The following is a 60,948-nucleotide window of genomic DNA, read 5'->3' on the forward strand; positions in this document are numbered from 1 at the left end:
CGTTGAAGGCCGTTTGATGATCGTTATTAAACGTTCGAATGTATTGCACCATAAAAGTGCAATCTCGAGTATGGTTACATGGATTGGCTGAGAAGAAGAAGTTATGGCTACCTAAGAACACCTCCAGTCAGTCCGAGAGAAATTAGTGTCGGTCACAAAATACCACTTCAAAAAATGGTTCAAATGGCTCTGAGCACTATGGGACTTAACATCTGAGTCATCAGTCCCCTAGAACTAAGAACTACTTAAACCTAACTAACCTAAGGACATCACACACATCCATACCCGAGGCAGGATTCGAACCTGCGACCGTAGCGGTCGCGTGGTTCCAGACTGAAGCGCCTAGAACCGCTAGGCCACACCGGCAGGAAAATACCACTTCGATGTTTTCTATTACTATAAGAAGAAAACTTCACAATATCTGATACACCACTACCTTCTTCTTTTTGCTCTGAATTTTTTACCTGAAATATAACCCATTTATTCACTTTACTGTGAATATCAAACTTTCGAGGTTAGCCGGTCTCAATCACGACTGCAATATTTCTTTTTTCAGCTCGCGAGTAGCGTTTCAGACACAAAAATTTATTCTGTTTTTACTGTCTGACTCTCAAAGCTGGGGACGTAACCGGAATTTGAAATATTTCTGTAATACCACTTTTCTGCAGATCTTATGTTATAAGAATGTCAAACTATTACTGTATTTTCAATGTAATTTACAAATGAGTGTAATGTTACTATACGTCGCACTTATTTTTCTGTGTGACGAATTATTTTCATATTAATACTCTCTTCATGTCGATGTCTTCTCCCGTGTCATGTCTTCCCTATTTTTAACGGTTTTCCCAAAGTTGTGAATATTTTAAATTTTCTTCTTGGTAGACAAACAGTGACAGTTTTTAAAATAAAATTACTACCCTATGACATCGACTGTTCTGCAGATCTTATTTTACAAGAGTGTCGTACTATTGTTGTCGTTTCAGTACGATTTTCAAATTTCGTGATGCAGCACAAAATGGATGCCTTAGTGCCACTAACACTTTTCTAGTCTTGACTTGTTCCGAATATTAGCGGAATATGTGTCTTTTCAGTCTATGCAACTGAACATTCATCTCTTTGCGCATGTAAATGTGTCTTTGGGTTGGGGGTGGTGTGGATTGGGTGCAGAGATGGATGCAGTCCATAATTATTGCTTTTGTGAGTAGCATTAGTTCAACTGTTTCAAATTCGTTACCCTAGAGTAGGTATACAATATCAGAATATGAATAAGGGGATCTAAACATAAATAATAACTGTGAACATTTCACTCTTGAAAACAACACTGCATCATTTATGTTGTGTTTCTACTTTAAACAAAATATATGTAGGTCAGGTGTCATTTCCATTCATACATTCTGCCCTACTGATCATCATGAATTGAGAAAATATCAAGAGTCACAAATAATATTAGGTTGATAAGAATTTATGTTTTTATTTGAAATTATTAAACACAAAGCACATACTAAAGAGTTTCAAAGCCGCACTATTTGAGGGTTATTTTCAACAGCAGTGACGAATCCAGGATTTTGTTCAGGGAGGGAGTGGTGGGGGTGGGGAGTCTGTGCACTGATCTCGTAAAAATTTTGCATCATTATGATGTCTCCAAATTCTCTGCAGTAAACGAAGGAGTTTCCTTAATCCATTACAATAACTGCTCAAGCTTACTGAAAAAAATCTAAGTGATATTTGAAATGCCAGGCAATGACTTAGATGTAGAAAATGGAGTCACATTTTATTATTAAATGTCACAACAAAATACACAGATATTAAATATTAAACTGAACAAGTTACAAAAGACAGCAAATTATAAGACAGTATTCATAAAGAGGCTCTTTTGGACTAGCATATTGAGCCCTTCACCAACGTTTAGTCTACATTCAAATATATATTTATAAACAGCAGAGCAATAAGTCTGTTTTCCCCTGCTGTATTCCTCAAATAAGTCTTCATCCTCACAATTTACTGCAGGTCCTCGCTGATGTTGCTGTTGTCACAGGGATTACAAGGATCACTGCAACTATTTCAAGAAGCTCGTGAATGTTAGGAAACATCTCTTTTTCACATTTATTTACCATTTCAGTACACGATGATTTAGTGTCTGGAAAGTCCATCATTTGTCTTTTCCATAGTAAATATTCACCATGTGCTTGTGCCGTCCTGATGAAGCCACCATTTTCAAGATCATCCTCATAAAATTTGATCACTATTTCAAAATCTTTCGAGTTCCCTGAGACAGACACCAAGCATGTAAAGGAAGACAGAATATTTTTATGAACTAAAAAACTACTCCTTATTTCTGAAATCACGGCATTCAAAAATGGAAGAAGGGACTATAATAATGAGATTTGGGATCAGCAATAACTGTGTTGGACGAATCGACTTTCTTGGTCTTTGGAATAATGATTGGTGCCTCATGTTTTTCAGACTTTTCTCTTCCTGTGGTCAGAAGTTTCTCTAAATGACCATCTACAAATTTTCTGACCTACAGCAATCGATCTTTGGAAAGGTTTTACTGCGACAGCCAAATCTAAATCTTTCTTGTAGGTATCTGTTTATAAAATGTTGTTCCTAAAAATGAAATCAGTTATAAAAATGGAAACCTTAAATTTCACTTTGTGGGTGGATTTGACTAATCTAGTGGAACCAGTCAACGTATTATTCACCTCTAAACTCTCCACTCACAACACGAGCGCTGTCACAAGCTTGTCCTCTAAATCATTTAGAATCTAGACCTGGATCTTTCAAAGTTTTCAAAACTGACTGTAAAATACTTAGCGAAATTGTAGAAATAAGAAGAATGAAGCACACAAAATAATCACATATCTTCTTTTGCTCCTCATCGAAGTATCGAAGACAGAAAGACATTTGCTCAATAGCTGCAACATCAGTTGCCTCGCCAGTTTATATATATCAGAGGAATGTAGAATGTTTATTGTGTACACCAGTTCTGCATGAGAATGTATTTAAGATAAAAGGGAAACGTATCTGGTCCAAATCATTTTTGTATTTTATTTACACTTTTCACTAGTGACAGAAATCTATAAGTAAGAATCGAAATATTTAAGCAGTAACTGCAGAAGAAAGAAAGGCTTGCTAACTAAACATATAAAACACTTTAACTCTATAGGCTTTACTCATCTCACAATAAGACTCGCAAAGTACACTACAATACATTTGATGTAGTAATAAAAACAAAACAAGTAACACACACAGTCACTGTTGAGATGTTACTTTAGGTGGATAGCATAGAAAGAATGTTATCATAGGGGAAATGTAGGAACATTTTTCACTCTCATATGCACTGTTGCCAAATAATGTGTCATGTACTAATTAAATGATGTGGTGGAAATTACACACATAAGTTAGAAGTTTTCTTGAAAGTTCATTACAGAGACAATCTTTTCAATGTGACACAATATACGAAATTTAATTACTCCTGCTGTAGCACTTATAATAACTGTTAGATTGCTGCAGTTGATAGCAATCGAAAACAAGAAATAACGAATACTATTAACTTGTACAAGTGTGTATGGAGGAGAACTATGGGGCCATGCAGCTGTTAGGTGGGATAAGACTTATGCAGTTGCAGTGCTACAAATACAAGTTAAACAATTACAGTGGTTCAAATGGCTCTGAGCACTATGTGACTTAACTATTGAGGTCATCAGTCCCCTAGAACTTAGAACTACTTAAACCTAACTAACCTAAGGACATCACACACATCCATGCCTGAGGCAGGATTCGAACCTGTGACCGTAGCGGTCGCGTGATTCCAGACTGTAGCGCCTAGAACCACCCAGCCACCCCGAAACAATTACAATACAGGGAAGATTATGAAGACTGTTACATCTAAAAGCTATATTGTAAAGTATCCTTTTCTTACTTTTTTGGAGATTAAGGAGAAACAGGTGTAGTTCAGACAAAAAGTAAGAGAACAACGAAGAACTACAGGGTTTGAAACTTCTTGACAGATTGAAGCTGTGTGCTGGACTGAGACTCAAACTCGAGACCTTTGCTTTTGGTGGGCAAGTGCTATACCAAGTGAGCTACAAGCCTGTACAAAGTCAAGAAGCATGTAAGTACATTAATTAAATAACAACATACTTATGTTATATGAAGACAGTATGTTCTTTTGGACATGTCCAAAAGAATAGACACCATCATATAGATAAGGCTTACTGGCCAATGATCTTCTTCAGTGCAGATGCACTCACATTGCTCGAACTCTTACGGGAATTAGTTGATTGACTGCCACAAGTAATAACTAAAGTGCGCAGGGGCACTACAAATGTAGTGTGTGGACAACAAGTTGGGAATGTGGGTCTCAGGGGGAGCATGTCAGAGATAAGTCCCTGCAGTTGCACTATCCTCTGTGTCCTCGATGGCTCAGATGGATAGAGCATCTGCCATGTAAGAGGAGATCCCGGAGTCGAGCCCTGGTCGGGGCACACATTTTCAATTGTCCCCGTTGATATTTATCAATGCCTGTCTGTAGCTTAAGGTCTGTACTTCATTGTAATTTCACACCTAAGTGAATAATAATGTCTGTGTAAGATATTATTTCCAGATTTCTAATAATAAAAATTATTTTATGATGGTGATAGTCATGGCGTCTTATTAAAAATCATTGTGACATTATCCTGGAATATTCTGGATAAAACATTACAAACTGGAATAAAAATCAATCCTTATTCATCATTAGAAGAACAAAATTTTCAGATATAGACTGGCTTAGATATAATTTTTGTTCCACAGATCCTCCACGGTGAAGAAATCTTCAGTGATGAGGAACATGTCATAATATAAGAATTCTTAATACAAAGGAAGGACACACTAATGCGCTTTTACAGATTTTAAGTAAAATGGCCTCACGGATATTGAATAAGTCAAAAAAATTTAAACGTATTTTGATTTAATGGATGGTTAAAAACGTGTCATAAAACATGTAAATACACACTACAATGAGGTGTACCTGATAATATTTAAGCTATTGTTATCATGTGTTCTCAAACACAAAATCAGAGCATAACACATACGTAAATTGATTACATAGCTGCACTCTGGATGTGCCGAAGTCAGATTTTGCATACCACTCACTGTATTTGATATTATTAATTACATATATGTCAATCATTTCTTCTAAGAAATTTGACATTGTAGTTGAAGGAGTTAGCCACCAAAAAATTCAGTAGGCTCTTCCTAAACTGAACTTTATTACTAGTTAAACTTTATTCATTGATTTTAATGCACAGTAGGTAAGACACTAAGGTCGTTTTTGAGAAGCCTAAGCTTTGTGTTACTGTCTGAATTCAAGAATTAGATTTTCTCTGGCTTCGACAAATAATCCAGGATGATATGCAGGAGAACTCCTGTGTTGTTTGGAAGGCAGGAAAGGGGTACTGGCGGAAGTGAGAGCAGGTCCTGTGCTGTGCCTGGACTGTTTTGTTGAAAAGTGCATAACCACAGGTTACACTCCTGGTGCAGCACACAGAAGGTTTCATGTCAGTGCACATTCTGCTGCAGACTAAAAATTCATTTAGGGAAGCAACTACAGTGCTAAGTGAACTTCATAGTGTAGATCTGGAGGGAAATACTTACATCTCAGAGCCAACAGAACTTCATCCAGTGGTCACTAACAAACAGCTTATATGAGTCTCACCCACATTGCAGCTAGGACTGATCCTCAATAAATGTCTCTGTTGAATCAGTATGACTAACACTTTCAACAACAAGCTGAATTTTCTCTTGAATCCTGTATGGTAGCTTTCGCTACACCACTATTGATGTATATACACTCCTGGAAATTGAAATAAGAACACCGTGAATTCATTGTCCCAGGAAGGGGAAACTTTATTGACACATTCCTGGGGTCAGATACATCACATGATCACACTGACAGAACCACAGGCACATAGACACAGGCAACAGAGCATGCACAATGTCGGCACTAGTACAGTGTATATCCACCTTTCGCAGCAATGCAGGCTGCTATTCTCCCATGGAGACGATCGTAGAGATGCTGGATGTAGTCCTGTGGAACGGCTTGCCATGCCATTTCCACCTGGCGCCTCAGTTGGACCAGCGTTCGTGCTGGACGTGCAGACCGCGTGAGACGACGCTTCATCCAGTCCCAAACATGCTCAATGGGGGACAGATCCGCAGATCTTGCTGGCCAGGGTAGTTGACTTACACCTTCTAGAGCACGTTGGGTGGCACGGGATACATGCAGACGTGCATTGTCCTGTTGGAACAGCAAGTTCCCTTGCCGGTCTAGGAATGGTAGAACGATGGGTTCGATGACGGTTTGGATTAACCGTGCACTATTCAGTGTCCCCTCGACGATCACCAGTGGTGTACGGCCAGTGTAGGAGATCGCTCCCCACACCATGATGCCGGGTGTTGGCCCTGTGTGCCTCGGTCGTATGCAGTCCTGATTGTGGTGCTCACCTGCACGGCGCCAAACACGCATACGACCATCATTGGCACCAAGGCAGAAGCGACTCTCATCGCTGAAGACGACACGTCTCCATTCGTCCCTCCATTCACGCCTGTCGCGACACCACTGGCGGCGGGCTGCACGATGTTGGGGCGTGAGCGGAAGACGGCCTAACGGTGTGCGGGACCGTAGCCCAGCTTCATGGAGACGGTTGCGAATGGTCCTCGCCGATACCCCAGGAGCAACAGTGTCCCTAATTTGCTGGGAAGTGGCGGTGCGGTCCCCTACGGCACTGCGGAGGATCCTACGGTCTTGGCGTGCATCCGTGCGTCGCTGCGGTCCGGTCCCAGGTCGACGGGCACGTGCACCTTCCGCCGACCACTGGCGACAACATCGATGTACTGTGGAGACCTCACGCCCCACGTGTTGAGCAATTCGGCGGTACGTCCACCCGGCCTCCCGCATGCCCACTATACGCCCTCGCTCAAAGTCCGTCAACTGCACATACGGTTCACGTCCACGCTGTCGCGGCATGCTACCAGTGTTAAAGACTGCGATGGAGCTCCGTATGCCACGGCAAACTGGCTGACACTGACGGCGGCGGTGCGCAAATGCTGCGCAGCTAGCGCCATTCGACGGCCAACACCGCGGGTCCTGGTGTGTCCGCTGTGCCGTGCGTGTGATCATTGCTTGTACAGCCCTCTCGCAGTGTCCGGAGCAAGTATGGTGGGTCTGACACACCGGTGTCAATGTGTTCTTTTTTCCATTTCCAGGAGTGTATTTGATCGTCTTTTCTGCCTCTTTATTAGTTGACTCACCTGCCAGATGGTGAGACAATAATTGTGTGATCAGAATGGCTCACTGTCTAGGGGTGACCATACTCCACTGCATTAAGTCCCTGGTGTTCAATATGCGATTACTTATACATACCTGATACTGGATACTCAGGAAGCTCGAATCCCCATGAAACTTAAATAAATTTCTAGCATGCAATTCCTATTAATGTCAATATTAAAACTCCAAACGTATTCCACAGGAAATAATAATCTTCTGAATACTGTCAATCACTTCAAAGTCTTTCCACTGCTCCTGAGAGAAAAAATTCGATTCATAGAACGATGTACACCTAAAATAATGTTAATTTCCAGTGGGTAATGTTGACCAGAAGCTTGAGTCCGTACAAGTTCACACCAATCACTCACCAGATCAACATAGCCTTCATGTCATTTAGTGTACAAAATCATATTACTGACCTGTTGTTGTCACTCTAGATCTTAATTGGATGACATAATCCCAATCTTTAAATTGGAATAATAACATAGAAATTCAGATTTTCCCCAAAAATAAGAATTAGTACAGTAGAATAACATATTAAAATTTCGACCATACTATCTCTTACGCTTCTAGTCTGTAAGAATGCTGAAACTGCATGCATATGAGCTTTCCACTCTCGTCACAGGATTTTGTAGTGGTAGAGAGGCAGCAAACGTTGTTCATTATTTTGGTGGCCTCCGATTATTCACTTCAGTGTAACACTAGATTAATACAAGTGTAAATGTAAGTATTCTCACACAGGAGAAAGTCTAGTTAGCAACACCTGAAAACGCAGTACCTACATATGAGTTTTCTCACTCAGATGCCAGTCTGGACTGGAAAATCACAATAACTTAAGTTTGCTTTCACAGGGACAGATGTGGCTATGCAATTAACACTAAGATTATCATATCTAATCCTACAAATATTCAGTTTGAAGCAACTGTACTCTTAACACCAAGTTCACAAAACCTAAACGTAAGAATGTTAATCTTGGAGAAAGTCCAATCATACTTAATACTAATGACACTGTGCCTAAGTCTAAAACTTCTCAGCCTAATCTTGTGACCATATCTTTTGTTTCCTAGTGGTTGAATGTTAGAACTGTCAGATGTCTCACCTTCTTATAAAATGATGAGGTCATGTGGCAAAAGTTATCTCGATGCCATTACACATCATCCCTCTGGTTTAGCGAGTCTTTCTAAAATCCCATATTGAAGGCCGTATTCTATACCCACTGCAGATGACTTACGTGCGTATCCATGGCGTTTCTCCACACTTCTTCACCATATTCCAACTGTCGCAGTAGAACAAGGTATAAGTATCACTGTCAGACGAGATGAATGTAAGGTTAATGAGTGGGCTCTGTATTCTGAGCTGCCCAACTGCCTTTTCTCTTGTGGCATTGGTGCAAAGCTGCCAAGTTAGACTCTTGTCCAAGGTGACACTCAGGTATTCTCTCTATGTCTCTTATTAGCCGCCGACCACTGCTGTTGGTGGCCAAGGACATGTTTGAGATTTAAATTTCCACCAGCAAAGATGTTCCTGTGTAGCGACAGCAGACCTCCGATGGCAGAGTTTTCAGGAGGCCATGGGGTTGTCTGCAGGTCACCACTAACAACACATGGCATCTGGAGGTGCCGAGGATAACACATGTGCCCCTGCATTTTCTGTTTGTGTGGAAGATTTATGAGATGCTGCTAGAGTTTTTCTGAACATAAAAAGACTGTCTCAATCCTTGATGTTGGCCTACCTGTGCAATATCTGAAGTAGTGTGTGACATCCACGTGAACTCCAGACTTGAACTGTGTCTCTGCAACTAGACACATGTTGACAACTTCTTCAACCAGGAATTGGCGAAATCTGCCTCCCCATGTCCTGGAATCATTAGCATTTCACACTCACAGAGACATCCTGCGTTACATAATGACCATGTGAGATCTACGCAGGGCTCTTGGGAGTGCCATGGTGTCAAGGTTTTCTGGTCTTCTAATGACAGTGGTCAGTGACAACCTACTGGCTCACCGCTACATATAGTATATGGGGTGATGGCTCATTCCATTATTTTGAGATATTGCTCATGTATAATCGCCACATAATAGGAAATGTCCAAAAAATAGAGTACTTCTTAGTTGCAGCACTTGTCAGCATCTCAAAATATGTACTATCCTATTACCTTTACCATAAATATTATTCATATGATCAATAATACTGATGATATAGTTGATCAAATGAATCACATTTTGCAACATTTTCGAATAATGTGTAAAAAATTTTCTAATTATAACATTTAGAGGGAATGTAGTTATCAGTTCTGCATGATTTTTATGCTATTTCATGTGGTGTGTTCAAAACAGAGGTATCATACACCATTGGCGCATTATTATCTTGATTACAATTTTGATTTTGAAAACTTTGTTCACATTACACAATAGAATCTCATTATTTATAGCTCCATATTAACTAGTTTTTACTACTCCAATACATGTAGTTCTCTGTGGTTGTGTGTCTAATAATTACCTCCATCGAATGAAGTCACTGATTTGCTGAGAAGTCTTTCTAATTCGTTAGCCAGATGAGTATGTGTGTGGTGAACACCACGACAGCATTTGACATATGCCATCTATTGACACTTTAATGAGTCATGTACTCACTTCTGCATGGCTGTTTTTAGCGTTCATAGAAATTTCAGTTTATTTCATCTTTATATTATAACTTTTAAATTGTTGATTATATTGATGAAGCTAGTCATTTCAGCCTTCAGTTTCCTATCTGATAGTATATTTCGTGTTTGTGTGGCTTTGCTGATTTTGTTAGTTACCTTTCATTCTAATATAGAATTTCAGCTACATTTCATCTTCTTTTGCCATTAAGCTAAGCTGATCATTGCCAGTGTGTAGCATAGCACATTAGATTGCTAACTACATAACAGGCTAACTACGTTGATATCTTCACAGAGAGCAATCTCCAGATTTGAACACTGGTGACCAAGCACTCCCAGTATACATGTAACTTAAGAGTACAATGGGTTATCTGCAGTATACAAGAACTAGGTCCATTAACTTGGCGACATCGAAGTATGAATAGACTATATCAACACACAAAAAATTATGCAATGAATGAAATGTCAAAATGTGCAATCCTTTGTCTACAGTTTTGTTCGACTTAAACTGATTTAGTGACATAATGCAACTACTAAGGAGTAACAGTGTTTTATGATATTTGATCAAACACTTTAAAAACGTTGTTTGCTGTTGTGACTCTGTCAGCTTCTGCTAGAGCTGTCCTGATACAAAAACATAAGTGACTAACCACTGCAGATCAGATTAATACATGTACAGTCACATCTTAAACTGTTAGGCCTTCTGCACTGGACAATAGTCACACTTACCATATTATCATTTGTTTAATAGTTTATAACAAAAGAACAATATTAATATCAAAATTATAGTCAAATCGCAGAAATGAGATATTAATAAAAGTTTTGATGAAAGTTTCTCTTCATTTCATTTATTTATTCATTCACAGACAAACAACATTTTATGAAATTAATCCATTATTTGTTCATGTGTATAGTTCAAAAAGCACAAAAACTGAAATAATACATACCTTTCTGTGTATGTGCACAAACTTTGCATGGTTTGCAATACAACTTGAGTTACATAAAGAAACATTTGTATATTATCACTACACATATAGAATAAACACCAGCCCTACTGCACTACACCATAGTTTATAATACACTCACTATATGTACACATGCACATACACACACACACACACACACACACACACACACACACACACACACACACACACACACACACACACACACACACACACACACATATATATATATATATATATATATATATATATATATATATATATATATATATATATACAGGGTGTCCCAGCTATCTTGTCCACCCAAAATATCTCTGGAACAATAACAGCTATTGGAAAACGACTTTCACCGGTATCAATGTAGGGCTGGGGCCCATGAATGTACATATTTGGAAACATTCTAAAACGAAAGCATATGTGTTTTTTAACACAAACTTATGTTTTTTTCAATGGACCTCCTATATTTTTTCTTCAGCAATCCGTAGTATGACAAAGCACATACACAATGGTGTTGATTGCATCGCAATATTCCCATTACATCCCGATATATTAAGATGCGAAGTTGACGCTTGAAACACCCGACATGCGCTGCTAGCACACGTCCTGAGGCGCAGACGTGAACCCCATGCTGCCCGTAATTGCGATATGATTGACATGCGTAATCACACTTCGATACTTATCAAGAGGTCCGAAACGAATAATACGGTCTGCTGCCATCCTGCATTAACGTCATACACTCCAGCAGGTATTTATCCCATAGGCTAGGGGTGATGCGGTTCTGTAACATATCTGTGTACCACAACGTTAGTCACAAAGTTAACTTCGCTTATCGCTAATCCGTTACTAAAAAGATAATGCCGCTCAACGTTAAAACTTTACTTTACTGTAGATCTAGTGCAAGTGACAGTTAATAATTCACTCGTAATAGTAAAATTCATGTTGACGGTTTTAGTGAAACGAGCAAGTGGACTAAAAGTTTTACCGTTGTTTAGGTAAAAATGTTTTGATTTGGGAAGTTCAGGTAGGACATAGAAGATGAATATAAACATGTTTAACCAATTAGTTTTATTATCACATAATTATCAATGTTATGTTTATCTAATGTATTAAATGACAAATTGTTGCGAACAAATGTTTCTTAACATCACTGGGTAAAATGGACCTTTGTAGAAACTTTCACTGTGATACCAGCACTACATACTAAACATAGCGTTCACATCTCATGCTCAAAGTAATGTCCATTGGCTTGCATACATAGGGTCACTCTGTGGATGAAGGATGCCCTACTTCATGCTACTGTTTCCTCTTTAATGGCTGTACAAGCATCAATAATGCATTGCTTCATGTCCTCTGGTGTTGTTGGTTCATGTTGGTAAACAGCATCCTTCACTGCTCCCCAAAGAAAATAATCCAGCAGTGTAAGGTCCGAAGATGTGCAGGCCACCTAACTGGGCCACCTCGTCCAATCCACCTACCAGGGAACTTATGGTTCAGAAGTCGTCATGCTCGTAAGGCATTATGTGCAGGGCATCCATCATGCTGATACCACATGACCATTCTCTGGTTCAGAGGTACGGTGTCCAAGAGAACAGGAAGATTGTGTCATATAAATCTGAAGTATTGTCTGCCATTTTGGATGCCATTTATAAAGAAAGGTCCGATAATGGTATCTCCAATAATCCCACACCAAACATTAACTTTCCACGGATGTTGATGTTCTACCTGACGGAGCCATTTTGGATTGTCTGCGGACCAATAATGCATATTCCTCATATTGACAATTCCTTTGTTGGAGAATGATGCCTCGTCAGTAAAGAGAACATCTGCAAAGAAATTTGGATTAGTCAGAAGTTTTTGCTGAGCCCACCGACAAAATGTTATCCTATTGCGGAAGTCATTTCCGTGAAGATCCTGGTGTAAATGAACATGGTAAAGATGAAATTTATGACGTTTAAGAATACGCTATGCACTTGATTTCGACACACCAACTTCACGTTCAATTTGACGTGTGCTGATTTGAGGATTCACAGCTATGGTAGCGAGCACAGCAATTTCAGCACGTTCATCTGTTCATGTTCTAGGACGATGTCGAGGTCTTGGATTTAAGCTTCCTGTTTCACGTAGACGAGATGTGAGAGGACCAAACATCCGGCGCGAAGGCGATGGCTTGTCAGGGAATCGTGTTCTGTACAGTCGTTCTGCCTGAACAGCATTTCGTCCACCTACAACAGGGTACAGTACAGGTATGTAGAGTAGGGTAGAAAACAGACATAGTAACTTAATAATCATAATGTTCGCTAACAGTACTATCAACAAACAAGCAATCTCATAACGTATTTCCCGTCAACGTGCATTCTCCATAGATCAGCAGCATTTCTACCATATCTCCATGTGTGTTCATTATACTGTACAGTATAAGTTCCACAACACAACTTTTATTCACAATGTGTACTATCTCCATGCCGTCACTACATTACTCTGATGCACGACTACACTGGCAAGCGGTGCACTGCACGCCAAAGCAACAACAAATGGGACGCTCAGAGGGTGGTGGAGTACAGGAGTTTGCATGGGTCGCAAATCATAAACAAGGCAAAGTGGTAACTGTGGCAGTAAGTGGGAACTACGTTGGACACTTGACTAGGTAGAGCCAGACCCTGCGCGACAGGCATAATGGGTCATATAACGCATTAGATAAACCTTATTTTGGGTGTGCAGGATAAATAAGACAACCTGACGGGTGTACACTGAAAGGTACTGGTTCATATTGTGTACGTAGATACCTAAAACGTGCAAGAGGGAAACCATTATGTGGTTATGAGTGTTGATGGCAGCAGACCGTATTATTCGTTTCGGACCTCTTGATAAGTATGGAGGTGTGATTACACATGTCAATCACATCGCGATTATGGGCCACATGGGGTTCACGCCTGAGCCTCAGGACGTGCGCTAGCAGCGCATGTCGGGTGTTTCCATTGTGTATGTGCTTTGTCATGCTATGGATTGCTGAAGAAAAAATATAGGAGGTCCATTTAAAAAAACAGAAGTTTGTGTTAAAAAACACATATGCTTTCGTTTTAGAATGTTTCCAAATATGTACATTCATGAGCCCCAGCCCTACATTGATACAGGTGAAAGTCGTTTTCCAATAGCTGTTATTGTTCCAGAGATATTTTGGGTGGACAAGATAGCTGGGACACCCTCTATATATATATATATATATATATATATATATATATATATATATATATATATATGCACTCAATGCAGAAAAGAGCCAGAAATATTCATTGTAATGTTTATCCTACAGCAGGAATGGTGACGCCACCATTGCAGACATTGACACCATCTTTGACTATGGGATGTAGCTGCCGACCAATCAGAAGCCACCACAGCAGCCGTTTTGACAGTCAGTAGCTCCTGACGAACACAATGGAGGTAATCGTTGAAAGCCCGAGGGTTTTTTTTTACCCTGAACTGCTGAGGCAAGAAGTCTGAGAACGTTTTGTACAGTAAAATAAAATATTTAAAAGATGGTGAGGTATGTCACAATGGAAAAGGAATTTGGTAATGGAGCAGTAACTGTTCCAATTAACTTCAAGAAGTTAAGTGTGGTGTGCTGTTGGGGTTAGTGCTAGGCCTTTTGTTATTCATTTTGCACACTTATGATCTGCTACAGTCAATACAAGACAGGGTCATTACATATGCTGATGACACATTGAATGTAGCAAGTAGCATTACTCTGCAAGAACTGGGAGAAACAGAACAAATGATAATATATATTTCAGTGAACAGTTTGTCTGTGTTTGGCTTTTAGTCATTGTACATACAGATATATACCAATAAAACTGTTCAAAGTGACAAAATAAATCTAATGGCGCATTACTCATTTCCATAGAAAAAAGTTGGCCATGAACTGTAAGATTTTGTAGTAGATGAATATATGATGTATACACCACATAATGAAAAGCTTTTCTCAAAAATAATCTCTAATGTTTTAATTAGAATAATGTCCAACACTGCAAATAAAGATATTTTACTAAAAACATGTTGTTCGGTGTTCTTCCCAAATAAGTGAACTTAGTATATTGACAGTACCCTTATTATACATACATGGCTCAATTTTATTTATGAAAAAAACTGCAGTCCGTTATTCAGCATTGATGTACATGTTCATAAAACTAGGTATATAAATGACTGCCAAACTGATGGCGAAAGGTTGTGACTAATGTGTAAGATCCTACAAATGCTGGTTGCATTCTGTTCAAGATACTACTTCTTTGTCTATAGAGTATACGATTTTAAGAAAAAAATTAAAATGGTATCTACTTTCAGCATGTCCATACAGTGTTAAGGAATAAAAACAAAGGCAGTATGACAGTTACATATTACCAAAATTTGTTATGGTATAAGGATAGAAATGTATAGGACTAATTTATGAAAAAAAATTAATGCTGCTGAGGTACTTTTATGATGTAGTGTGGTTGAGTATCTTTTCGTTTCAGTGTTCGATATGAACAGATACTGATAGTTGAAGATTTTTTCAAACACTGGTTTTTGTGCAGCATTTTTAACTACAGGGTCCCTTTATGTGGGAGCATGGGACAAAACTTTTGTTCCATTAAACAGTATTTTATGTTTGTTTGTGAGGCTGTGCTCCACAACTGCAGTTCTCGATTTGTAACATGTCTTTGATGTTCTGGACTAAACAGTCAGTAATTGTGAGGATGGACTGAATGATGTAATTGATTCCACACTCACAACGGATGTTGTAAATCCAAGGAATTGTGAGGCGCTTAATCCAGAAAAATAGGCGGGGTCCTGGGAGGATGATGTATCAGATCTAGTTTTCGACTTCCTGAGAAGATAAAGGAGATGATACACCCTGTTAAGGACAGTTTTGGCCTCAGAATTCGTAGAATTTACAACATCCCTTGTGAGTGCAGAAGCAGAGATATTCGTCGCAATGTTTACACTATGGCGGGAGTGGTGGCGCCACCAGCGCAAACGTTGACACCATCTGCGACAGCATGACATAATAACCGAACGATCGGAAGGCGTCTATGGGCTATATGAGGCCACCACAGCATCAGTTTTGCCAGTCAGTTGTTCCTGACGAAGACGATGGAGGTACTCGTCGAGAGCTCAACATTTTGAACTGAACTGATGTGGTAAGAAGTCCAAGAATTTTTATATGACATTGCCATCGTGAAAGACTTGCTTCTTCTATTATTTTACTAATAATGTGCTTCTGCGTCTTCTACCATGTTGTTGTTTGCATTTTCTGCACAATCTTTCCATGACCGACCCAACATCTTATTTGGGTGCTACAAGTTTTGCTGTTGTGTACTCGCTGCTTGGAGTTCCAACAGACAGTCTGGTTGGGCCCTGGCAGTACTCATAACAGCAAAGCTCACAGAAACTGAAGAGGAAGGCTGGATTGGTCGTCGAAATATTGTGCAGAAAATGGAAACAACAACTTGGTAGAACATCCAGAAGCACACTATTAATCGAACATGCCGAGAAAACTGGTAGATGACAATTATTTTATTACATGTGATTTTTTCTTCTCTCGTAGCGTAGCCTTGAATTTTCTCTAATAGTATATTGTGGGATAAACAGTCAAATAACTTGGAAAGATCCATGAAGAGGGCGCAGATTTTACTGTTAACAATGTGCCTTAATCATAAATGTTAAAATTTTTGCTTCAGTACTAGTTAGCCTGTCCTTTCTTATTCCGCACTGCCCTTTGTGTAATGTATTTTTTTTTGTGAATGCAATTTATTATCCTATTTTCTGTGGCTGTGTTCATTATGATGGATAAAACACTTTCCATAAAGAGCATAAAGGAACCGATCACCTTGAAACTAAAACTGAAGGAACATGTCCTCTCCATATGTTGGCGTAAGGTAAGTACAGGGCTATTACAAATGATTGAAGCGATTTCATAAATTCACTGTAGCTCCATTCATTGACATATGGTCACGACACACTACAGATACGTAGAAAAACGCATAAAGTTTTGTTCGGCTGAAGCCGCACTTCAGGTTTCTGCCGCCAGAGCGCTCGAGAGCGCAGTGAGACAAAATGGCGACAGGAGCCGAGAAAGCGTATGTCGTGCTTGAAATGCACTCACATCAGTCAGTCATAACAGTGCAACGACACTTCAGGACGAAGTTCAACAAAGATCCACCAACTGCTAACTCCATTCGGCGATGGTATGCGCAGTTTAAGCTTCTTGATGCCTCTGTAAGGGGAAATCAACGGGTCGGCCTGCAGTGAGCGAAGAAACGGTTGAACGCGTGCGGGCAAGTTTCACGCGTACCCCGCGGAAGTCGACGAATAAAGCAAGCAGGGAGCTAAACGTACCACAGCCGACGGTTTGGAAAATCTTACGGAAAAGGCTAAAGCAAAAGCCTTAGCGTTTACAATTGCTACAAGCGCTGACACCCGATGACAAAGTCAAACGCTTTGAATTTTCGGCGCGGTTGCAACAGCTCATGGAAGAGGATGCGTTCAGTGCGAAACTTGTTTTCAGTGGTGAAGCAACATTTTTTCTTAATGGTGAAGTGAACAGACACAATGTGCGAATCTGGGCGGTAGAGAATCCTCACGCATTCGTGCAGCAAATTCGCAATTCACCAAAAGTTAAGGTGTTTTGTGCAATCTCACAGTTTAAAGTTTACGACCCCTTTTTCTTCTGCGAAAAGAACGTTACAGGACACGTGTATCTGGACATGCTGGAAAATTGGCTCATGCCACTACTGGAGACCGACAGCGCCGACTTCATCTTTCAACAGGATGGTGCTCCACCGCACTTCCATCATGATGTTCGGCATTTCTTAAACAGGAGATTGGAAAACCGATGGATCGGTCGTGGTGTAGATCATGATCAGCAATTCATGTCATGGCCTCCACGCTCTCCCGACTTAACCCCATGCGATTTCTTTCTGTGGGGTTATGTGAAAGATTCAGTGTTTAACTGCGAGCTCGCATCAACGATGCTTTCGAACTCATTGATGGGGACATGCTGCGCCGAGTGTGGGAGGAACTTGATTATCGGCTTGATGTCTGCCGAATCACTAAAGGGGCTCATATCGAGCATTTGTGAATGCCTAAAAAAGCTTTTTGAGTTTTTGTATGTGTGTGCAAAGCATTGTGAAAATATCTCAAATAATAAAGTTATTGTAGAGCTGTGAAATCGCTTCAATCATTTGTAATAACCCTGTAATATTTGCAGGCAAATTCATAGAAAAAAAGCTAAATTCAACCATTTATTGGTCACACAGAGAAATATTATGAAGAAAAAATAATAAATAAAATAGATGTGTATGGTCATGTGAAAATTTTACATGCGCTTTTTCCAAAATACAGTATGTTGCTTGTTAGCATCATTCCACATAAAAGTCACACAACTAATACAAAATAAATGCCCTCTGTAGCACAACACTGTGCATTAAATTTGCTGTTTACTACTTCTTGGATCCGTGTTATAAATAAACCCTCCCCTAATCTTTGAGATGTAAGCCATGGGATGTGTGGAATCTTCTTCCTACGCAACTTAAGTCCACAACTGTAACATTTTTAGATCTCGTGAATATATTAAGACTCTGTTTATTTGTTCTTCGTACTTCTTTATTTACAAACGACCAGATTGGCAAGTCATGTCGATGTTGAACAGAGAATACGATCACGTTTGAACTTCTCAGCTCATGTGGCCTTCTTTTCAGTTGAGATCACTATGTCTTTCGTTTCGTTTGTTGCAACATCATTTGTTCCCACTAATAACTCGAAAAAGTCTTTATTTGTAATCACTGTTTCCATGTCATCGTTCATCGAAGTCACTGCCTGAAATTTTGCGCCTGGTTTCACTACGCTAGTTATTTTGTTTACAGGCGTCTAAAGCTAGCGAAATGAGGGATGCTCAACTACCGGAACTACCGATAGATGGCTCTAGCGCGTGCCGGCCAAAGTTCATATCGTTGAGTGTCCGCCAGAGATCACTGGTGTCCGCCATATCTGAATTTGGCAAGAAACGAAGTGTCAAAACACGGATGAAAATGTTTTTCGTTCTGCGCCCTCATAAGTCTTTTATATTGGATGTTCTAGATATCTACACATCAACATAATGAAGTGTCTCTAATCTAGCGAGAAAAAACAGTGACAGTTCTGTTATGAAATTCCTAAATTCGAGTGTGTTTTGGAAGTTTGACAAGCTGCCCTATAAATCATTTACTATTAATTTTATGAGTGCTTTACTTATTTGCCCGTTTTAAAACACTATTTAAGATTCAATGGAGGTCAACAAATTACCTTACTTGCCAAAGCTATTAACTACAGGTATAATTCGAAAAATCTAGTGTGCAAAACAGTGAAGACGTCTCTTCAAATAAAAAGTTGACATCGTTTGCGTTTGCTTAGGGGTATCTTTACTGACAACAGAAATTACAACTGAACTGTCAAAGTATTACTTACGTATAAACGTAAAAATTTATTATTTTCTTTATCTGAAGTGATGCATTACCGATCTACATATATGCTGACACTGTAATTGCAACATGCACTTACGAATTTGGCTCTCTCTTTGATCAGAAATTTAAATGCCATGATTTTATTAACTGCTGTACGTGATTGGTGTATTTTAACTAAGTGATAAAGTAGAAGCACCAGTTTTTGACAGTGCTTCAGTCTTTGATACGAGACAAGAAATACATTTAAATGAGACAAACACAAAGGCCAACGTTAAGGCGTCTCTTAAATGCATGAATTGTATCATTTGGAAGTTAAGTCTAGTACTAATATTATATTGGACTGATCCATGATGATGTAGGAAGTGAAGGGACTTGCTGAAAATAACATTGATCACAGCTGTTAATTTTATGGTTGGGGTGTCTTAAAACCAATTTTCCAGTCTGACACCCAAACAATGAGTGGTACCATGGTTTTATTTTAAAATGGAATTCAAAACATGTGAGTGAGCAAAATTAATTACACTATGAATTATAACCATGGAATTTTATTTCTGTGAATCTTGGTTCCAGTCTTTGAGATGGTGTCTGTCACTGGAATGACTGGTTGTCAGTATAGGGCCCAAGCAAACACCAAACCTGAAAGCGAAAGCTGCAGAAGCTGGCCAGACAGGCACCCCAATGGCTGCTACAATCTGTGTGAGACAAGGGTGTCATTATATTGCAAATTTAGTGTAAAAAGTTCCATATTGTCTGAATTTGTTCTATACTGACAGGACATTCTAGTCCAGCCGAGTTTCTTATCTGCAAAAGTACACTAGCCAATACCAGTGGCACAAAGGTAGTGCCAAATTACAAACTATCCGGTAACAACAGAAGTATTGCTGGACAATGTACAGTAAATAATATGTAATAACCTGAGAAATTCAGAATTGGTTTGAAGAAATAGAACAGTATCTGGAAAGAGAGTAACATTCTCTACATATTCTCTCTCTCTCTCTCTCTCTCTCTCTCTCTCTCTCTCTCTCTCTCTCTCTCTCTCTCCCTCCCCCCCCCCTCCCTCCTCCATGTTTAGAGTATTCCTGTAATAAATAGCTAATAGCATACCAAGAACATAAGGGTGTCACAGTGGAGATTTGTTTTCTGGTACAGACGTCTGATACAACTATTCCACAGCAAAACTTATTTTCAATAGGTGTGGTACCAGTGCACTCCCATAGGATAACAGAATATTATATCCTCCAGGAATCACATTGGGTACACCGCTTACAGCATTAACTGTACAGCAACTACAATGTTCTGTGAGCAAGTAATACCAGTCAGTATCTTTAATTTTAACATAACTCTTTACTCCCATAATTACCTGCTTCTATGTGTGCTTTTACTACAAGTTATTGGTAAAGCAAATACTAATTGAATAGGTCTTCACACTTTTAATACTTACCAGAAATTCTGAAAAAAGTAAATTGTTTTATTACTGTATAATTAAGAGGTGTTGACTGGTTTCTTTGAACATTTAATAGAAGCCTTCTTTTTACCTGCTATTGATAGAGAGCCATTCCAAGTTCTCTACAGAACAATCTCTCCCATTTTTCATGAGGTTTGTTATCATGTACACTAATATTGCTTCTTCTAAATGGTAAATAATGCATTCAGACACTGTTGGTATTAAAGGTAATTCATGAAATAAATTATATTTAAACCAGAAAATTAAAGATTCCACATGGCACATGAAAAGTACTTTGCTACACACATGTATGTACAGATTCCAAATTGTCTGGTAATTTGAGTTACAAACTTTTTTAAGTAGAAATATGAAGAGCACAATACTTTGGGCCTGCAACAACTCAAACGTAAAATACTTTAGTTCCCTATGGGTAACTTTGTTCTACACGTGACTCGTGCAACTGCTTTCACTCTTAATGGAAAACTAAATGGTTTATGTTAACGTTAACTAGCAAAAAGTGTAACCATTGTTACATAATTTCTGTGAAGTAAGATTCCTTAATGTTAATTCCTTCCTTTGTCGTCATAACTTCAGTTCCATGTGGGACATATGAAGTAACAAAATGAAATGCTTTTATTACTATGACCAAACAAAATATTTTTAACATTTAGTACACAGTTCAAATCAGCAAAAAGTGCAACCATATAATTAAGGTAAATGATGAAAATTAGGCATGTAACAAGTACTGAAATTTCCTAGATTGCCAAGTGCAACTGCAATCACTGTATTCTGTACTTTGTAGTGCTAGAAAGATAATTCTATTTGCATTATCTCCCCCCCCCCCTCCAACACAGGAAAATATAATAGAAAGACCTCCTAGCAAAATAAAGACAAAATTCAGAGTATTAGGTTTCACCTGACTCAGGCTCTCTTATTCTAGAATGGTTCTAAAGTAAAAAGAATGCTTATGATCAATTGGAACATTGTGTTCTTTCTAGGAAGTATTAAAACAAGAATTGACAGAGTAACAATTTTATTGCTCTTATGTTGCAGAGTATCCACAAACATTACTGTTTGAAACATAGGGCCACTGCATACTCCATTAGATCAAATTCAAGTTAACATGGTTATTGAGGGAAATATTTTCTCACACTGAAAGCCATCTGTCAAATAAGTCTCATAACTTTTTTTTTCCATTAATTTCACACAAATCACCTGTTTTTAATGTAAGTGCATATTTTGTAACACCAAACATCTTAAAATAAGCTTATATAATAAACAATTACAATTTTGTTACAATATCTACACAGGACGTAAAGAGTTAATTTTACTTCAATGTGATTCGTCCTTTGAAGTTCATCATTACACAACAACAAATCTATGGACAAAGTTTTAAAAAAGCTGTCAAAATGTCACACCCGTCTGCATGGAATGTTCCATTACATAGTCTTTTCCAATTTGCGCACTATACATGATTAAACAATATGAGTTTATTTAACTTCTGCCTTATACTTGATTTGTTGTTTAAAATTTTCTCAGCAGACATTTTTTCCCATATGTTTTTAAGCGTATGCAGGAGTACAGGGATGCAATCTTACAAACAAGTTGAGTCTGATGTAAGTCCTCAATCCCAATTTCATAACGGTAATCATGACCAAGAGCAGGAAATGGGTAATCTACAAAATTATTTTTAACAGAATGCAAAATCTTGGCCTGTATATATTTCCGTCGCATATCCCCAGCAATCACAAACATCTGAAACAGTTTATCTGAGTATTCTACAACAGAGTATAGACAGCCATTTGTTTTAACCAGTTCTCCCCGGTTAACAAAATTTACAAATGCATTTTTACTGGCCATATTGGGAAAAGCATAGAGAGCATCACATTCTAATGCAGATTTAACTACTGGTGGCTTCAGTATGTGAAGACAGTCTTTGCATGTGATCTGCCTTGACAAGCGCAATGACACATATCCTGCAATATAATAGACTATGTTTTGCTTGTAAAATGAGAACTTAATCTTATCATCAAGAAGTGCACACCACTTCTCTATTTCATTTTCTGCAATACTTTCATCACTTTCTACTACATGCTTTCTTGCATGAAAATCATAAACAGGTGGCACACAACACACATTAAAATTTGATCAATTCTCACTCATTACAGTGACACTGTTACCCAAGAGAAACTTTCTCATGGCACATTTGAACTGGTATGCATTTGGATTGTTGTTCCAACCACCTCTGGGCCGAAAGCAGGAAAAAAAAGCCCTATGTTATCTTGTGACAGTTTATATGTCAGCAAATACTTCAGAGGAGATTTGACACGAAGCATACTTGACAGAGCTATGTGCCTGACTGATTGCATATCGAAAATTATCCCAAAAGCAAAAGTACTTCTTGCATGGAGCAGCAACGGAACACCAATAATTTTTAAGCTTTTGATATAATTTTTAGTGTCTGAAAATACCAAGCCAATAAGATTTGTTGTTAAGTCTCAGGGGGCTCTTATACCCTTTACCTAATGGATTTCTGGAGTTCAGAATATCAAAAATCCTATCAATATAATACAAAAATTCTACTGTTGCTTCACTTCCTTTAAAATTTGGTTCACCAACCCTCCTCAAAAACTCTATACTATCTGCCACACTAGAATTCAAAGTCTGTGTAGCTAATTTACATAACTTATATGTTGCTCTGATAGTTTGTTGGCAAATGTCATACCTTCTTCTTGTTGTACCTTCTTCAATTGCTCAATGAAATGCCATCTAATAATGCCAGTTGGAGACTCGATAGATACTTCTGCTACAGCATTTATGGCTAACTTAATCATATGACACATGTCAAAGATACAATAAACATTGTATTTTTCCACAGGATGAGGAAAGTGGCTTTTAAAATCACCCTTGGAAAAATTTAAAGTACAGCCAAGTGCTTATATTTACCTTGCAGCCATCACATGTAACACACCAAACCCTAATGCCAGAACTATGCAGCCTCTCAAAGCAGATTTTATCAGTGTGGCCTGATTATTTGCCTGTACACCTTGATAAAGAAATATGCAATCGGGCATTTAAATTTGCCTTTAATAGAGCCAAGCATGAAAGTCAGAGCCTTGGATACCTCTATTACTTCTTTGGACTGAGAAACTTCCCTACCAAAGTCTAAAAAAAAAACTGTGTATTGCTTAGTTCCTCGGTCTCAAACTACTTGCTTCCTAATTGCCATACTGTCTACAATTAGACATGAATCGCTGAACTGGTCTCTTACAATTGGGTTCAAATCAATGTACTTAAAAAAATCTTTTAAGAAGCCAGGTTCACAGTCTACACTTGCCATCCATTTGGAAATCAATGATTTATGGGGCAGAGGCATTAATTTTTGCAGGTAATCACATGCTGCTGGTGAATAAAAGTACACAGTCATCACAAACATTTTCACATTTATTGTGTATCTATTACCCTTTGACGAGAGAGAGTTGTTCACTAAATTGCACACTAATTCCACTTGTGTTCCTTTCTGATGATTGAGGAAATTATGTAACTTCTTAGGAAGATGCCCATTCTCCTTCAATGAACTTATGATGTCATCCATGGAACGTACTTTCTTCTCTCTTCTTCGAAGTTTTTCACAGACGCACTTCAGTTTACGTTTTAATTCGTGCACAATGTCTGAGAAAAAATTGCAAGTTTCGGTCGCCTTGTCTTCCATTTCTACTTTCGACTGTATACCACAATCAATTACTGAAGAACCAACTGCACTCTGAAACAAAGAAATAATTTCGTTATATATGATTGAAATATCTCAAGGCTTGATGAAAAAATATTATAAGAAAACTTTGGGCGTGTGAAAACATCCTTATACTAACGTTTTTGACACAATTCGCAGCTTCTGCATTGGATAATTGGGACATGCTTTCCACGGAAGAATTCTCATTGACAACATTCTCCACGCAATCAGTAGGTTCTGCAGCTGGCAAATCGAGCACAGATTCTATGACAGAACGCTAAAAACAAAAATATGGACCTGTATTACAACATTGCTTAGACCAATGTAGCTCATTTGTGTTCGTACGAAATAAATTCACAAAAGTAAAAAGCACACACATAGCAAGGAAATTAATTAGCTTCCTCAAATGGAGAAGCATTCGTTGTCACTCAAAATCCTAACAACATGTCATCGTCGCTGTTTATTTGGTGGCATCAAATGAGTCGGAAAGTCAAAAACTGATGGCACTGCTTCGGGTTTGAGACGTTTCTTCCACGTTCTAGGGCTCACTACGTAATCATCTTGTCGCAAATGGTTTCCGCAAAGAGAACTGCAAGACGTAGGATTAAAACCTTTCCGCTTCACGGAAGTAATACACTTCTTTAGCAGCTCTGGGTGCTTTAGGAGAAACCTGTTCAAAAACATCGCATTAGCAAACGCACTAAGTCTGTATTTTTATCGTATTGTATCGGTAGTCCTATTACCTGTGAAATGGTAAGTCACTTTCCTTACTCCATCGATTCGTACAATTGAAAGCGGAACAAGAAATCACCATTTCGATAATACTTAATTCCTTATACACCGTACAGACCGAGAGAAACTTCTTGCCAAATTCGAATATGGCGGTCAATACAGACGACAGTAATCAGCTGGTAGAGCCATCTATCGGTAAGTCCGGTAGTTGAGCATCCCTCATTTCGCTAGCTTTAGACGCCTGTATTTTGTTTTGCTGTCAGTGATAACATATCATGTCTGGGGACTCCATGTGGTAGTCATATCCTTGGTGGTAATCACTTTACCCATGAATATCTTTGAACTGTTTACAATAGGTTTGTCGTTTCACGTTTGTGTTTGTTGTTGAGGTGTAGTATGCCGTTGGTGTGACTTGGTATTTCGGAGATGCTGTGACGCTGTGTAATTATCTGTTTCGTCCAGCAAGCGGTTTTACACACTCCTTAATAATGTTTTACCACGTAAGTGCCAAGAAGAACATTGATATTGATGTTAATGCTCTTTTGGTCCCTCGAGATTCATAAATTTTTGATAGTGTGTTCATTTACCGACTCGGTTTGAGTTGTTGATGGTACATTTAATAATAAGATTCAGTTTCTCATGACCCAAAATTTCAGTGACACTGATTTCGCTTTCAACATTGTTGTACACATTACCGTTGAGCGTTATTTTATATTCCTTCAGTAATTCGGTACCAGCAGTATGTTTTATAAACTTTCAGATCTCCTTGGAGCATGAGATTCTACTTCATCCACGGTATTTTGGACCACAGCTTATTGAAACCGTGAAACAGAAGTTATATACGGAGGTTGAAGGAACTTGCACGGGAAAGTAAGCAACATTTTGTTTTACTGTGATGCTTTTGTATTAGCAACAACATGTATCATATTTAATTTCCTTTTTTCAGGTATGGTTTTGTAATAGCCGTTACAACAATAGATCATATAGGTGCTGGCCTCATACAGCCGGGCCAGGGCTTCGTTGTTTATCCTGTTAAATATAAGGCTATTGTGTTTAGGCCTTTTAAAGGAGAAGTTCTTGACGCCGTCGTCACCCAAGTAAACAAGGTATAAACGACTTTAAATAATAACCGTTTGCAAACAACACAATACACAGTTAAACACCTGTAAAAATAGTTTAATTTCTGGAACAATACCTTGTAGCCTAAATGAAACAAATTTGCTGTCGAAAGTATCTGCTGTTGTGCAGGAAACTAAATTGTGTTTAAAAAGTATTTTGACAGTCACTGATGTTTCCACCATGACTCATTTGCAGATTTTTGCTTTTTAACTGTTGTTAGATTAGGCCTATTCAATTTTATGTCTCTGAACTCCTTTATTTCGAAGGATTTATTTTTACTTGATGTTAAGGTTGTATTCAGATTATGCACGTTTTATTTCTAAAGTTCTGTGAGCTGCTTAATCCTGGAATTAAACACTGAGTTTCACTCTTGCGTATAACACTATATCACGGAAAAAGAGAGAGAGAAAGGAAGCAGCCTGTGACCACTGGAGGTATTCTGTTTTGGTTGTTTTATTTTCGCATTTAGATATACATTCAGTTTTTAGTCCAAAATCTCAAAGCCATGTCCTGAAACTGTTTTTTTGTCACTAGGCAGTGACCCACGTTACCACAAAGCCGTAACTCAACAAACACACACACACACACACACGTCATACTAAAACATGTAAGTTTGATAATATTCTTCTCGGGTATGCAGCTGGATCATGATGTCTTGAAGACGTCATGATCCGGCTGCATACCCGAGAAGAATATTATCAATTATTACGCCGGGAAAGCCTTCGTAGTCACATGTAAGTTTGCTGGATAATGGAGGTTTAAATCTTTGAAATGCATTGTGAATATAAATACAAAATGACTGGTGACAGTAAACTTGTTTCATTTGATATCAATAACAGTCTCGGTAAAGCTTAACCTAAGATGTTTGCATTTAAAGAAGAGTCTACTGTAAAATTTACTGTCATGAGGAACACACATTTATTAGTTGATTGAAATGCTCGTAACTGTTGTGGGTCACTGGAGAGAAAGAGTAGCAGCTTTACCAGAGGAGGTAAATCATGCTGATACTACATCCTTCTTATTGTCGCACGTTTGTCTATAGAGAAAGCAGTTCTGTAAGCATTTTTCGTACATGTAGGGGTGACGACTAATTGCCATCCTGTCCATGTTGCTCAAGTCACTAAACTCTGACATTAATTTATTTTCAGTGAACTCTAATGTGGTTTCAGAAATCTGTGGGTGAAGATATTTTACATATTAACTACAACTGAAACTTTCAGTGTTGTGGGTTAAAGTACTGTGTGCACACTGCAGCTTGGTACTTTGTGCAGGGCATTCTGGATGTCGGTTTAATGGATTCTGCTAATTCCTCTGTATCCATCACCCACTGCAATGAATGCAAAGCTACAGAGCGCATATAGTTCAATGTATTTATCATTATAAATAATATGTAATGAAACACAACATGAATGTTAACACCTTTGTCAGATGTTGAAAATGTAACTGTTTCTGTGCTTTTTGGTTTACAGTGTAGGGAAAGGATTCTGTCAATTTCCCAGACTTCGTAATCTTCATAAAAGTTCTGTTAATACAGCAATTTTTAGTCCGTAGCAGTTCAAAGTAATTAATATATAAGAGTTGTAGTTTGGTCAGTTACGATCAGAATGTGTAAAAAAAAAAAAAAAAAAAAAAAAAAAAATGGTTTCAGCATAAACTCCTGTCAGTGTGTTCTTATTGCTAATAACACAATAGGTGGCTGTAACCTATCCAGATTCCTTATGTTGTGAGTAATATTGTCTTGTATGTTTACTTTCTCTTTCGTGGACTAATTTTAGTTACAAGTGATTAGTATGGAGTGTGAGATCCGTTCATTTTATTGAACATCACTGAGGTTTCCAAACTATTACTTTTTCAGGTTGGGATGTTTGCCGAGATTGGTCCGTTGTCATGCTTCATTTCACATCATGTAAGTTTAACTTTCTGTACAGAAATTTTAGATAATCTGCTGTGTTTATGTTTTCCTAGATGAAGAGTGTAAAGGGGTTTTCAAAATAACTTTTTGCTTAATTAATTGGATATGTACCTAGTAAATCTCTTAAAACCTGATGGCTATTCTTGTAGATAACAACACTCTTTCAATACTAACAATATTCAAAGTGTAGTAAAACTTAATGGTGTGCCCTGTGCTCTAACTTTGAAATGTATGTTGTTAATGTCTACCATGAGCGGTCATTGGAGATTATGACGGCGAAACGGGTGAAGTGTATAGAACTACCACTGTAACTGAGTAAATGCTAGGTGCAATCAGAGTGGATTTTTGGACAAAAGCACTTCTGTTTGCAGGGACAAATACAAACAAGTAAAGAATAATATAGCCCAATTTTTACTTTATACTTTTGTCACAGCTTGGTGTTTCTTGCTTTGATATGTATACTGCAGGATGCCAGATGCGAGAAAACAAAAGATGAAACTATTAAGTTGCAAGCTGTTTAGCTTCTGTCTGTACTACAGATGTCTACCACCACAACAAATATTTCACTTTCATATGTGTTGGCTTTGCCAATCACAACCAAATTGTAACCTTCCATTGTAAAATAGACATTGTGGTGTACTGAATGTCAGTCTGTCAGAACATAGATTTAATATTCACATTCATTGGTTTCGCCTTCGTTGATACATACCCAAATAACAATGAACAGATGTATATCACAGTGCAGCTGTCACCTTCCAACCTTGTGCCATGCTAAGGTCAGTCTGTTACCAAAACATAGGTTTTGCCTTTTTGGTGAGATACTAATAAAATTGTAACACAGTGCAAACGTGCTGTGCATATCAATAAGAAAAACCTGTATAAGTGGCAGAGATTACAGTGCTCTTATGCTGTCAACAACTCTTCCCCAGCTTACTGCTGTTGGCAGTTTGTGTCCATTGGCTGTAACCAATTGGGTCATAGTATACAGTAGCCAGTGAGAATCATTGAATTTGATGACTTGTTTCGGTGGAAGGTGCTTTTGTTTTTTTATGTGGGTGGCACGAGATTGGCAATTGTTGATCTGGCTGTTACAGATATAAAGTTGGTTAGTGGTTTTTGTATTTCTTGGGTTGTATGTTTCTTGGAATATGACATAGTGTGAGTCATTTGGGGAAGAGCACCTTACCTAGTGTCTCCGGCGTGTGCCCTCCTAGTACATTCCACCTTTTTTCTCACGTCATTGTCTGATGCTAGGGTACATAGCCAACACGGTAGCCAGCCCGTGTGGTGGGGGCGCTATGTACCCTTTTGGTTGAGCCCCCTGAGAACACATGGATCACACTTCTGATACCTGAGCTGTGACCTCCTCATATAAGCCTAGGAGTGGTTGCCTGTCATCCTGGAGCATTGGAACTCCTGGCAATGGCCACTGTGCCGGACGGCCCTTGCTGTGGCTGGGTGGCGCCCGTGCGGAGAGCCCCTGATTGGAGTCTGTGGTATCAGGGCGGATGCAATGCAAATGAAATGTATGTGGGCCCAGAACTCTATCCGTTCTTCTATGGCTGTCTCTTTGAGTGGAAATGATTTTTTTAGTGCTGCTTCTTCTGCCCCTTTGGCCTTCCCCTTCATGGCTACCCCCTGGGAGGAGGGTTAGACTCGTCGGCTAGGGGCGAAACCTTTACCCCACTTTCTGGTTTGCACCAGGATTGATGGGGATACTTTCACCAATACCAATCCTTTATTTTTTGTAGAACACATTGAAGACAAGTTTGGCGAAGTGGACTCTCTGAGCAAGATGCTGTCAGGTTCGTTGTTGATCAAAACTGCTTCAGCTGCCCAGTCTGTCGCCCTTTGTGCCTGTGACCATCTTGGCACAATTCCTGTGTCCATTACCCCCCTCCTCCGCACCAGTCTTTGAATATGGTTCAAGGTGTAATTTTTCACAGGGCCCTCATTCTTCAAACTGATGAGGAACTTCGGGACAATCTAGGACGGCGGGGTGTTCACTTTGTTCAGCGTATTCAGAAGGGCTCGAAGGACAATCACATTGATACTGGTGCCTTTATCCTGGCATTTGAAACGGATACTCTCCCTGAGAAGGTCAAGATTATGGTTTATCGTGTGACATGAGTCTGTACATCCCACTACCAATGAGATATTTTAAGTGCTTGTGTTCTGGACACACGTCTTCCCACTGTTCAAAGACCCCTCTCTCTGGTGACTGTGGACATCCACTCCATGAGGGTAGTTGCTTCGTCCCCCCTCCTGTGTGTGTTAATTGTCATGGCAATCATTCTCCATGTTCACTGGATTGCCCGGTTTATAACAAGAAAAAGAAGATACAGGAGTATAAGTCCCTTGATCGTCTAACCTACAATGAGGCTTGTAAGAAGTATGCACGTCTTCATCCTGTGTCATTGATGTCTAGCTATACTTTAGTTACATATTCACCCCTTCCTCCCTCTTCCGTAACCCAGTCCCGAAACCCTCTCCTCCCCCCCCCCCTCCCCTGCGGTTCCCACATCCTCCTCTCCAGGCGCCGCTCCCCCTCCCCAGTCGGGGAAGTGTTCCACTTCTTTGACGTCTGCCAGTCAAGGATGCCCCTCCCCGCCCCCCTTCCTGGCACCTTCCAGGCCAAAGGTCTGCTGGCACATGATGACTACGAAAACCACGGACTGTGGGCCCCCAGGTCGCCCGCTCTCTTTCTGTTTCAGATCTTGCTGCAGCTGGCTCCTTTTTGTGGCACAGCCCTCCTCAATCTCAAACAGAAAAGAAGAAGAAGGATAAGTCTTGGGACAAGGAGCCTCTGGTGTTGCCAGAGGTCCCGTCCCAACCTTCGCAACCTGACTCTGACCTGCTGTTCATGGATGTCACCCCCTCCTTGTCGGTGATGAATGGTGACCTGGTGGCATGACTGGTTTTAGCCTGTTCACCCCCCATTTGAATCATTCTGTGGTTATCCAATGGAATTGGAATGGATATTACCGTCACCTTCCGGAGTTGAAATCCCTTATTTCGTTTCTCTGCTGCTTGTGTGGTTCTACAGGAATCTCATTTTACTGGTTATCACTCATCGAACCTCAGTGGGTTTCGTGCTTTCTGTCAAAATCGGATTGGCCCCCTGCGGGTCTCTGGTGGCATTTGTACGTTGGTCCGTATGGACGTTGCTAGCACGTGGATTCCTCTTCAGACTACATTGGAAGCAGTTGCTGTTAGGATCCACCTGGACTCTGGGGTCACAGTTTGCAATCTTTATCTTCCTCTTGACAGGACTCTTACACCTGCTGTCTTAACTGCCCTTCTTCAGTAATTTCCGCCTCCCATCCTCCTTGTCGGGGATGTTAATGCCCATAATCCCTTGTGGGCCAGTGCATTTCCATCTAGTCAGGGTCTTCTCATAGACCAGTTTCTTGCAGACCACGACTTGTGCCTTCTTAATGATGGCTCCCCTACCCATTTCAGTGCCGGTCATGGTACCTTTTCTGCCATTGATCTTTCTCTTTCTTATCCCTGCCTCCTCCCTTCATTACACTGGTTGCTACACAACGACCTTTGCGATAGTGACCACTTTCCATTGATTCTCTCGCTCCCTTCCCGCTCCCCGATGGACAGGTTACCTCGTTGGTCTTTCTAACGCACCGATTGGCCTCTATATACTGCACAGGTCGTGTTTTTCTCCCTTTGTCGAGCCGTATAGATGACGTCCTACGTGATGTGTCTGATGAGATTGTTCGCGTGCTAGCCTTTCTATCCCATGATCATCTGGACCATTTCGCTGCCGGCAAGTCCCATGGTGGAGTATGGCCATTGCCATCGCCATCGCAGTCGAGCTTTGCAACACCTCAGAGGCACCCATTCCCTTGCTTCTATTTTCCCTATGTCATGGGTATGGGCTACACTTCGCTCTCTCCAAGGTTGCCATCGGCAGTCTACCCTCCCAGGCCTTGCCCTCCTGGATGGCCTGTACACGGACCTGTTGATTCTCATGGAACATCTTGCAACCCGTTTTTCAACAGCATCAGCATCAACCTCCTATCCGGCTGCTTTCCTTCACCAGAAACAGCGGGCCGAAGCTTCCGCCTTATGTTTTACCCCTTGGCAGTCAGAATCTTACAACGAACCTTTTACTGAATGGGAAGTTTCTTCCACACTTTCTTCTTCTCATGATATGGCCCCTGGCCCAGACTCCATTCACAACCAATTGCTTCAACATCTCAGTGCTCCACAACGACAACATCTTCTCTGGGTGCTTACCACATTTGGCTCCAGGGTGACTTCCTTTCTCAATGGAGGGATAGCATTGTGGTTCCCTGGTAAGAACCCCGTTTGTCGAAAGCTATCGGCCAATTAGTCTGACAAAAATTGTTTGCAAGTTACTTGAATAGATGGTAGCCCGTCGGCTCAATTGGGTCCCCGAATCTCGGGGTGTATTGTCCCCATACCAGTGTGGCTTCAGAGAGGGACAGTCTCCGATTGATCATTTACTTTGCTTGGAATCCACAGTTCGGCAGGCTTTTTCCCAGTGCCGCCATTTGGTTGCAGTATTTTTTGACCTTCGCAAGGCCTATGACACGGCTTGGCATCATTGTATCTTACTTACGCTTCATGAGTGGGGTCTTTGGTGCCCACTCCCGATTGTTATCTGCCAGTTCCTGTTCCATCGGTTGTTCGGGTTGGTACTGTTTTTAGTTCTCCATGGACCCAGGAGCATGGCATCCCACAGGGTTGTGTATTGAGTGTACTTCTTTTCCTCATTGCTGTAGATGGACTTGTGGTTTCCATTGGTCCTTTGGTCACACCTGCTCTGTGCCCCCCTGCGGGTCCGGGGTAAGAATAGGCCCGAGGTATTCCTGCCTGTCGTAAGAGGCGACTACAAGGAGTTTCAACCGTTTCGGCCTTCCATGTGATGGTCCCCCTTGGGGTTTGACCTCCATTTTTTTTCAAAATTCTACAGAAGTACGAGCCTTTTGGGGAAGGACACCTTACGTGGTGTACCACTGGTCCTCAGTGCACTGAGACCTTGGCACTCACCATTTGTACCGGCGTTGTAACCATACCCACTATTCCTCAAATTGGGCCTAAACGCCTGATGGGTTGTACAAGTTACGCCCATAGTGCGTCCCCATCTGCACCTACGATCATGATGGACTTTCCATGGCACCAGAAATCCAGCACGGTAGCCAGCCCGTTGTGGTGGGGTCGTCATGTACCCTCTAGGTTGTAGCCCCCTGACAACACAGGGATCGTACTGCCGATACCTGAGCTGCACCCTCCCCACGTCGGCCAAGGAGTAGATGCCCGTCTCCTTGGGGCATCAGGACTCCCGGCAACGGTCATCCTGCCAGGTGGCCCTTGCTGAGGCTGGGTGGCGCCCGTGGGGAGAGCCCCTGGTCGGAGTGGGTGGTATCGGGGCGGACGTTTCGCAGATGAAACGTCAACACGTATCAGGTCGCTCTGTGGCCGAGTCTTTCAAAAGGAAAGGTAGTGTCTCTAGTTCTGGTTCTCCTGCCCTTTCCCCCTTGGCCACTCCCTGGGAGGAGGGACAGGCCCGCCGGCTTGGGGCGAAGTACTTCCCCCGCTATTTGGTTTGTTCTCGAACCGATGGGGGGACGTTCGCCACCTCCAAGCCCATGTTCTTTGTTCAGGACATCTTTGGGGAAATTGAGGCTCTCAGTAAGATGCGTTCAGGGTCCGTTCTTATAAAGACCACCTCCGCCACACAGTCGGCGGCGCTCCAGGCGTGCAACCGCCTAGGGGATATCCCAGTGTCCATTGTCCCGCATCTGGCACTAAATAGGACGCAGGGGGTTATTTTTCATCGGGACCTCCTGCTGCAATCTGATGAGGAGCTCAGGGCCAACCTGGAGCGCCGAGGCGTGCATTTCGTCTGGCGAGTCCAGCGTGGCCCCAAAGACCGTCGCATCGACACCGGGGCCTTTATCCTCGCCTTCGAGGGGGCGTTCTCCTGGAGAAGGTAAAGGTGATGTGCTACCCGTGCGACCTTACGTCCCGCCTCCTATGCGCTGTTTTCGGTGTTTGCGCTTTGGGCACATGTCGTCACGGTGTGAGGCTGAGCCCCTTTGTGGCGATTGTGGACGTCCTCTTCGTGAGGAACATACATGCACCCCACCACCTCGGTGCGTTAATTGGCCTGGCATCCACTCGCCTAGATCCTCAGACTGCCCCGCATATCAGAAGGAGAAGAAGATACAAGAACTCAAAACTTTGGATCGTCTCTCTTATTCTGAGGCCAGGAAGAAGTATGACCGCCTCCATCCCGTGCCGTTGACCACTTGGTTTGCCTCAGTTGTGTCCCCTCCTTCCGCAGTATCCTCACCCCTATCCTGTCCCCCCTCCGCCTCCTCCCCCCATCCGGGGTCTCTGCCTCCGCCTCCCAAATCCCTCCCTTCCAAATCCTCCTCCCTCGTGGCCCCCGCCCCCTCTGCCCCAGGGGCCAACCTTCCTCCTCCTCCTCCCCCCTCCCGCTGCCTGAGAAGCGATCCTCTTCTCAGGCGTCCATCGGGGAAACGTTCCGGACTCCAGCTTCCGAGGTCCGGCGTTCCAAAACGGACCCCGCGCGTGAGGACCTTCTTCGGGTCCAGCCCACCACCCCTGTGCCTCCTCGGACTCCCAAGAAGGCCCCCAAGAAGAAGTCTCTATCCCCCTCTCCACCCCGGCGCATTTCGTCTGACGCCCGCGGCCGTCGAGGTGACCAGCTCTTCCCCCGTCTCGTTCCCCCTCTTTTTTGACTAGCGATGGCCTTGTTACATTGGAACATAAGAGGTATTCGATCTAATCGGGAGGAATTACAACTGCTCCTCCGCCTGCACTGTCCGCTCGTCCTTGGTCTCCAGGAAACCAAGTTGCGCCCGACTGACCTTATTGCCTTTACCCATTATACCTCGGAGCGGTATGACCTCACCCCTGTGGACAGTATCCCAGCTCATGGTGGGGTCATGTTGCTCATTCGGGACGATGTCTATTACCATCCCATCCCATTGACCACCCCACTCCAAGCAATAGCTGTCCGTATTACTCTTTCTGCTTTTACTTTTTCAGTTTGTACAATCTACACTCCATTGTCATCCGCTGTTAGTCGGGCTGACATGATGCACCTGATTGTTCAGCTTCCCCCGCCGTTTTTATTGTTTGGCGACTTCAATGCCCATCATCCCCTTTGGGGCTCTCCTGCATGCTGTCAAAGAGGCTCACTCTTGGCGGATGTCTTCAACCATCTCAATCTTGTCTGCCTCAATACTGGCGCCCCGACTTTCCTCTCGGACTCTACTCATACCTACTCCCACTTGGACCTCTCGATCTGTTCTACCACTCTTGCCCGTCGGTTCGAGTGGTATGTCCTTTCTGACACCTATTCGAGCGACCACTTCCCCTGTGTCGTTTGTCTCCTGCACCACACCCCATCCCCACGTCCTTCGAGCTGGAACATACCGAAAGCTGACTGGGGTCTTTACTCCTCCCTGGCGACCTTTCCGGACCACGATTTTCTCAGTTGTGACAGTCAGGTCGAATACCTCACGGTTGTTATCATCAATGCTGCCGAACGTTCCATTCCTCGTACTACCTCTTCTTCACGTCGCGTTTCCGTCCCCTGGTGGAACGAGTCTTGTAGAGACGCTATCCGTGCTCGTCGACGTGCTTTACACACCTTTCGCCGCCATCCTACGTTGGCGAATTGTATTGGATACAAACGACTCCGAGCGCAATGCCGTAGAGTCATCAAAGACAGCAAAAAGGCTTGTTGGGCCTCTTTCACCAGCTCCTTTAACAGTTTTACTCCCTCTTCTGTCGTCTGGGGTGGCCTGCGCCGGCTGTCTGGCATTAAGGCCCACTCCTTGGTACCTGGCCTGACCTCAGGTAATGAGGTCCTCGTTGATCCTGTGGCTGTCTCCAACGCCTTCGGCCTGTTTTTCGCGGAGGTTTCAAGCTCCGCCCATTACCACCCTGCCTTCCTTCCCAGGAAAGAGGCAGAAGAGGCTCGACGACCTTCCTTCCACTCGCTGAATCTGGAAACTTATAATGCCCCCTTTACTATGCGGGAACTTGAACGTGCGCTTGCACTGTCCCGGTCCTCTGCTCCGGGGCCAGATGCCATTCACGTTCAGATGCTGGCACACCTTTCTCCGGCGGGCAAAAGCTTCCTTCTTCGTACCTACAATCGCGTCTGGACCGAAGGTCAGGTCCCCATGCGTTGGCGTGACGCCGTCGTCGTTCCTATACCCAAACCCGGGAAGGATAGACACCTTCCTTATAGTTACCGCCCCATTTCTCTTACAAGCTCTGTCTGTAAGTTGATGGAGCACATGGTTCATGCTCGGTTAGTTTGGATTCTTGAATCTCGACGGCTACTTACCAATGTCCAATGCGGCTTTCGTCGCCGCCGCTCCGCTGTTGACCACCTTGTGACTTTGTCGACATTCATCATGAACAACTTTTTGCGAAGGCGCCAAACGGTAGCCGTGTTCTTCGATTTGGAGAAGGCTTATGATACCTGTTGGAGAGGAGGTATCCTCCGCACTATGCACAGGTGGGGCCTACGCGGTCGCCTGCCCCTTTTTATTGATTCCTTTTTAACAGATCGAAAGTTTAGGGTATGTGTGGGTTCCGTATTGTCCGACGTCTTCCTCCAGGAGAACGGAGTGCCTCCGTCTTGAGCGTAGCCCTTTTTGCCATCACGATCAATCCAATTATGGATTGCATTCCACCTAATATCTCAGGCTCTCTCTTTGTCGATGACTTCGCGATCTACTGCAGTGCCCAGAGAACATGCCTCCTGGAGTGCTGCCTTCAGCGTTGTCTAGACAGCCTATACTCATGGAGCGTGGCAAATGGCTTCTGGTTCTCTGAAGAGAAGACGGCTTGTATCAACTTTTGGCGATATAAAGCGTTCCTTCCGCCATCCTTACATCTCGGTCCCGTTGTTCTCCCATTCGTGGAAACAACTAAGTTTCTAGGGCTCACGTTGGACAGGAAACTGTGTTGGTCTCCGCATGTCTCTTATTTGGCGGCCCGTTGTACACGTTCCCTTAATGTCCTCAGAGTTCTTAGTAGTTCATCTTGGGGAGCGGATCGCACTGTCCTGCTTCGCTTGTATTGGTCCATAGTCCGATCGAAGCTGGATTATGGGAGCTTCGTCTACTCGTCTGCTCGGCCATCCCTCTTATGCCGTCTCAACTCCATCCACCATCGGGGGTTACGTCTTGCGACCGGAGCCTTCTACACTAGTCCTGTCGAGAGTCTTTATGCTGAAGCTGCCGAATTACCATTGACCTACCGGCGCGACGTACTGCTGTGTCGGTATGCCTGCCGGCTGTTGTCTATGCCCGACCACCCCTCTTACCAGTCCTTCGCCGATTCTCTCGACCGTCAGTACGGGTTGTATGTGTCTGCCCTGCTGCCCCCCGGAGTCCGCTTCCGTCGCCTGCTTCGACAATTGGATTTTGCCCTCCCTACCCACCTTCAGAGAGGGTGAGAGCCTGACACCACCTTGGCTCCAGGCTCGGGTTCATATTTATCTCGACCTCAGCTCACTCCCGAAGGAGGGTACTCCGGCTGCAGTGTATTGCTCACGGTTTGTCGAACTTCGTGCTCGACTTGCCGGTCACACCTTTATTTACACCGATGGCTCCAAAACTGACGATGGTGTCGGCTGTGCCTTTGTCATCGGGGCCGCCACCTTTAAATACCGGCTCCTCGACCAATGTTCGAGCTTTACGGCCGAGCTTTTTGCTCTCCATCAGGCCGTTCAGTATGCCCGCCGCCACCGCCATTCATCGTATGTACTCTGCTCTGACTCACTCAGTGCTCTTCAGAGCCTTGGAGCTCCCTATCCGGTCCATCCCTTGGTTCAACGGATACAGCAGTCCCTCCATTCGTTCGCTGATAATGGTTATCCTGTCAGCTTTCTGTGGGTTCCCGGACATGTAGGAGTGCCTGGGAATGAGGCTGCGGATGCTGCAGCCGAGGCTGCAGTCCTCCTGCCTCGGCCAGCCTCCCGTTGTGTCCCGTCATCTGACGTTCGTGGGGATGTTTGTAAGAGGCTTGTGTCGTTGTGGTGGGATGCTTGGTCATCCCTGCAAGGAAACAAGCTCCGGGCAGTAAAACCGCTCCCAACTGCTTGGACAACCTCCTCCCGACCATCTCGGCGAGAAGAGGTCCTTCTGACCAGGTTGCAGATTGGGCATTGCCGGTTTAGCCACCGCTACCTGCTCTCCGGTGACCCAGCCCCGCAGTGCCCTTGTGGTCAGGCATTAACAGTGCGCCATGTTTTATTGTCGTGTCCCCGCTTTGGTCAATCTCGTGTTGTCCTGTCCCTGCCATCTACTTTACCGGATATTTTAGCTGATGACGCTCGAGCAGCTGCTCGTGTTCTGCGTTTTATAACTTTGACTGGCTTGTCCAAAGACATCTAACCTTTTTACTTATTTTATCTACATCTTTGTCAGGTATTTCTGGTGTCCCCCCCTCCCCTTGAGTTTTACTAGATTCCATTTGCTCTAACAACAGTGACTGGGCGCTAATGACCTCAGTAGTTGAGCGCCCTTAAACCCCCCCCCCCACAAAAAAAAAAAAAAAAAAAAAAAAAAAAAAAAAAAAAACCTGCTCTGTATGTGGATGATTTCCGCATTTGGGTTAGTTCCTCTTCAATGGCCTCTGCAGAGTGGCAGCTTCAGGGTGCTATATGGTGTGTCTCTGCATGGACCCTGTGCCTCCTGGATCTGGTCCACCACCGTGGTATTCGTTTGGCCACCAGTGCCTTCCCTACTAGCCCTGTTGATAGTTTCCTGGTTGAAGCTAGGATCCCCCCCCCCCCCCCCCCCTTTCTGTTCGGCAGTCCCAGCTTCTGGTTTCTTATGCAATGGCTGTCTGTTCCTCTCGCATTCATCCTTCCTGTTCTATCTTTTTCCCAGACTAAGGACATCGCTCACCTGATTCCCACCGTCGGGCGTGCCTACCGGTTGGGCTCCGCCTTGCGTCTCTTCACTGGGATTTTGAGCTTCCTTCTTTGTCTCGCCTGTACTGCATCAGATGTGGGATATTTCCTGCCTCTAGCGTAGCCTTGGGGTTGCCCACTTGCTGACTTCCCTCCTTTTGTTTTCACCATTGACAACACGACTGCACTTTTATGTTTTTTAGCCTTTTACCTTTTATTGTTATGACTCTTCTGATATGTAAATATCTGTCCGAATGGACCACCTTTGAAACAAGGGACTGATGACCTTGCTTTTTGGTCCCTTCCACCCCAGTCAACCAACCAACCAATCTATCTTAGTTCTTTCTCAAGCGATACATGCTCGCTGTGCTGCCTATTTTGTAGGTACTTACAGGGCCTCGTCTAGTGTTGTGGCTGCACAGCAGCAACACTCCCTGCCACTGCAATCTGTCAGTCAGAGTACAGTGTTATCACTGAAAATATTTGGTTACGAAATTTTGATTTATACTTTATAATGGGCACCCAGGTACCGTATTTACTCGAATCTAAGCCGCACTTTTTTCCCAGTTTTTGTAATCCATAAACCCACCTGCGGCTTAGAATCGAGTGCAAAGTAAGCGGAAGTTCTGAAAAATGTAGGTACCTGCCACCACAACCAACTTCTGCTGTCGAATATATGTAGAAATTATGTGTACATATAGAATATATGTAGCACTACACAGGCATGCTTTGCAGGCACAAAGATAAATACTGGCGCCAAAACCGCTGCGTCAGTAAATAAATTAAAAGAAAAGGTAGAAGAATGTAAACATTATGCCATGTATTCTTTCGTGTTTGCTGCTATCTCATTTAAATCCTGTCTGCATAATTAACTACGAAACTAGAGTGAGACAACAGCAAACACGGAAGAATATACATATCATGTCATGTTTGTATTCGTATTATTCTTATGCTGAATAGCGATACAGTCAGAAATGAAGCACGGCAACTGACTAGATTTTTAAATCTAAGATGTCTCTTGTGTGCGGAATGTAATGTACTAAAGAGGCGTCTGCAAAGATTTTCAAACAGAGATAAATTTTCGCTAAACTCTCGTTCAGAACATCATCTAGCATATGCAGTCTATTATTTGGGTTTTGTTGATCATTATCAAAGAAAGCAGCAGTATAAGTAACAACAAATAGCAGTCTTGCCATTGTTTCACTTATGAGACAATTGCTCTCTCTTCTTTTTATTGTAAGCCGCGGTAGCGCGCACAAAAGCGAGCCGTGCCGCGAGCGGCGACAGGTCGTAAGCACTCATTATTAGAATGCGACAAACAATGCACGACGTTTTAAAATAATGCAGTTTCAGCTTAGAGTGACGTAAACACCTATAACAAAGAGAACGACACTTATCAGATTGAAGCAAAATAAGCAATCGATTCAAACCAAACAAAGCACGTGAAAAAGGAAGGGTACCCGTACAAATAAGGACGGAGCGCCTGACACACAGCAATGGCTACTTGATAAAGCTTAACTGTTAAGCTTATGCCTCGAACCAAACTACTGTAGCTGTATCTTCATCTAATCGACCTAAATTGTGTCTCATGTTACAATGGACCAACTTTGTTTCGATTTGGAGGTGTGGTCTAAAACTTTTCTCTCCCCTTGAATTTCGAGTCTCAAATTTCAGGTGCGGCTTAGATTCGGGAAACATTTTATTCCTTGATTTTGAGTCTATTTTTCAGGTGCGGCTTAGATTCGAGTAAATATGGTACTTCACCTGTTTGGAGTATAGAGCAGATGTAGCGAGTATATCTTGTCAAATTAGAGGCAGCCAGTGGGAGGACAGCATGTACCCAATGCACAGCTGTTAACTAGATTTGTCTTCATGCTGCTAGCGTATGATTTAACCCCTTTTTCTGGACAGCCTTTCTTTTGCATTATGCTTTTATTGCATATTGAAGTTTCTGTTGCTTTTGGTAACAACATACGAATTACTCATGTTGTATCAGTGAACCTTTCTTTTTTTTTCTGTTTCTGCCACTTACGAGTACATTTCTGAGTGAAAGAAGATACTTAGGTGATTATTACGGTATAGTTTGTTGTTGAGTATTCCGCGCATATGCCATTTATCAACTCAACATCACACATCGCAGTAATTTAATTGTGTAAATGTGGTGCCAGAAACGTATCTATGGAATTTGATTACAGAAATCCACATATTTTACAGCTATTCATACGCCCTGCAAACCACTGTACTGTTTTTAAGGGGATACATTGTATGAATATTATCCGCTGCTCATATTCTGTTTGTGTATCCATCACTCCTCTCCATGACCCTGGTGCAGCAACAGTAATTAATTATTCCAAAAAGAGAAAAAAATACCTTTTGCAACAGAGACTATTTTTCTTTTTGGAACCATTTGTGTATGACATGAGGGAAAAGTGACTGTCTGCATGCCTCTTTAGATCCTGTGACTGTCTGCATGCCTCTTTAGATCCTGTAATTTCTCTCATTTTAATTTCTCCCCTTTCCTTTACAACAAATGCAGTGGATGAATTAGAGCTGCTCCACTATGTTTCTCTAATATTTATTGGTCACATCCATAGCTGAATGGTTAACAATGCTGCTTTCAGTGCAGAGGGACCCACGTTCGATTCCTGTAGCCAAATGAAGACAGTGATTTAAATCTGCGCCCGATCATTCTGATTTCGGTTTTTCGAGATTTACCAAAATTGCTCCAGACATATGTAGCGGTGGTTCCTTTGAAAGTGCATGGCTGATTTCCTTCCCCGCCTTTGAATCATTCTGAGCTTGTGTTCCATCTCTAATGGACTCAATGTTGATGGGGCGTTAAATGCTAATTTTGCATCCTTCCTTTGATACCTGGTACCACCTATCATTTATTTATCAAGTGGGAAGGTCTGGAACAGATCCTATATAGCCCCTTAAGGCCAAATATGGAACTGCTGGAATAAAGTAGTAGTGGCACCATTAAGATTCATGTCCTGGCAGTAACTGCAGGAAGGATTGGCAATATGCTGATCACATGTCCCGCGACCATAGATTGCCCCCTTGTATTGCTTTGTAGGCAGCATTTGGCTTATTGGATAGGCCTATGGTCTAATCCTTGAGTGGTTTGACTTTAATATTTATTCTCTAAAGTTCCTAAAGGGCCATTCTATGTTTAGTGGTCTGATTTCAAAGAAGGTTCCTACATGATAATTACAGATTTTGATGTAATCTTGGTGAATATTTGTACATGTTCCCAGTAAACATTGGCAAAGTTTTACTGTCATTAATTTAATATGTGCCGAGATCAAATAATGTGTATGGCAGCTTTTAACTGTGTACCCGCAAGTTTTCTGCAACTTAGAGAGGTACCTAATATCTCTGGCAAAACTAGACCATATTGTACGAACTTCTGCGCTCTCTTATGTTTAATAATAAACAATACTTCATATGTGATATTCATATGGGTAATCAGGGTGGCAATTCTGCTGGAAAACCTGGAATTCTAAGGGAATTACATTTTACTGCAAAAAATTAAGGAAACCTCAGGCTATTTCAGGAATTCCTTAAAATCTCAGGGAATTCTGTGTTTTTACCCTAGAAGTGGAGTTTAATTTTATTGAGTTTTATAAATCACCAGTTTTAATATACTTAAAATTTTGAAGTGTGTTAATTATATGATTATTACTCCATATAAATTATCGATGTTTAAGAACTGTGGTGAAATTACTGCTTATGGCTAGTATATCTCAGACCAGAGGAAAGAAAAGTCATTATTGTGACATGCAATCCCCCCCTCAACCGCTCTCCTCTGCTCTCGGTTAATTATTATGATTTCTCTTGCTCCCCATACCTGGACCTGGAATTCTCAGTGAAATTTTGTTTTTATTTATTTATTTTAAGTTTGAGTAGCCATCCTCAAAATTTGAAGCAAATGCAGCCATTAAATAAGCCACATGAAGAAACTGTGAAGTTTAGCTTTCCATGTGTATGAAAGTGTGCATGTAATACACCTGTACTTTGCATGTAATACCATACCAACACAAGGTCTTAGTACTGTATATGGAATTTTTTCCACTAAATGTCATGGAAAGTCACCTTGGAATGAGGTTGGAGAAGTGACAAGTAGTGAGAGCAATCTTGCAACTGCCAGAATAGGGAGATTCTTATGCCTATAGATCTGTTTCAGTTCTGCAGTGAGAGCGTTTACAGTAGTGAAAGAGATATATTAACATCGGATCTCCATCCTGTACAATACAATGTATGCATTTATGAGAGATAGTGGAGGACAGGAAAAGTGTGAGAGGTTTCACTAAGCAGAAGGCGGCTTTAACAAATCTTATCTGCCCACCTGGCACAGAACATACATTTTACTGGTCATCAAATAGTGACAAGTTGTGGGTTTGGAACGGCATATTATTTCAGTTATTCCAGCTTCATCAGTGACATTAATGACAGTGGAGGCCTAGTTTTTCACATGATATTCAATAGAAAATTAATGAAGCCTCAAAAAAATTGAAGTAGCTTGAAATTATCATAAGTGCAGGATCCTAAAAGAAACCTCTCCTAGCTTTTGATGTTTCTTTACAAAATGGTTCACCTGAATTGGGATCCTGTGCTAAGGAAATTCAGCTGTGGCTGCTGTTGCACAAGTGTTGAGCCTGGCTCCTGTGGCGAAGGGGATTCTGATTTTCTCAGTTTAAAAGAAACTAGTGGTTGTCAAGCCACCATGTTCCATTGTGACACATCTATAAAAATTTTCATTAGTACACTTATGTTCCATATAAACTGTGAAGTATCTAAACACAAAATATCCTATACTTTAAACTATAATTAAACTAGCGCAGCCTTAGCATTGTTGTGGTCTTCAGTCCAGAGACTGGTTTGATGCAGCTCTCCATGCTACTCTTATCCTATGCAAGCTTGTTCATCTCCAAATAACTGCTGCCACCTACATCCTTCTGAATCTTCTTAGTGTATTCATCTCTTGGTCTCCCTCTACAATTTTTGTCTCCATGCTTCCCTCCAATACTAAATTGGTGATCCCTTGATGCCCCAGAATGTGTCTTACCAACCGATCCCTTCTTCTGGTCAAGTTGTGCCACAAATTGCTTTCTCCCCAATTCTGTTCAGTACTTCTGTAGAACCACGTATCGAAAGCTTCTATTCTCCTCTTGTCTAAACTAGTTATCGTCCATGTTTCACTTCTGTACATGGCTACACTCCATACAAATACTTTCAGACAAACTATAAATGGATCCTTTACAAAAAATGTCAGACAGACTGTTATTACCAAGATTTACATAATGTGACAGTGATGTAAAGCTTGAAGTCAGTTTATGTGTTGCAGCTGTTCTGCAACATTTTTATTACAAGATCTCCACCTTGGTAATGCACAGCTAAATTTTAAACTTTAGTACTAGTTTGAATCTGTACCTATTACAACAGGAAATCTGGCTGAAATATGTCATGATGAGTTGCAATGACAGATGCCCTTTTCTCTTGTAATTTTTCGAGTTCTTGTGACTTGGGCCCACGTTATGTTCATCAGTACTTTCGATATTACCTTCCCCATACACTGCTAAACAATTGTAAAACATAGTAAGCAATATCAGATTTAATTTGAGTATCAACAGAGTATAGGCACATTTTCACAGTACCTCCAATTTGTTGCTGCTTTTTAGGGCCTTATATGCTCACATCGCAATACTAAGACTTTGTGTTAATAAATGACATGCAAAGTTCCAGGCTTATTACACACTTACTTCCAAATATGAAAAAGCTAAACTTATTATTAAACTTTAGTGAGTGCAAAAAGTTGTGGAAGATGGCCTGTTTTTGTTTCTTTCAAGGAAATATCATCAGAAGTGGTGTAACTCAAAGTTACGGAAAACTCAGGGTTGGGCTGTTGGAAGCTGTGCTGTGGGGTCAAACCAATAACTATATATCTACAAGTATTAAATTGCCAAAAGTAAAACTGTGCCAATGTTCATTGGGAATGTGTGGAAATGTTCACACAAAATTTCATCAAACTTCAAATTCGTCATGGGGGACCCTTTTGGCCACTTGGTGAGGATTGGGCCTATGTAATGATTCATGAATACAGTTTCGCCTTTTCTTCAACAATTTCCATTTGTTTCCTTTGTGTCTGTTACATTTTCATGTAGTCTGTTATTGTCTGGTGGCATGTCCCTGACTTCCTTCTGTTCCTTCAGTTAGACAAAAACAAACCTTACATATAGCTGTGCTGTAGACTTGGTCGCTCCAGAGTCTTGTGTGTGGCTATCTTAACAGATGCATCGTAGTTTCTCAGACTTTTCAGCAAATCAGTTTACCTTTCATGCTACTGATTTCAAATGTTTTGTGACAGACTTAAAATGCTGTAAGTTCTTCAGGTTTGCTGTCGGATCCTAAAATCAACTCAGTTCAATATTTCAGTGATCCAACTGTTTGCCATCTTCAGGAGACTGCTGCTTCTGCTCACGAGTCCCATTGAGAACTGATGCCAAGCTGCAAATTCATGTCCTATATAGGCATCCATACTGTTCACGGCACATGTGCTGCCCATTATGGTTGCTGCCTTCCAAGATTGGGCAGGTGGTGCTGCCCTTAGTAGAACACCAGCGGGAATGATATATCATACTTGGGGATGGTTTTTGAACAGTCTGACTGGCTGCACCGAAGAAAGTTCATTTTTGATGCGGGATAGTACAGGATTCCATGGCCTACTAAGAGGAAACCCATTGTCTCTATTAATTAAATTATCCGCCAACCTAATTTCAATTGCCTCTTTATAAACACTGTTCCAAATCCCGGAAGTGTTAGCAACTATAACATTTTTGTCAAATTTCATACCATGTTCCTCATTTAAGCAGTATTCTGCTACTCCCAATTTTTCCGGCTGTTGTAGCCTTTTCTTCACACCTGTCATGAACTGTGTGAATTGTACCGAGCGAGGTGGCGCAGTGGTTAGCACACTGGACTCGCATTTGGGAGGACGACCGTTCAATCCCGCGTCCGGCCATCCTGATTTAGGTTTTCCGTGATTTCCCTAAATCGCTCCAGGCAAATGCCGGGATGGTTCCTTTGAAAGGGCACGGCCGACTTCCTTCCCCGTCCTTCCCTAATCCGATGAGACTGATGACCTCGCTTTGGTCTCTTCCCCCGAAGCAACCCAACAACTGTGTGAATTGAATGGCTGATATAAGCCTTCCCTCACTGACATGGAATTTTGTATACACTAGGTTTCCTGAGCTCCACATCATCTTTCACAGAGCCAAGTAGTGCCCTAATCTTGGAAGGTGGAGAGAACACACTCTTAATGTTAAAATTCCTCCAGTCTTAAAACGATATGCCCCCAGCATAAAGAATAAAGGCCACCGATCTATGTTCCTCTTCATGCGCCTCCGATGACGGTCCAAACTCCATAGCCTGACGAATCTACTTCTCAAAGTATCCATTTTCCTTAAAAACAGCCATCAAATTTGCAAGTTCTTGGCTTAAGCTGTCTGCGTCAGAAATGGCATATGCTGCTTACCAAAGTCCTAAGGATGCCAACTGTGTTGGTGTGGTGGATGACAACTCTTAGAATCCACTCCCGTGATTGTAATGACTCCTTACCCTCTCCCTTTAAACCCAAATCCTTTCATCTTTCCCTCTCCTTCCCTCTTTCCTGATGAAGCAACTAGGGGTTGCGAAAGCTTGAATATTTGTGTGTGTGTTTGTGTTTTTTATTGTGTCTATCAATATACCAGCACTTTCTCATTTGGTAAGTTAAAGCAAAAAATGTTTTGAAGAAAGGTGGCAAGAAAGCAACAATGTTGCCAGTAAGAGAGAACATCATCAATTTGTAGCCCTCGGTTCATATCAGCAAATTTTTTGATGACACAGTGGTGCAACCTTGCTAAATCTGAAACCGACAGAGTTGTTAGCTGACCATTACATTGCTTGTATGTATGATAATGGATGGTGCATCAGCAACATTATTGACATATAATTGGAACAAAATGATGCACTGATAAAATTTATCCATTCCACTCAACTCATTTATTTTATTGGCCTGAGAGGCAAGATGCTTGTTGGGTACCAGAACAACATGTCATTTCCATGATCTCTGTTCTTTCAGTATCATCACCTGACTGACAGCATCCATTTTCAGAAAATTTACTACAGAAAGTGGCTCAAAAATTTTGAAAAATATAAACTGCAATGCTGAAAATTTTAAAATAAAAATTGATATTACTTTTTGCTTGCAGCCTAAGTGAAATACTTCTTTGGGATCAGAGATAAGATAGTTAGCAAATGGCTTTATAAGGAAACAGATACCATCAGAAGGCTTTGGAACCTAAATTAAGAATCCAAATTACTGGCTTAGTATCCTGGATGAATAAACCCACCTGTAGCTTGTACTGCTCAGCTGTCGAGCGTGAGCCCTATGACGAGGGGGTTGACGGTTTATCTTCTTGAACTGGTAGTGACAATTTCATCATGGACCAGTGCAATATAGTGAGATATTACTTGTCGGCTTAAAAATAAAAACCAAATGCAACAGGGCATGGATAACAGTTTGCTGCAGTGTGTTCCTTTGCTATGGTACATTAACACAAATTTGTCCATCATTTTTATGTATTATTAGTGCACATTGGAAAATTGAAGGTGATTTTCTGAATGCTTGAAAACATGCTTCTCTTTCCATATGTGATTCGTTTGAAATCAGTTATGGAAAACAGATTTTATAAAAGCAATCTGAATGTGTTCTGTTTTTGTAATTATTACGAAAATAAAGTTTGAACTAATTTTGAAGAAATTTGGAAAGCAGTACGCAAATGATATTTTACGCTGAGGTGACAAAGGTCATTGGATAGTGATACACACATATACAGGTGGCGGCAGTAGAGAGTACAGAAGCTATAGAAGACAGTGAATTGGTGGAGCTATCGTTTGTACTCTGGTGATTCATGTGAAAAGGTTCCTGATGAGATTATCGCAGCACAATATGGAGTAATGGACTTTGAATGAGGAATGGTAGTTGGAGCTAAAGAATGAGGAATGGTAGTTGGAGCTAAACACGTGGGACTGTCCATTTCAGAAATTGTGAAGGAATTCAATATTATGAGATCTACAGTGTCAAGACTGTGCCAAGAATACCAAATTTCAGGAATTACCTCTCACCACCGACAATGCAGTGGCCAACAGCCTTCACTTATTGACCAGGAGCAGTGATATTTGCATAGAGTTCTCAGTTCTAACACACTAGCAACACTGCTTGAAATAACTGCAGAAGTCAATGTGGTACGTATGACGAATGTATCCATTAAGATGGTGCGGCAAAATTTGATGTTAATGGACTGTGGCAGCAGATGCCCGACACAGCATCACCTGCTGTGCTTCTCCTGGGCTCATAACCATATCAGTGGGACCTAGATGATTGAAAAACTTCTGCCTGATCGGATGAGTCCTGATTTCAGTTGGTAAGAGCTGATGATAGGATTCAAGCGTGGCACAGACCCCACAAAACCATGGACCCAAGTTGTCAACAAGGTACCGTATAAGCTGGTGGTGGCTACATAATGGTTTGGGCTGTGTTAACATGGAATGGACTGGGCCCTCTTATCCATCTGAATTGACCATTGTCTGGAAATGGTTATGTTTGGCTACTTGGAGACCATTTTCAGCCATTATGGACTTCATTCCCAAACAACTGTAGAATTTTGTGGATGACGATGCGCCATGTCACTAAGCCCCTATTGTTCGTGATTGGTCTGAAGAACATTCTGGACAATTTGAGCAAATGATTTGGCCACCTGGATCGCACTATGTGAGTCCCAACAAACATTTATGGAACACAATCGAGAAGTCAGTTCATGCACAAAAGTGTTCACTGGCAGCACTTTAGCAATTGTGGATGGCTGTAGAGGCACCATAGCTCAGTATTTTTGCAGGGTATATCCAGTGACTTGTTGAGTCTGTGCCATGTCGAGTTGCTGCACTATGCTGGGCAAAGTGAGGTCCAACATAATATTAGGAGGTATACCATAACTTTTGTTACCTCATTGCATATTGTAATTCCATTTGTTGCTAAGTCATTGTGTCCAAAGTTTCATGTTTATTATGCCTTTAATCAGTGAGATATAAGAAATCAAAGTGAAAACTTTATTCATAGCCTGATTTTTCTGGCTACTTTGTCTCTGTTAATGCAACACTGTTAGTTTATGTTGTAAATTAAACCCACTGTTTGGAAGGGGGCTTAAAAGTGTTGTTTAAAATGAGACTGGTTTAAAGCTTTAACAGAAAATGGTATTTGTAAAAGAAGTGTTGAATATACCGTATTTTCACATTTTCACAAGAATTGTCTTTTCCACAAATTTGTATGTTATTGGAAAATAGCAGGCGAATGAAATTTTATATTACACGTCCTTGTGCTACAGAGCTATTGCACATTAAGTTTCACATTCAGCAAGCATTTACTCTACAAGATGCAAGAATCCAAAGTTTACTGTTTTTTTTTTTTTTTTTCTTTCTTACGTTAAATTGAGGGATTTTCTAATGAGTCCAGTTGGAAAAGTTTTAAAGAATATAGTTTTTTGCAAAATCAGGTCGAAAATACTGTTTTTTTTGACTTTTCACATAATTTATTCAGTACTGAAAGTGGCACATAAATGAAAGCTTATATTTGAGAATCTTGTGTTGTTAAGTTACTACATGCCAAGTTTTATGTTCATAATTCCTTCAATCCCAGAGGCATAAGAGGTCGAATTTTGAAAATTTTTTGAGTGGTTTTTACCTAAAATTTTCTTGCTGGATATGGCTTGTAAAATTTGTTTGATTATTATTCTTAAGAGAAAGCATGAAAGACTACAAGGTGGACAAATTTTATTTCTTTCAACAAAATATTCTTTGAGATATAACAGCTCAAAGTCACCAGAAATTCAAATTTGCTCTGTACAAAGTTGCACGTGGAGTCAAACAAGTGACTATATCTTGACCAGTATTGCTTTGATGAATGTTAAAAACTTTACCAATGTTCAATGGGAACATGTGTGGATGTTCACATAAGATTTCATTGAAATTCTTGATGGTCGAGCAGGGAGGCCTAGGTGAGTCAACATGGAATGATCTGTAGGCAATAATATTGGAGACTGAACAAAAGTAACTGTTTATTTTTACATTTTTCATAGGTTGCTTTGTAGTTTTAGCTTGTGTAATGAAAAATTCCGTGTATGTGGTGTGAATGCAGATGTTGAGCTGCATTACAAATCAGTCTAATAGCACCTGTAAAGAATTGTCTTTTCTGACCAGTGTTAATGCACTACAGGGTTCAATAATTATTCCACATCTGTTCTTGCTACAAGTAAATGGTATTTGTGCTTTTATCAATATATTTGTTTATTTTCCCTTATGGTACAAGCATTACATTTAACTTCATCTCTCAACATGTGGTTCATGAACATGTGTTACAATTTTTATTGTTGTTTTTCTCCATACTTGGCCTGTTAAATGAGGGGGGGGGGGGGGGGGACACTAATTGCATGGTAGGACACATCTTCACAATTTATGTGATAGAGTAATGGAAAGTAAAACAGTTTTAAGTATTTTTGCTTGTCCATATTTGCGACAACCTGAAATAGAAATATCATCGTATGTATCCTACCAAATGCAAATCGTGTTCTGTATGTGATAGTTAATTTTGAAATGGAAATGTTTGTAGGTGAGCCTGCTTTGTATGTTTTCATCTGTGGGTCATGTAAATCAGCCGTGCCCATTAAGATCAGCACTTACTGGCATGTTATTCATTAACAAAAATGTACAGTGAAGACAGTGTGGTTTCATACCGATGAACCTATTGTTCAGAAATCCCTAAGCAGTTAGACATGTTAACAATGGCTTCATTGGCTCCTCTCTGCGATGTGTCACTGATGACCTACTATAATGTTGGAATAAATGTATAATTCATCAGTATAGTTTTTGAACAAAGAAGAGTTTCCCAGTACACAACTCTGTTTTGGTATGCAGCTACAATAACAAAGTTACATACTGTCTCTATAACAGAGTAAACATGGAAGTCAAGTTTCCTGACAGATTAAAGCTTTATGTTGTATGAGGACTTGAATGCAGATCTTTGCCTTTCAAAGCCAAAGTTATATTCTGAATCATCCTGTAATGATTTTAGGCCCTAAAATGACGGTGCTATCACCAATCTATCTCTCTTTCATCAAATTATACTTTTGTTTCTAGGAAGAGCCTAAATATCTTTAACTTTTGGTTCTTTGTATGTTTGTTGCAGTCAATTCCTGCAGACATACAGTTCTGCCCCAATTCAAATCCAGCATGCTACAAATCAAAGGAAGAAGTAAGTGTAACTAAGTTATAATTTGTTGAAGTTTGGTAAACACAAATTGCACATTAAATTACTTCAGAATACATCAGATATGTGTTTCGAATTAATCTGAGTTTTAAAATATATTTGCGATTTCTGTGTTTGTAGGATATTGTTATAAATCAGGATGATGAAATTCGATTGAAGATTGTTGGCACACGTGTTGATGCCTCAGGAATTGTAAGTAACCATTGTAGTAGTTACTTTCTCCATGTTTTTTCAGTGTAGGGATAATGAATATTTTATTTTTTATTTCAGTTTGCAATTGGGACATTGATGGATGACTATTTGGGTAAGTTTATGTTTTTTACCGATGTAGCAGATACTTCAATTTTAAATTAAAAATAATATTTTGACCAATTTTATTGAAATATTTTTCAGGTCTTGTGGGCAACTGATCTCATTCCAGGGAGTGGCCAGTGGTGTCATTTTTTAAAATATTATTTTGTATAATGTGTATAATCTGATGCCTATCACTTGATAAGGTGTTAGTTTGTAATGAATATGAAATGTTTGTATAAGCTGAACTCATCAGAAACTTCTGTGAAGGAACTGTTACATTATATTAATTATGGAGTACATATCATTTTTCTTGTGTAGTGTGTGTGTGTGTGTGTGTGTGTGTGTGTGTGTGTGTGTGGCGCAACTGCTACGGTCGCTGGTTCAAATCCTGCTTCGGGCATGGGGGGTGGGGGTGGTGTCCTTAGGTTAGTTAGGTTTAAGTAGTTCTAAGTTCTAGGGGACTGATGACCTCAGATGTTAAGTCCCATAGTGCTCAGAGCCATTTGAACCATTTGTGTGTGTGTGTGTGTGTGTGTGTGTGTGTGTGTGTGTGTGTGTGTGTGCCACTCATCTACAGTTATGGTGGCCATTAAGTTTAGCTGAGCTTATATCAACTCCTGGCTGAAAGCAAGGGAGAACTACAGCTCTTATTTTTCTCAAGGGCATGCAGCTCTGCATTGTATGGCTTAATGATAGTGACAACCGCTTGTGTAAAATAATCTGGAGACAAAATAGTCCCCCATTTAGATCTGTGGGGAAAGGGAGGGACTACACGCGAGAATATCACCAGCAAAAACAAAACTGGTATTCTGCTGATTGGAGTGTGAAATATTAGATCCATTAACTAAGTAGGTAGGTTAGAAAATTTGAGGAGGGAAATGGATACGTTGAAGTTGGATTTAGTGAGAATTAGTGAAGTGATGGTTGGAAGAATAGGATTTCTGGTCAGGCGAGTGCAGATTTAGTTTTGAAGTAACCTAACTGCCGTGTGTGCTCAGCACCTCCTGGTCAGTTTTGAACAGAAAATATTTGGAGAAAGTTCTTGAAAGCTTGTCACTGTTCTGCCCATCGATTAGTCATTGTCATGATTTCCAGAACCTTCAACTGTTGATGGTGTAGATACATCTCGTGGGAGACTGCTGATCTATTGATCTGCTTGGTGTGCATAAAAATTCCCTCATCGATTACTCATTGTCATGATTTCCAGAACCTTCAACTTTTGATGGTGTAGATACATCTCGTGGGAGACTGCTGATCTATTGATCTGCTTGGTGTGCATAAAAATTCCCTTAAGATCATCCGAAGCACTTTATGTGCCAAAGAGCCTCTAAGCGAACCCAGCTTATTCTGTCTAATGACAGTAACGCTAAATTTTAAATTATTTTCCTTTCATGTTTGAAGTTCATATGTACTTATTGGCCCCTGCTTAAAAAAGGTCTAAAATGCTTAAAAAAAGGTGTATTTAGTTGCTAGTTACCATATTAATTCATAAATAACTTATGAGTAGAAATACTGTGTTGGAACAGATGACTTGGCGTGCAATGGAACAGGGCAAACTGACACAGCTCTATGTGATTTAATCCTCTGCAACACAAATTTTATTTTTAGTCATAGCATAAAAAACTAACAGAGTTACAATCAATACGTTTCTGCAGACAGAAAGGTTCATATTTATAAGACCTCTGCCTGATACTAAATCTTACAGTGAAAGTAATTAACGCTGCACAATTTTTTGAACTGGAATATAAGTTTCAGTGTCATTGAAAAATCTGTCACATTTCTTACTCCTATAAATGGAAACAAACAAAGTTAAATGGTTGGTAGGTGAAGTGTTGCCATCACAAGTTTTAAAGTAATCCAAAGATTATCATCCAATCATCCAACACATTCAAAAATCTTTTGCTATGTCGTTTTGCCATTCCATGTCACCTTGGTATACTTTCCCTAGAATGAGTGACAATGGCCAGACCTCACATTGCTTGGAATTCTGGGTAGCTGCCTGCCAAAATATAACACCTTTTGAGCTTCGAGTGGCTATGAGGCAAGCGTGCAGCAAAAAGTGTCCCCTACTACGACAGTGTTCCTGGTGTGTTGATCACACGGAATGATTGGGACTGTAATGACAGAGTTTCTCACAGATCTGTATCCTTCCATCTCCAGTACCTTTTAAAAGGCCTAACTTCCTACTGCAACAGCCTTATAAATCTACTATTTCTTTCTTCTTCTGTTTATCTAAATTAAAAATTAACAGCTTTGGGGCCGTACATAGCTCTTACCTGTGTATAGTTCAGTGTTTTCCTTTTGGATATGAGTGCTGCCTTCTGCACGTTACCTAAGGTATACATTTTTCCTTTCTCCATTTAATTGCTGGAGCCCATAAGACATGGGAGAGTGTCATCAAAATGATGAAATTCAAAAGACTCTTCTTGAAAAGCTAAAGTTCATGGTGGAACTTACGTGACAAATCTTCATTATACATCAGAGAAGAAAGTGCCCAATATCCAATATGTTGTATTGGAGAATCCTTCAAAATAAATTTGGATCTTCCCAGATTGAAAGTACATAGCAAGTGCTGCTTGCTTTTCACTTGTTCGCCGAAAAAAACTATGTTCATGTTGCTAGCTACAATATGAATGGCCTTGCATGGTCACTGAATGTAGTTCCACGTCGTTGCTTCTAGGAGGTCTCATCTGCATTTTTGTCCATTTGGTCTACTGTTTATCAATTATGTCTATTCTGATGTACTCTCTTCTATATTAAATAATTTACTTTCAGCCTTACTTAACTTAAATATCTCGTTCTACATCCTGTCCGCAATTTTCTTTTTCTCTCCTCTCATCCATTTCTTTCTTATTGTACCCTTCACGAACTCTTCTTTCCCACATTTCACTGTTAATTTTACATGATATGTGTCATTGTTGGGCCCAAGCCTTTCTGTCCTCAACTACCCTTTTCTTCCTCTGCATCTGGCGTACTACCATCCTCATGTTGCTATTCAAAATTTCTTAGACATTCTTGCACTCCTGAATACATTTATCTCTTACTGGCTACCTACATCAATTTATTCATGAATTCTTGAAGCTTATCCTGACTCTGTTTTAGCGACACAATAGTTTTGGGTGACGACTGTCTTTATCCAAAGGGTGACACTCCACTCTCCACCAATAGAAGCCACTCTATGGCTGGGTGATTCCTCCCACTTCCCATACAATTAACTCTGGAGGGCCCTGGCATGCTCCTACAATTCTTCTATTGTAGATTACCATTGGACATCAATGACTGTCATAACAGTCTTTTATTATGATTATAAAGTATATGTCTTTGGATATGGGAAAAAAGTGGCCCACAGGAAAGGGAAAGTTACCAGAAAATAGTCATATTTCATTGCATGGTTCATATCCTTGGGTGACCACTGCTTCTCTACAAGGAAGCAAGATAGCAAGAAGGCCAGAAAATTAGATACACTATATTGGTTCATTAAGGTTTTTGCAAGAACAACCCATATCTCTGTAAAAGAAACCTCTACCTCAAGGCATGCTTTGTGCTGCTTTGAAACAGTCATTAACAGGGAACCTGCTACACCCATGTCGTGTAAGGCATATTCACACAAAGCAAGATGGCATCTCTCTGTCTGTTATGTTTTTGTACCTTTTAAATTACTAATTTTTATCTAATTATCATCAAAAATTAATTATACACATAGTGTATAAGCAGTAAGTACGTAGGTTTATCAAAATATTATTCACACCATAATTCATATAAATTTATTGTTTTTCTGATAATTGATGATCCACTGATTGTAAAAGCATATTCAGTTAGACTGATAATGTAGTCTAAAGAGAAAACATTTTTTGGTAATTGGTACAGTCTAAAACATTGGCTCCATTCATTAAAAACCACAGATTTCACTCTCTCTGAGGACATGAATTGATTTACAGGAAACTATTTTGAAAGATATTTGTAATTAATGTTTGGGACAAGCCACACTTAACTGTTGTCTTCTGTGTCATACTACTCTGACATTCCCAAGATAACCTTTACACTGTTGTAGACATTATTTTTCTAAGCAGTTAAGCCACTGACTAAAAACTTAATAAAATTAATATAAAGCATAACAAATTTATGGCTACCATTATAACTTTAGTTAAGAGTGTTCCCACTGTGGATGATCAAACGGTTTTAAGAACTTTTCTTATTCGTTAACCCGTAACATATTTCATAAATCTGATTACCTCAGGAGAGCTAGCCAGCCCATGCAGATGTGTTTCTTATGCTCTGAACTTTCACATTGTTTTTGAAATATACGGAAGCTGTGGTGATCATGATGGGCATGCTAGTGTAAAAGGAGACACGAAATCAACTAGTGGCAAAACCCATACAGTTTGCACATTTACTTTCTTATACTTATGTATATAAGTGTCACCCGGCATTCCCTTTGTCTTGGAGAAAAATCATGTGCATCACATAGATACAAAAGCTTAATGTAAAGTTGAAATGTTTTTTGTGCTGATCTTATCAAAACTTGTGTGGGTGTCGTGATATATAGTGCAGTATTAAATCGTCAGTTGTAAACATAACTGTGCTTTTTAGGAACATGATACTGTCACATAGAAGAAGGTGTAATTAGATGAATGATGAACACTAACTTCACTCAACGAAGGTTTATTCAGCACTTGCACATACAAGAGCACGGAGCGAACTGCCTCCGGCCATAACACATACGGTATATTTGCAGTTACAGAACATTCCAGTACAGTGATTCTTGACATTCATGGATACTTCTAAAATGTACTCGAACCTAATATAGAAATTAAAATTTTACATTTCAAGTGGGTTTTGAACTCACAACCCTCCAAGCAACAATGTAGTATCATAACCACTACACCACGGTGACTGTGCTACTCAGCTTCTTCTGCAACATTGCTCCCTCCTTAAGAGATCAGCGTCTCGGTGTTACGTCCTCCTAGTCCAGGAACAAGTCATCGGTCCTGCATACTCCGACACCCAATGTCTGATGTTCACCCTGGCGGTGATCTTCTTAGAACTTCCTTTGCCACTATGCTCATACTCACCTTTCCGCTTGTTGCCTGTTGCTGGAGCATTGGATTTACCCTGGGTTGCAGGATCCTTATAGGGCTTCATTTGAAAGATGTGGACTGTATCTCTGATTTTTCGTCATCTTGTGTTGGGGTCAAAATCTTCAACTTTAGAAGTAACATCAGACAACTGTTTTACAACCTTATAAGGTCCAAAGTAGTGACTGAGGAGCTTTTCAGAGAGACCAACCTTCCAAACAGGACTGAAGATCTAGACGAGGTCACCAGACTGGTAGACAACAGGGTGGTGGCTCACGTCATACCTTTGGCGATCGTTTTCTTGAGCCTACAACGTGCAGAGTCGAGCTAACTGCCGAGCTTCCTCAGCTCTGGTTAACACCTGGCTGATGTAGTCATCGCCCACATCATCAGGATGTAATGGAAACACAGTGTCCATTGTCATAGTCACTTCACACCCTTGCACCAGGAAAAATGGCGTAAATCCTGTGGTGTCTTGTTTGGTGGTGTTGTAGGCAAATGTCACAAAAGGTAGCGCCTCATCCCAGTTGCTTTGCTCAACACTGACAAACATTGATAGCATGTCGACCAAGGTCTTATTAAGGCGTTAAGTAAGCCCGTTAGTTTGTGGATGGTAGGCAGTCGTCATGTGATGAGTAATGCTGCACAGACAGTTTATCTCTGTCATAAGATTTGATTGAAAAACTTTTTCTCAAATCATAATTAACGACCTTGGGACACTGTGTTTTAATACAATGCATTTCATGATGACTTTGGCTATATCGAATGCTTCGGCTGTTTTCGCAGCTTTTGTAATGTCATAGTGTGTCAGATAATCAGTGCAAACAATAATCCATCTATTGCCACTAGCAGACATTGTAAATCGTTTGAGGAGGTCAATCTCAACACGCTGGAAAGGTGTTTCGGCTGGTGGAATTGGTATGAGCCGGCCAGGTGGTTTCTGAGGAACCTCCTTTCTCCTCTGGCACTCTCGACACTGCAACACATAGTGACAGACACTCCTTAATAAACCTGGCCAGAAAAATCTCTTGCAGATCCTATCATATGTCTTAATAAATCCTAAATGTCCGGCGTCAGGTGTGTCGTGGAATTTCTGTAGAACATCTAAGTGCATGTGTTTAGGAATCACTGGTAGCCACCTCTTTCCAAATGGATCAAAGTTTTTCTTGCAAATTAATCCATTAACTGCCTTAAATTGTCCTTTCACATCATCTGACTGATTTAAGACAAGCATAATTTGAGATGTCTTGGTGTCCTCCTTCTGCTCAGCAGAGAGATCCTGGTGTGCAGCGAGACAGTCACTGTCTTCTTCAAAGTCCTGATGGTCTTGCACAGGGTTTCTTGAGAGACAGTTGTCATCTTGGTGTTTTCTTCCACTTTTGTACACTATGGTAATGTCATACTCTTGAAGACATAGTGCCCACTTGGCGAGTCGTCCTGTTGGATCCTTAAGACCTGTCAACCAACAAAGTCAATGATGGTCTGTAACAACTGTGAATGCTCTTCCATAGAGATACTGCCGAAATTTGCACATGGCCCAGATCACAGCAAGACATTCTCTTTCTGTAGTTGAGTAGTTTCTCTCGGCTTTTGTAAGTGTCCTAGAAACATAGGCTATAACCTTCTCTTTTCCATCCGAAATTTGCACCAGAACAGCACCAATCCCAAACCCACTGGCTTGTGTGTGTAGTTCTGTAGGTGCTCTCTCATCATAAAGACCAAGTATGAGATCAGTCATCAGAGCTTTTCACAGTACATCAACAGAATCTTGTTGAGCACGACCCCAGATAAATTTAACATTGGCTTTTAACAACTCTTGAAGTGGCCTGGCTTTGATACAAAAGTCTTTGATAAAACAATGGTAATAAGAACATAATCCGAGGGAGCTTCTCACATCTTCTGGTGGTTCCCGGCGACTAGAGGGAGCAGTGTGATGCTGGTGTGCCAGACTCCCACTCCCACTTTATTATTGAGCTTACGTGGAGTTGTTTCACCGATCTACTTTTCAGGATAGCCGGCTGTGATTGTCTGCCCGTCCTCTTCTCCGAAGATAAGATGCTGTTTTGGAGGAATTTTTTATACTCTTAAAATAACTCTGTACACTCAGGATACTTTTAAACCAATCTCACTATATTTTCACTTCCACAAACAAGAGACCATGTAAGTGATTCATTTTTTTGTAAGCCCAACAATTACTGGTCCGACAGATACTCTTACACACTTCGTAACAAATGCAATCTAGAAAGCTCTAGCAATTCCACCATCCGGACCTCATGAAAGTAAGTGAATAAGTAAGTGTCTTTTCTTTTCTTTAACAACATTCAACTGTTCTCAATAATGACTGACGTAGCACCATCATGGAGTATGGTGCGTTTGCTCCTTGTGCTGGATGTGTCACTTCTGAGGGATGCGCTGCGACTGCCTCCCTGCGCCGATCAACTGTCCGATACATGCCAGTCCTGCACACACATAATCGTGGTGCAGTAAACACAGTTCCACTTTCACACACTCATCTTTAAAATAATGCGTGTTAGAGACAGTGGAAATACGAGTGTCTCTAGAATTTACCCCAAAATTCTTGAGGCACTACATATCCCTCCCCTTAGCTCGAACACACGATATTTTATACATGTTTATTATGTACGTCAGTATCTTATTCATATAACATTAATTTATAGTTCGACCAGTTTGCATGACATTCCTTTTAACAATTGTGTACTTAATCTGTAGCTCTCCTTTTTTTCCATTTTAATACCATTATAAAACTTGAGCCTTTTGATCAATGTTGGAGTCAGCTGTTTCAAAATCTAAAATTCGTGAGGACAAGAATTTTTATGTTTTCTGTTCCCTTTTCCAATGGTAAATTCCAAGAGTGCATGACCCATGCTTATTCTGTTGTTTGCTCTTAATTTGCTTACTACTTTTTCTAAGTATGTATTTATTCCTTACTTATTACAATCTGGAGGAACTCTGGGTGCTCTTTTCGACCCTTGTAACTTCACACAACACATAACAGTGCAAGTGGAAAAGAGAATTCAAACTTACCAGAATAATCTCTACCAAAATGTATGACTTTTGTCACAATACTGCCCTTTTTCTTTTAGACACAGTACCTATACCATATATACGGGGTGATAATATGAATGCTCTCCCTCCTTCCGTTTTGGTAGGTATGCCCCTTTAAACAAATTCCTAATATACTATGGCACAGGTCAATCCCCTTCTTGGTGCCCCTGCCCGCACAGTATAGGTCAGCCCTTCTAGAGTCTGCCTACCTGCCCTTTCCATCCAGTCAACGCTGTGTGTGCCCTCCTCCTCCTTCCGGAGTAGGCTTCATAGTCCATTGCCGTAATATACATCTTTATGTACACTATAATTCAAAACTATTTCCTAGAAAAACTAAAACTCTACTTTACCCCTCCCATTCGCTTCTCAATACTTCCTTTAACCCCTTAAGAGTCCTCCCTTGCTCTTCCGGTTCTAAGTTTCCAAATAGACACCACACTTGGAAATATTATTTAATATATAGATGCTGTGACTTACCAAACGAGAAAGCGCTGGTAGATAGATACAATAAAAAACACACACACACACACACACACAAAAATTTCAAGCATTCGCAACCTAAGAGGGAAAGACGAAAGGAATCCCAGGAGCGGAAAGACTTACCTTAGGGGGAAAAAAGGACAGGTATACACTCGCGCCCGCACACGCGCGCACACACACACACACACACACACACACACACACACACACACATCCGCACATATACAGACACAGGCAGACATATGTAAATGCAAAGAGGTTGGGCAGAGATGTCAGTCGAGGCGGAAGTACAGAGGCAAAGATGTTGTTGAATGACAGGTGAGGTACGAGGGGGTGGCAACTTAGAAATTAGCGGAGGTTGAGGCCTGGTGGGTAACGGGAAGAGAGAATATATTGAA

At 41.0% G+C, this 60,948-nt stretch overlaps 1 protein-coding gene across 1 annotated transcript; it reads left to right on the forward strand.

The window, feature by feature from the left end:
• Positions 1-25,612: 25,612 nt before the first annotated feature.
• LOC126234252 (DNA-directed RNA polymerase II subunit RPB7) lies at positions 25,613-52,228 on the forward strand. Its single transcript, XM_049942945.1, has 8 exons — positions 25,613-25,792; positions 26,053-26,162; positions 26,239-26,398; positions 28,267-28,317; positions 51,555-51,620; positions 51,756-51,827; positions 51,906-51,939; positions 52,029-52,228. Exons 1-8 carry the CDS (start codon positions 25,781-25,783, stop codon positions 52,043-52,045), a joined length of 522 nt encoding a protein of 173 aa, XP_049798902.1. The 5' UTR covers positions 25,613-25,780; the 3' UTR covers positions 52,046-52,228.
• The last annotated feature ends 8,720 nt before the right edge of the window (positions 52,229-60,948 follow it).

The sequence above is a fragment of the Schistocerca nitens genome, chromosome 2 (genome assembly GCF_023898315.1).
Source record: "Schistocerca nitens isolate TAMUIC-IGC-003100 chromosome 2, iqSchNite1.1, whole genome shotgun sequence".
NCBI lineage: Eukaryota > Metazoa > Arthropoda > Insecta > Orthoptera > Acrididae > Schistocerca > Schistocerca nitens.

Bases quoted from the DNA above. Each gene is read 5' to 3' on its own strand.
- LOC126234252 (XM_049942945.1), top strand. The intron at 26,399-28,266 runs GTATAAACGACT...TTACTTTTTCAG, and splicing joins TCGTCACCCAAGTAAACAAG to GTTGGGATGTTTGCCGAGAT. The intron at 51,828-51,905 runs GTAAGTAACCAT...TTTTTATTTCAG, and splicing joins GTGTTGATGCCTCAGGAATT to TTTGCAATTGGGACATTGAT.